Source organism: Nuphar pumila, chromosome 10, assembly GCF_984573655.1.
Source record: "Nuphar pumila chromosome 10, dmNupPumi1.hap1.1, whole genome shotgun sequence".
Lineage (NCBI taxonomy): Eukaryota > Viridiplantae > Streptophyta > Magnoliopsida > Nymphaeales > Nymphaeaceae > Nuphar > Nuphar pumila.
The window spans coordinates 62,795,857-62,867,945 of NC_143258.1; positions in this window are offsets into that span (position 1 = coordinate 62,795,857).

Here is a 72,089-nt window from a genome sequence, read left to right on the forward strand (position 1 = left end):
CTGGATTTGAAAATCCCGACCAATTATAAAACTGGATTTAAAAATCCCGACCAGTTATAGAAACTGGATTTGAAAATCCCGACCAGTTATAAAAAATGATTTGAAAATCCCGACCAGTTATAGAAACTGGATTTCAAAATACCGACAGTTATAGAAACTGGATTTGAAAATCCCGACCAGTTATAACACTGAATTTAAAAATCCCGACCAGTTATAAAACTAGATTTGAAAATCCCGACCAGTTATAGAAAATGGATTTGAAAATCCCGACCAGTTATAAAACTGGATTTGAAAATCCCGACCAGTTATAAAACTGGATTTGAAAATCCCGACCAGTTATAAAAACTAGATTTGAAAATCCCGACCAGTTATAAAAACTAGATTTGAAAATCCCGACCAGTTATAGAAACTGGATTTGAAAATCCTGACCAGTTATAGAAACTGGATTTGAAAATATCGACCAATTATAGAAACTAGATTTGAAAATCCCGACCAGTTATAAAAACTAGATTTGAAAATCCCGACCAGTTATAAAAACTAGATTTGAAAATCCCGACCAGTTATAGAAACTGGATTTGAAAATCCCAACCAGTTATAGAAACTGGATTTGAAAATCCCAACCAGTTATAAAAACTGAATTTGAAAATCCCGACCAGTTATTCAAACTGGATTTGAAAATCCCGACCAGTTATAGAAACTGGATTTAAAAATCCTGACTAGTTATAAAAACTGGATTTGAAAATCCCAACCAGTTATAGAAACTGGATTTCAAAATCCCGACCAGTTATAGAAACTGGAGTTGAAAATCCCGACCAGTTATAACACTGAATTTGAAAATCCCGACCAGTTATAAAAACTGGATTTGAAAATCCCAACCAGTTATAGAAACTGGATTTGAAAATCCTGACCAGTTATAGAAACTGAATTTGAAAATCCCGACCAGTTATTAAAACTGGATTTGAAAATCCCGACCAGTTATAAAACTGGATTTGAAAATCCCGACGAGTTATAGAAACTGAATTTGAAAATCCTGATCAGTTATAACACTGGATTTGAAAATCCCGACCAATTATAAAACTAGATTTGAAAATCCGGACCAGTTATAAAACTGGATTTGAAAATCCCGACCAGTTATAAAAACTAGAGTTGAAAATGCCGACCAGTTATAGAAACTGGATTTGAAAATCCCGACCAGTTATAGAAACTGGATTTGAAAATCTCGACCAGTTATAGAAACAGGATTTGAAAATCCCGACCAGTTATAGAAACTAGATTTGAAAATCCCGACCATTTATAAAATCTGGAATTGAAAATCCCGACCAGTTATAGAAACTGATTTCAAAATCCCGACCAGTTGTAGAAACTGGATTTGAAAATCCCGACCAGTTATAGAAACTGGATTTGAAAATCCCGACCAGTTATAACACTGAATTTGAAAATACCGGCCGGTTATAAAAACTGGATTTGAAAATCCCGACCAGTTATAGAATGTTGATTTGAAAATCCTGACCAGTTATAGAAACTGGTTTTGAAAATCCCGACCAGTTATAAAAACTGGATTTGAAAATCTCGACCAGTTATAAAACTGGATTTGAAAATCCCGACCAGTTATAGAAATTAGATTTGAAAATCCCGACTAGTTATAAAAACTGGATTTGAAAATCCCAACCAGTTATAGAAACTGGATTTGAAAATCCCAACCAGTTATAAAAACTGAATTTGAAAATCCCGAACAGTTATTCAAACTAGATTTGAAAATCCCGACCAGTTATAGAAACTGGATTTAAAAATCCTGACTAGTTATAAAAACTGGATTTGAAAATCCCAACCAGTTATAAAAACTGGATTTGAAAATCCCGACTAGTTATAAAACTGGATTTGAAAATATCGACCACTTTTAGAAACTAGATTTGAAAATCCCGACCAGTTATAAAACTGGATTTGAAAATCCCGACGAGTTATAGAAACTGAATTTGAAAATCCTGATCAGTTATAACACTGGATTTGAAAATCCCGACCAGTTATAGAAACTGGATTTAAAAATCCTGACTAGTTATAAAAACTGGATTAGAAAATCCCAACCAGTTATAGAAACTGGATTTCAAAATCCCGACCAGTTATAGAAACTGGAGTTGAAAATCCCGACCAGTTATAAAACTAAATTTAAAAATCCCGACCAGTTATAAAAACTGAATTTGAAAATCCCGACCAATTATAGAAACTAGATTTGAAAATCCCGACCAGTTATAAAACTGGATTTGAAAATCTCGACCAGTTATAGAAACTGAATTTGAAAATCCCGACCAGTTATAGAAACTGGATTTGAAAATATCGACCAATTATAGAAACTAGATTTGAAAATCCCGACCAGTTATAAAACTGGATTTGAAAATCTCGACCAGTTATAGAAACTGGATTTGAAAATCCCGACCAGTTATAAAAACTGGATTTGAAAATCCCAACCAGTTATAGAAACTGGATTTGAAAATATCGACCACTTTTAGAAACTAGATTTGAAAATCCCGACCAGTTATAAAACTGGATTTGAAAATCCCGACCAGTTATAGAAACTGGATTTAAAAATCCTGACTAGTTATAAAAACTGGATTTGAAAATCCCAACCAGTTATAGAAACTGGATTTCAAAATCCCGACCAGTTATAGAAACTGGAGTTGAAAATCCCGACCAGTTATAAAACTGAATTTAAAAATCCCGACCAGTTATAAAAACTGAATTTGAAAATCCCGACCAGCTATAGAAACTGGATTTGAAAATACTGACCAGTTATAGAAACTGAATTTGAAAATCCCGACCAGTTATAAAAACTGGATTTGAAAATCCCGACTAGTTATAAAACTGGATTTGAAAATCCCGACGAGTTATAGAAACTGAATTTGAAAATCCTGATCAGTTATAACACTGGATTTGAAAATCCCGACCAATTATAAAACTAGATTTGAAAATCCAGACTAGTTATAAAAAATGGATTTGAAAATCCCGACCAGTTATAGAAACTGGAGTTGAAAATCCCGACCAGTTATAACACTGAATTTGAAAATCCCGACGAGTTATAAAAACTGGATTTGAAAATCCCAACCAGTTATAGAAACTGGATTTGAAAATCCCAACCAGTTATAAAAACTGAATTTGAAAATCCCGAACAGTTATTCAAACTAGATTTGAAAATCCCGACCAGTTATAGAAACTGGATTTAAAAATCCTGACTAGTTATAAAAACTGGATTTGAAAATCCCAACCAGTTATAAAAACTGGATTTGAAAATCCCGACTAGTTATAAAACTGGATTTGAAAATATCGACCACTTTTAGAAACTAGATTTGAAAATCCCGACCAGTTATAAAACTGGATTTGAAAATCCCGACGAGTTATAGAAACTGAATTTGAAAATCCTGATCAGTTATAACACTGGATTTGAAAATCCCGACCAATTATAAAACTAGATTTGAAAATCCAGACCAGTTATAAAAAATGGATTTGAAAATCCCGACCAGTTATAAAACTGGATTTGAAAATCCCGACCAGTTATAACACTGAATTTGAAAATCCCGACCAATTATAAAAACTGGATTTGAAAATCCCAACCAGTTATAGAAACTGGATTTGAAAATCCCAACCAGTTATAGAAACTGAATTTGAAAATCCCGACCAGTTATTCAAACTGGATTTGAAAATCCCGACCAGTTATAGAAACTGGATTTAAAAATCCTGACTAGTTATAAAAACTAGATTTGAAAATTCCAACCAGTTATAGAAACTGGATTTCAAAATCCCGACCAGTTATAGAAACTGGAGTTGAAAATCCCGACCAGTTATAAAACTGAATTTAAAAATCCCGACCAGTTATAAAAACTAGAGTTGAAAATGCCGACCAGTTATAGAAACTGGATTTGAAAATCTCGACCAGTTATAGAAACTGGATTTGAAAATCTCGACCAGTTATAGAAACAGGATTTGAAAATCCCGACCAGTTATAGAAACTAGATTTGAAAATCCCGACCACTTATAAAATCTGGAATTGAAAATCCCGACCAGTTATAGAAACTGATTTCAAAATCCCGACCAGTTATAGAAACTGGATTTGAAAATCCCGACCAGTTATAGAAACTGGATTTGAAAATCCCGACCAGTTATAACACTGAATTTGAAAATCCCGACCGGTTATAAAACTAGATTTGAAAATCGGGACCTATTATAAAAACTGGATTTGAAAATCCCGACCAGTTATAAATCTGGATTTGAAAATCCCAACCAGTTATAAAACTAGATTTAAAAATCCCGACCAGTTATAGAAACAGCATTTGAAAATCCTGACCAGTTATAAAACTGGATTTGAAAATCCCGACCAGTTATAGAAATTGGATTTGAAAATCCCGACCAGTTATGACACTAGATTTTGAAATCACGACTAGTTATAGAAACTGGATTTGAAAATCCCAACCAGTTATAGAAACTGGATTTGAAAATCCCGACCAGTTATAGAAACTGGATTTGAAAATCCCGACCAGTTGTAAAAACTGAATTTTGAAAATCCCGACCAGTTACAAAAACTGGATTTGAAAATCCCGACCAGTTATAAAAACTAGATTTGAAAATCTCGACTAGTTATAGAAACTGGATTTGAAAATCCCGACCAGTTATAGAAACTGGATTTGAAAATCCCGACCAGTTATAGAAACTAGATTTGAAAATCCCAACCAGTTATAAAACTGGATTTGAAAATCCCGACCAGTTATAGAAACTAGATTTGAAAATCCTGACCAGTTATAAAAACTGGATTTGAAAATCCCGACCAGTTATAGAAACTGGATTTCAAAATACCGACCAGTTATAGAAACTGGATTTGAAAATCCCGACCAGTTATAACACTGAATTTGAAAATCCCGACCAGTTATAAAACTAGATTTGAAAATCCCGACCAGTTATAGAAAATGGATTTGAAAATCCCGACCAGTTATAAAACTGGATTTGAAAATCCCGACCAGTTATAAAACTGGATTTGAAAATCCCGACCAGTTATAAAAACTAGATTTGAAAATCCCGACCAGTTATAAAAACTAGATTTGAAAATCCCGACCAGTTATAGAAACTGGATTTGAAAATCCCGACCAGTTATAGAAACTAAATTTGAAAATATCGACCAATTATAGAAACTAAATTTGAAAATCCCGACCAGTTATAAAAACTGGATTTGAAAATCCCAACCAGTTATAGAAACTGGATTTCAAAATCCCGACCAGTTATAGAAACTGGAGTTGAAAATCCCGACCAGTTATAACACTGAATTTGAAAATCCCGACCAGTTATAAAAACTGGATTTGAAAATCCCAACCAGTTATAGAAACTGGATTTGAAAATATCGACCACTTTTAGAAACTAGATTTGAAAATCCCGACCAGTTATAAAACTGGATTTGAAAATCCCGACCAGTTATAGAAACTGGATTTAAAAATCCTGACTAGTTATAAAAACTGGATTTGAAAATCCCAACCAGTTATAGAAACTGGATTTCAAAATCCCGACCAGTTATAGAAACTGGAGTTGAAAATCCCGACCAGTTATAAAACTGAATTTAAAAATCCCGACCAGTTATAAAAACTGAATTTGAAAATCCCGACCAGCTATAGAAACTGGATTTGAAAATACTGACCAGTTATAGAAACTGAATTTGAAAATCCCGACCAGTTATAAAAACTGGATTTGAAAATCCCGACTAGTTATAAAACTGGATTTGAAAATCCCGACGAGTTATAGAAACTGAATTTGAAAATCCTGATCAGTTATAACACTGGATTTGAAAATCCCGACCAATTATAAAACTAGATTTGAAAATCCAGACTAGTTATAAAAAATGGATTTGAAAATCCCGACCAGTTATAGAAACTGGAGTTGAAAATCCCGACCAGTTATAACACTGAATTTGAAAATCCCGACGAGTTATAAAAACTGGATTTGAAAATCCCAACCAGTTATAGAAACTGGATTTGAAAATCCCAACCAGTTATAAAAACTGAATTTGAAAATCCTGATCAGTTATAACACTGGATTTGAAAATCCCGACCAATTATAAAACTGGATTTAAAAATCCCGACCAGTTATAGAAACTGGATTTGAAAATCCCGACCAGTTATAAAAAATGATTTGAAAATCCCGACCAGTTATAGAAACTGGATTTCAAAATACCGACAGTTATAGAAACTGGATTTGAAAATCCCGACCAGTTATAACACTGAATTTAAAAATCCCGACCAGTTATAAAACTAGATTTGAAAATCCCGACCAGTTATAGAAAATGGATTTGAAAATCCCGACCAGTTATAAAACTGGATTTGAAAATCCCGACCAGTTATAAAACTGGATTTGAAAATCCCGACCAGTTATAAAAACTAGATTTGAAAATCCCGACCAGTTATAAAAACTAGATTTGAAAATCCCGACCAGTTATAGAAACTGGATTTGAAAATCCTGACCAGTTATAGAAACTGGATTTGAAAATATCGACCAATTATAGAAACTAGATTTGAAAATCCCGACCAGTTATAAAAACTAGATTTGAAAATCCCGACCAGTTATAAAAACTAGATTTGAAAATCCCGACCAGTTATAGAAACTGGATTTGAAAATCCCAACCAGTTATAGAAACTGGATTTGAAAATCCCAACCAGTTATAAAAACTGAATTTGAAAATCCCGACCAGTTATTCAAACTGGATTTGAAAATCCCGACCAGTTATAGAAACTGGATTTAAAAATCCTGACTAGTTATAAAAACTGGATTTGAAAATCCCAACCAGTTATAGAAACTGGATTTCAAAATCCCGACCAGTTATAGAAACTGGAGTTGAAAATCCCGACCAGTTATAACACTGAATTTGAAAATCCCGACCAGTTATAAAAACTGGATTTGAAAATCCCAACCAGTTATAGAAACTGGATTTGAAAATCCTGACCAGTTATAGAAACTGAATTTGAAAATCCCGACCAGTTATTAAAACTGGATTTGAAAATCCCGACCAGTTATAAAACTGGATTTGAAAATCCCGACGAGTTATAGAAACTGAATTTGAAAATCCTGATCAGTTATAACACTGGATTTGAAAATCCCGACCAATTATAAAACTAGATTTGAAAATCCGGACCAGTTATAAAACTGGATTTGAAAATCCCGACCAGTTATAAAAACTAGAGTTGAAAATGCCGACCAGTTATAGAAACTGGATTTGAAAATCCCGACCAGTTATAGAAACTGGATTTGAAAATCTCGACCAGTTATAGAAACAGGATTTGAAAATCCCGACCAGTTATAGAAACTAGATTTGAAAATCCCGACCATTTATAAAATCTGGAATTGAAAATCCCGACCAGTTATAGAAACTGATTTCAAAATCCCGACCAGTTGTAGAAACTGGATTTGAAAATCCCGACCAGTTATAGAAACTGGATTTGAAAATCCCGACCAGTTATAACACTGAATTTGAAAATACCGGCCGGTTATAAAAACTGGATTTGAAAATCCCGACCAGTTATAGAATGTTGATTTGAAAATCCTGACCAGTTATAGAAACTGGATTTGAAAATCCCGACCAGTTATAAAAACTGGATTTGAAAATCTCGACCAGTTATAAAACTGGATTTGAAAATCCCGACCAGTTATAGAAATTAGATTTGAAAATCCCGACTAGTTATAAAAACTGGATTTGAAAATCCCAACCAGTTATAGAAACTGGATTTGAAAATCCCAACCAGTTATAAAAACTGAATTTGAAAATCCCGAACAGTTATTCAAACTAGATTTGAAAATCCCGACCAGTTATAGAAACTGGATTTAAAAATCCTGACTAGTTATAAAAACTGGATTTGAAAATCCCAACCAGTTATAAAAACTGGATTTGAAAATCCCGACTAGTTATAAAACTGGATTTGAAAATATCGACCACTTTTAGAAACTAGATTTGAAAATCCCGACCAGTTATAAAACTGGATTTGAAAATCCCGACGAGTTATAGAAACTGAATTTGAAAATCCTGATCAGTTATAACACTGGATTTGAAAATCCCGACCAATTATAAAACTAGATTTGAAAATCCCGACCAGTTATAAAAACTGGATTTGAAAATCCCGACTAGTTATAAAACTGGATTTGAAAATCCTGACCAGTTATAGAAACTGAATTTGAAAATCCCGACCAGTTATAAAAACTGGATTTGAAAATCCCGACTAGTTATAAAACTGGATTTGAAAATATCGACCACTTTTAGAAACTAGATTTGAAAATCCCGACCAGTTATAAAACTGGATTTGAAAATCAAGACCAGTTATAGAAACTGGATTTAAAAATCTTGACTAGTTATAAAAACTGGATTTGAAAATCCCAACCAGTTATAGAAACTGGATTTCAAAATCCCGACCAGTTATAGAAACTGGAGTTGAAAATCCCGACCAGTTATAAAACTGAATTTAAAAATCCCGACCAGTTATAAAAACTGAATTTGAAAATCCCGACCAGTTATAGAAACTGGATTTGAAAATACTGACCAGTTATAGAAACTGAATTTGAAAATCCCGACCAGTTATAAAAACTGGATTTGAAAATCCCGACTAGTTATAAAACTGGATTTGAAAATCCCGACGAGTTATAGAAACTGAATTTGAAAATCCTGATCAGTTATAACACTGGATTTGAAAATCCCGACCAGTTATAACACTGAATTTGAAAATCCCGACCAGTTATAAAAACTGGATTTGAAAATCCCAACCAGTTATAGAAACTGGATTTGAAAATATCGACCACTTTTAGAAACTAGATTTGAAAATCCCGACCAGTTATAAAACTGGATTTGAAAATCCCGACCAGTTATAGAAACTGGATTTAAAAATCCTGACTAGTTATAAAAACTGGATTAGAAAATCCCAACCAGTTATAGAAACTGGATTTCAAAATCCCGACCAGTTATAGAAACTGGAGTTGAAAATCCCGACCAGTTATAAAACTAAATTTAAAAATCCCGACCAGTTATAAAAACTGAATTTGAAAATCCCGACCAATTATAGAAACTAGATTTGAAAATCCCGACCAGTTATAAAACTGGATTTGAAAATCTCGACCAGTTATAGAAACTGAATTTGAAAATCCCGACCAGTTATAGAAACTGGATTTGAAAATATCGACCAATTATAGAAACTAGATTTGAAAATCCCGACCAGTTATAAAACTGGATTTGAAAATCTCGACCAGTTATAGAAACTGGATTTGAAAATCCCGACCAGTTATAAAAACTGGATTTGAAAATCCCAACCAGTTATAGAAACTGGATTTGAAAATATCGACCACTTTTAGAAACTAGATTTGAAAATCCCGACCAGTTATAAAACTGGATTTGAAAATCCCGACCAGTTATAGAAACTGGATTTAAAAATCCTGACTAGTTATAAAAACTGGATTTGAAAATCCCAACCAGTTATAGAAACTGGATTTCAAAATCCCGACCAGTTATAGAAACTGGAGTTGAAAATCCCGACCAGTTATAAAACTGAATTTAAAAATCCCGACCAGTTATAAAAACTGAATTTGAAAATCCCGACCAGCTATAGAAACTGGATTTGAAAATACTGACCAGTTATAGAAACTGAATTTGAAAATCCCGACCAGTTATAAAAACTGGATTTGAAAATCCCGACTAGTTATAAAACTGGATTTGAAAATCCCGACGAGTTATAGAAACTGAATTTGAAAATCCTGATCAGTTATAACACTGGATTTGAAAATCCCGACCAATTATAAAACTAGATTTGAAAATCCAGACTAGTTATAAAAAATGGATTTGAAAATCCCGACCAGTTATAGAAACTGGAGTTGAAAATCCCGACCAGTTATAACACTGAATTTGAAAATCCCGACGAGTTATAAAAACTGGATTTGAAAATCCCAACCAGTTATAGAAACTGGATTTGAAAATCCCAACCAGTTATAAAAACTGAATTTGAAAATCCCGAACAGTTATTCAAACTAGATTTGAAAATCCCGACCAGTTATAGAAACTGGATTTAAAAATCCTGACTAGTTATAAAAACTGGATTTGAAAATCCCAACCAGTTATAAAAACTGGATTTGAAAATCCCGACTAGTTATAAAACTGGATTTGAAAATATCGACCACTTTTAGAAACTAGATTTGAAAATCCCGACCAGTTATAAAACTGGATTTGAAAATCCCGACGAGTTATAGAAACTGAATTTGAAAATCCTGATCAGTTATAACACTGGATTTGAAAATCCCGACCAATTATAAAACTAGATTTGAAAATCCAGACCAGTTATAAAAAATGGATTTGAAAATCCCGACCAGTTATAAAACTGGATTTGAAAATCCCGACCAGTTATAACACTGAATTTGAAAATCCCGACCAATTATAAAAACTGGATTTGAAAATCCCAACCAGTTATAGAAACTGGATTTGAAAATCCCAACCAGTTATAGAAACTGAATTTGAAAATCCCGACCAGTTATTCAAACTGGATTTGAAAATCCCGACCAGTTATAGAAACTGGATTTAAAAATCCTGACTAGTTATAAAAACTAGATTTGAAAATTCCAACCAGTTATAGAAACTGGATTTCAAAATCCCGACCAGTTATAGAAACTGGAGTTGAAAATCCCGACCAGTTATAAAACTGAATTTAAAAATCCCGACCAGTTATAAAAACTAGAGTTGAAAATGCCGACCAGTTATAGAAACTGGATTTGAAAATCTCGACCAGTTATAGAAACTGGATTTGAAAATCTCGACCAGTTATAGAAACAGGATTTGAAAATCCCGACCAGTTATAGAAACTAGATTTGAAAATCCCGACCACTTATAAAATCTGGAATTGAAAATCCCGACCAGTTATAGAAACTGATTTCAAAATCCCGACCAGTTATAGAAACTGGATTTGAAAATCCCGACCAGTTATAGAAACTGGATTTGAAAATCCCGACCAGTTATAACACTGAATTTGAAAATCCCGACCGGTTATAAAACTAGATTTGAAAATCGGGACCTATTATAAAAACTGGATTTGAAAATCCCGACCAGTTATAAATCTGGATTTGAAAATCCCAACCAGTTATAAAACTAGATTTAAAAATCCCGACCAGTTATAGAAACAGCATTTGAAAATCCTGACCAGTTATAAAACTGGATTTGAAAATCCCGACCAGTTATAGAAATTGGATTTGAAAATCCCGACCAGTTATGACACTAGATTTTGAAATCACGACTAGTTATAGAAACTGGATTTGAAAATCCCAACCAGTTATAGAAACTGGATTTGAAAATCCCGACCAGTTATAGAAACTGGATTTGAAAATCCCGACCAGTTGTAAAAACTGAATTTTGAAAATCCCGACCAGTTACAAAAACTGGATTTGAAAATCCCGACCAGTTATAAAAACTAGATTTGAAAATCTCGACTAGTTATAGAAACTGGATTTGAAAATCCCGACCAGTTATAGAAACTGGATTTGAAAATCCCGACCAGTTATAGAAACTAGATTTGAAAATCCCAACCAGTTATAAAACTGGATTTGAAAATTCCGACCAGTTATAGAAACTAGATTTGAAAATCCTGACCAGTTATAAAAACTGGATTTGAAAATCCCGACCAGTTATAGAAACTGGATTTCAAAATACCGACCAGTTATAGAAACTGGATTTGAAAATCCCGACCAGTTATAACACTGAATTTGAAAATCCCGACCAGTTATAAAACTAGATTTGAAAATCCCGACCAGTTATAGAAAATGGATTTGAAAATCCCGACCAGTTATAAAACTGGATTTGAAAATCCCGACCAGTTATAAAACTGGATTTGAAAATCCCGACCAGTTATAAAAACTAGATTTGAAAATCCCGACCAGTTATAAAAACTAGATTTGAAAATCCCGACCAGTTATAGAAACTGGATTTGAAAATCCCGACCAGTTATAGAAACTAAATTTGAAAATATCGACCAATTATAGAAACTAGATTTGAAAATCCCGACCAGTTATAAAAACTAGATTTGAAAATCCCGACCAGTTATAAAAACTAGATTTGAAAATCCCGACCAGTTATAGAAACTGGATTTGAAAATCCCGACCAGTTATAGAAACTGGATTTGAAAATCCCGACCAGTTATAAAAACTAGAGTTGAAAATGACGACCAGTTATAGAAACTGGATTTGAAAATCCCGACCAGTTATAGAAACTGGATTTGAAAATCTCGACCAGTTATAGAAACAGGATTTGAAAATCCCGACCAGTTATAGAAACTAGATTTGAAAATCCCGACCATTTATAAAATCTGGAATTGAAAATCCCGACCAGTTATAGAAACTGGATTTGAAAATCCCGACCAGTTATAACACTGAATTTGAAAATCCCGACCGGTTATAAAAACTGGATTTGAAAATCCCGACCAGTTATAGAATGTTGATTTGAAAATCCTGACCAGTTATAGAAACTGGATTTGAAAATCCCGACCAGTTATAAAAACTGGATTTGAAAATCTCGACTAGTTATAAAACTGGATTTGAAAATCCCGACCAGTTATAGAAATTAGATTTGAAAATCCTGATCAGTTATAACACTGGATTTGAAAATCCCGACCAATTATAAAACTAGATTTGAAAATCCCGACCTATTATAAAAACTGGATTTGAAAATCCCGACCAGTTATAAATCTGGATTTGAAAATCCCAACCAGTTATAAAACTAGATTTAAAAATCCCGACCAGTTATAGAAACAGCATTTGAAAATCCTGACCAGTTATAAAACTGGATTTGAAAATCCCGACCAGTTATAGAAATTGGATTTGAAAATCCCGACCAGTTATGACACTAGATTTTGAAATCACGACCAGTTATAGAAACTGGATTTGAAAATCCCAACCAGTTATAGAAACTGGAATTGAAAATCCCGACCAGTTATAGAAACTGGATTTGAAAATCCCGACCAGTTGTAAAAACTGAATTTTGAAAATCCCGACCAGTTACAAAAACTAGATTTGAAAATCCCGACCAGTTATAAAAACTAGATTTGAAAATCTCGACCAGTTATAGAAACTGGATTTGAAAATCCCGACCAGTTATAGAAACTGGATTTGAAAATCCCGACCAGTTATAGAAACTAGATTTGAAAATCCCGACCAGTTATAAAACTGGATTTGAAAATCCCGACCAGTTATAGAAACTGGATTTAAAAATCCCAACCAGTTATAAAAACTGGATTTGAAAATCCCGACCAGTTATAGAAACTGGATTTCAAAATACCGACCAGTTATAGAAACTGGATTTGAAAATCCCGACCAGTTATAGAAACTGGATTTGAAAATCCCGACCAGGTATAACACTGAATTTGAAAATCCCGACCAGTTATAAAAACTGGATTTGAAAATCCCGACCAGTTATAGAAACTGGATTTGAAAATCCTGACCTGTTATAGAAACTGAATTTGAAAATCCTGACCAGTTATGAAAACTGGATTTGAAAATCCCGACAAGTTATAAAACTGGATTTGAAAATCCCGACGAGTTATAGAAACTAAATTTGAAAATCCTGATCAGTTATAACACTGGATTTGAAAATCCCGACCAATTATAAAACTAGATTTCAAAATCCCGACCAGTTATAGCAAATGGATTTGAAAATCACGACCAGTTATAAAATTGGATTTGAAAATCCCGACCAGTTATGACACTAGATTTGAAAATCCCGACCAGTTATAGAAACTGGATTTGAAAATCCCGACCAGTTATAAAAACTAGATTTGAAAATTCAGACCAGTTATAGAAACTGGATTTGAAAATCCTGACCAGTTATACAAATTGGATTTTAAAATCCCGACCAATTATAGAAACTGGATTTGAAAATCCTGACCAGTTATAGAAACTGGATTTGAAAATCCCGACCAGTTATAAAAACTAGATTTGAAAATCCCGATCAGTTATAGAAACTGGATTTGAAAATCCCGACCAGTTATAGAAACTGGATTTGAAAATATCGACCAGTTATAGAAACTAGATTTGAAAATCCCAACCAGTTATAAAACTGGATTTGAAAATCCCGACCAGTTATAGAAACTGGATTTGAAAATCCCGACCAGTTATAAAAACTGGATTTGAAAATGCCAACCAGTTATAGAAACTGGATTTCAAAATCCCTACCAGTTATAGAAACTAGAGTTGAAAATCCCGACCAGTTATAAAAACTGGATTTGAAAATCCCGACCAGTTATAAAACTGGATTTGAAAATCCTGACTAGTTATAGAAACTGAATTTGAAAATCCTGACCAGTTATAAAAACTGGATTTTAAAGTCCCGACCAGTTATAAAAACTGGATTTGAAAATCTCGACCAGTTATAGAAACTGGATTTGAAAATCCTGATCAGTTATAGAAATTGAATTTGAAAATCCTGACCAGTTATTAAAACTGGATTTGAAAATCCCGACCAGTTATAAAACTGGATTTGAAAATCCCGACGAGTTATAGAAACTAAATTTGAAAATCCTGATTAGTTATAACACTGGATTTGAAAATTCCGACCAATTATAAAACTAGATTTGAAAATCCCGACCAGTTATAGCAAATGGATTTGAAAATCCCGACCAGTTATAGAAACTAGATTTGAAAATCCCGACCATTTATAAAATCTGGAATTGAAAATCCCGACCAGTTATAGAAACTGATTTCAAAATCCCGACCAGTTATAGAAACTGGATTTGAAAATCCCGACCAGTTATAGAAACTGGATTTGAAAATCCCAACCAGTTATAACACTGAATTTGAAAATCTCGACCGGTTATAAAAACTGGATTTGAAAATCCCGACCAGTTATAGAATGTTGATTTGAAAATCCTGACCAGTTATAGAAACTGGATTTGAAAATCCCGACCAGTTATAAAAACTGGATTTGAAAATCTCGACCAGTTATAAAACTGGATTTGAAAATCCCGACCAGTTATAGAAATTAGATTTGAAAATCCTGATCAGTTATAACACTGGATTTGAAAATCCCGACCAATTATAAAACTAGATTTGAAAATCGGGACCTATTATAAAAACTGGATTTAAAAATCCCGACCAGTTATAAATCTGGATCTGAAAATCCCAACCAGTTATAAAACTAGATTTAAAAATCCCGACCAGTTATAGAAACAGCATTTGAAAATCCTGACCAGTTATAAAACTGGATTTGAAAATCCCGACTAGTTATAGAAATTGGATTTGAAAATCCCGACCAGTTATGACACTAGATTTTGAAATCACGACCAGTTATAGAAACTGGATTTGAAAATTCCAACCAGTTATAGAAACTGGATTTGAAAATCCCGACCAGTTATAGAAACTGGATTTGAAAATCCCGACCAGTTGTAAAAACTGAATTTTGAAAATCCCGACCAGTTACAAAAACTGGATTTGAAAATCCCGACCAGTTATAAAAACTAGATTTGAAAATCTCGACCAGTTATAGAAACTGGATTTGAAAATCCCGACCAGTTATAGAAACTGGATTTGAAAACCCGACCAGTTATAGAAACTAGATTTGAAAATCCTGATCAGTTATAACACTGGATTTGAAAATCCCGACAAATTATAAAACTAGATTTGAAAATCGGGACCTATTATAAAAACTGAATTTGAAAATCCCGACCAGTTATAAATCTGGATTTGAAAATCCCAACCAGTTATAAAACTAGATTTAAAAATCCCGACCAGTTATAGAAACAACATTTGAAAATCCTGACCAGTTATAAAACTGGATTTGAAAATCCCGACCAGTTATAGAAATTGGATTTGAAAATCCCGACCAGTTATGACACTAGATTTTGAAATCACGACCAGTTATAGAAACTGGATTTGAAAATCCCAACCAGTTATAGAAACTGGATTTGAAAATCCCGACCAGTTATAGAAACTGGATTTGAAAATCCCGACCAGTTGTAAAAACTGAATTTTGAAAATCCCGACCAGTTACAAAAACTGGATTTGAAAATCCCGACCAGTTATAAAAACTAGATTTGAAAATCTCGACCAGTTATAGAAACTGGATTTGAAAATCCCGACCAGTTATAGAAACTGGATTTGAAAATCCCGACCAGTTATAGAAACTAGATTTGAAAATCCCGACCAGTTATAAAACTGGATTTGAAAATCCCGACCAGTTATAGAAACTGGATTTAAAAATCCCAACCAGTTATAAAAACTGGATTTGAAAATCCCGACCAGTTATAGAAACTGGATTTCAAAATACCGACCAGTTATAGAAACTGGATTTGAAAATCCCGACCAGTTATAGAAACTGGATTTGAAAATCCCGACCAGTTATAACATTGAATTTGAAAATCCCGACCAGTTATAAAAACTGGATTTGAAAATCCCGACCAGTTATAGAAACTGGATTTGAAAATCCTGACCTGTTATAGAAACTGAATTTGAAAATCCTGACCAGTTATGAAAACTGGATTTGAAAATCCCGACCAGTTATAAAACTGGATTTGAAAATCCCAACGAGTTATAGAAACTAAATTTGAAAATCCTGATCAGTTATAACACTGGATTTGAAAATCCCGACCAATTATAAAACTAGATTTGAAAATCCCGACCAGTTATAGCAAATGGATTTGAAAATCCCGACCAGTTATAAAATTGGATTTGAAAATCCTGACCAGTTATGACACTAGATTTGAAAATCCCGACCAGTTATAGAAACTGGATTTGAAAATCCCGACCAGTTATAAAAACTAGATTTGAAAATTCAGACCAGTTATAGAAACTGGATTTGAAAATCCTGACCAGTTATACAAATTGGATTTTAAAATCCCGACCAATTATAGAAACTGGATTTGAAAATCCTGACCAGTTATAGAAACTGGATTTGAAAATCCCGACCAGTTATAAAAACTAGATTTGAAAATCCCGATCAGTTATAGAAACTGGATTTGAAAATCCCGACCAGTTATAGAAACTGAATTTGAAAATATCGACCAGTTATAGAAACTAGATTTGAAAATCCCAACCAGTTATAAAACTGGATTTGAAAATCCCGACCAATTATAGAAACTGGATTTGAAAATCCCGACCAGTTATAAAAACTGGATTTGAAAATGCCAACCAGTTATAGAAACTGGATTTCAAAATCCCTACCAGTTATAGAAACTGGAGTTGAAAATCCCGACCAGTTATAAAAACTGGATTTGAAAATCCCGACCATTTATAAAACTGGATTTGAAAATCCTGACTAGTTATAGAAACTGAATTTGAAAATCCTGACCAGTTATAAAAACTGGATTTGAAAGTCCTGACCAGTTATAAAAACTGGATTTGAAAATCCCGACCAGTTATAGAAACTGGATTTGAAAATCCTGACCAGTTATAGAAATTGAATTTGAAAATCCTGACCAGTTATGAAAACTGGATTTGAAAATCCCGACCAGTTATAAAACTGGATTTGAAAATCCCGACGAGTTATAGAAACTAAATTTGAAAATCCTGATTAGTTATTACACTGGATTTGAAAATTCCGACCAATTATAAAACTAGATTTGAAAATCCCGACCAGTTATAGCAAATGGATTTGAAAATCACGACCAGTTATAGAAACTAGATTTGAAAATCCCGACCATTTATAAAATCTGGAATTGAAAATCCCGACCAGTTATAGAAACTGATTTCAAAATCCCGACCAGTTATAGAAACTGGATTTGAAAATCCCGACCAGTTATAGAAACTGGATTTGAAAATCCCGACCAGTTATAACACTGAATTTGAAAATCTCGACCGATTATAAAAACTGGATTTGAAAATCCCGACCAGTTATAGAATGTTGATTTGAAAATCCTGACCAGTTATAGAAACTGGATTTGAAAATCCCGACTAGTTATAAAAACTGGATTTGAAAATCTCGACCAGTTATAAAACTGGATTTGAAAATCCCGACCAGTTATAGAAATTATATTTGAAAATCCTGATCAGTTATAACACTGGATTTGAAAATCCCGACCAATTATAAAACTAGATTTGAAAATCGGGACCTATTATAAAAACTGGATTTGAAAATCCCGACCAGTTATAAATCTGGATTTGAAAATCCCAACCAGTTATAAAACTAGATTTAAAAATCCCGACCAGTTATAGAAACAGCATTTGAAAATCCTGACCAGTTATAAAACTGGATTTGAAAATCCCGACCAGTTATAGAAATTGGATTTGAAAATCCCGACCAGTTATGACACTAGATTTTGAAAACACGACCAGTTATAGAAACTGGATTTGAAAATCCCAACCAGTTATAGAAACTGGATTTGAAAATCCCCACCAGTTATAGAAACTCGATTTGAAAATCCCGACTAGTTGTAAAAACTGAATTTTGAAAATCCCGACCAGTTACAAAAACTGGATTTGAAAATCCCGACCAGTTATAAAAACTAGATTTGAAAATCTCGACCAGTTATAGAAACTGGATTTGAAAATCCCAACCAGTTATAGAAACTGGATTTGAAAATCCCGACCAGTTATAGAAACTAGATTTGAAAATCCCAACCAGTTATAAAACTGGATTTGAAAATCCCGACCAGTTATAGAAACTGGATTTGAAAATCCCGACCAGTTATAAAAACTGGATTTGAAAATCCCGACCTGTTATAGAAACTGGATTTCAAAATACCGACCAGTTATAGAAACTCGATTTGAAAATCCCGACCAGTTATAGAAACTGGATTTGAAAATCCTGACCAGTTATAACACTGAATTTTAAAATCCCGACCAGTTATAAAACTAGATTTGAAAATCCCGACCAGTTATAGAAAATGGATTTGAAAATCCCGACCAGTTATAAAACTGGATTTGAAAATCCCGACCAGTTATAAAACTGGATTTGAAAATCCCAACCAGTTATAAAAACTAGATTTGAAAATCCCGACCAGTTATAAAAACTAGATTTGAAAATCCCGACCAGTTATAGAAACTGGATTTGAAAATCCCGACCAGTTATAGAAACTGGATTTGAAAATATCGACCAATTATAGAAACTAGATTTGAAAATCCCGACCAGTTATAAAAACTAGATTTGAAAATCCCGACCAGTTATAAAAACTAGATTTGAAAATCCCGACCAGTTATAGAAACTGGATTTGAAAATCCCGACCAGTTATAGAAACTGGATTTGAAAATATCGACCAATTATAGAAACTAGATTTGAAAATCCCGACCAGTTATAAAACTGGATTTGAAAATCTCGACCAGTTATAGAAACTGGATTTGAAAATCCCGACCAGTTATAAAAACTGGATTTGAAAATCCCAACCAGTTATAGAAACTGGATTTCAAAATCCCGACCAGTTATAGAAACTGGAGTTGAAAATCCCGACCAGTTATAACACTGAATTTGAAAATCCCGACCAGTTATAAAAACTGGATTTGAAAATCCCAACCAGTTATAGAAACTGGATTTGAAAATCCTGACCAGTTATAGAAACTGAATTTGAAAATCCCGACCAGTTATTAAAACTGGATTTGAAAATCCCGACCAGTTATAAAACTGGATTTGAAAATCCCGACGAGTTATAGAAACTGAATTTGAAAATCCTGATCAGTTATAACACTGGATTTGAAAATCCCGACCAATTATAAAACTAGATTTGAAAATCCCGACCAGTTATAAAACTGGATTTGAAAATCCCGACCAGTTATAAAAACTAGAGTTGAAAATGCCGACCAGTTATAGAAACTGGATTTGAAAATCCCGACCAGTTATAGAAACTGGATTTGAAAATCTCGACCAGTTATAGAAACAGGATTTGAAAATCCCGACCAGTTATAGAAACTAGATTTGAAAATCCCGACCATTTATAAAATCTGGAATTGAAAATCCCGACCAGTTATAGAAACTGATTTCAAAATCCCGACCAGTTATAGAAACTGGATTTGAAAATCCCGACCAGTTATAGAAACTGGATTTGAAAATCCCGACCAGTTATAACACTGAATTTGAAAATACCGACCGGTTATAAAAACTGGATTTGAAAATCCCGACCAGTTATAGAATGTTGATTTGAAAATCATGACCAGTTATAGAAACTGGATTTGAAAATCCCGACCAGTTATAAAAACTGGATTTGAAAATCTCGACCAGTTATAAAACTGGATTTGAAAATCCCGACCAGTTATAGAAATTAGATTTGAAAATCCTGATCAGTTATAACACTGGATTTGAAAATCCCGACCAATTATAAAACAAGATTTGAAAATCGGGACCTATTATAAAAACTGGATTTGAAAATCCCGACCAGTTATAAATCTGGATTTGAAAATCCCAACCAGTTATAAAACTAGATTTAAAAATCCCGACCAGTTATAGAAACAGCATTTGAAAATCCTGACCAGTTATAAAACTGGATTTGAAAATCCCGACCAGTTATAGAAATTGGATTTGAAAATCCCGACCAGTTATGACACTAGATTTTGAAATCACGACCAGTTATAGAAACTGGATTTGAAAATCCCAACCAGTTATAGAAACTGGATTTGAAAATCCCCACCAGTTATAGAAACTGGATTTGAAAATCCCGACCAGTTGTAAAAACTGAATTTTGAAAATCCCGACCAGTTACAAAAACTGGATTTGAAAATCCCGACCAGTTATAAAAACTAGATTTGAAAATCTCGACCAGTTATAGAAACTGGATTTGAAAATCCCGACCAGTTATAGAAACTGGATTTGAAAATCCCGACCAGTTATAGAAACTAGATTTGAAAATCCCAACCAGTTATAAAACTGGATTTGAAAATCCCGACCAGTTATAGAAACTGGATTTGAAAATCCCGACCAGTTATAAAAACTGGATTTGAAAATCCCGACCAGTTAGAGAAACTGGATTTCAAAATACCGACCAGTTATAGAAACTCGATTTGAAAATCCCGACCAGTTATAGAAACTGGATTTGAAAATCCTGACCAGTTATAACACTGAATTTGAAAATCCCGACCAGTTATAAAACTAGATTTGAAAATCCCGACCAGTTATAGAAAATGGATTTGAAAATCCCGACCAGTTATAAAACTGGATTTGAAAATCCCGACCAGTTATAAAACTGCATTTGAAAATCCCGACCAGTTATACAAACTAGATTTGAAAATCCCGACCAGTTATAAAAACTAGATTTGAAAATCCCGACCAGTTATAGAAACTGGATTTGAAAATCCCGACCAGTTATAGAAACTGGATTTGAAAATATCGACCAATTATAGAAACTAGATTTGAAAATCCCGACCAGTTATAAAAACTAGATTTGAAAATCCCGACCAGTTATAAAAACTAGATTTGAAAATCCCGATCAGTTATAGAAACTGGATTTGAAAATCCCGACCAGATATAGAAACTGGATTTGAAAATATCGACCAATTATAGAAACTAGATTTGAAAATCCCGACCAGTTATAAAACTGGATTTGAAAATCTCGACCAGTTATAGAAACTGGATTTGAAAATCCCCACCAGTTATAAAAACTGGATTTGAAAATCCCAACCAGTTATAGAAACTAGATTTCAAAATCCCGACCAGTTATAGAAACTGGAGTTGAAAATCCCGACCAGTTATAACACTGAATTTGAAAATCCCGACCAGTTATAAAAACTGGATTTGAAAATCCCAACCAGTTATAGAAACTGGATTTGAAAATCCTGACCAGTTATAGAAACTGAATTTGAAAATCCCGACCAGTTATTAAAACTGGATTTGAAAATCCCGACCAGTTATAAAACTGGATTTGAAAATCCCGACGAGTTATAGAAACTGAATTTGAAAATCCTGATCAGTTATAACACTGGATTTGAAAATCCCGACCAATTATAAAACTAGATTTGAAAATCCCGACCAGTTATAAAACTAGATTTGAAAATCCCGACAAGTTATAAAAACTAGAGTTGAAAATGCCGACCAGTTATAGAAACTGGATTTGAAAATCCCGACCAGTTATAGAAACTGGATTTGAAAATCTCGACCAGTTATAGAAACAGGATTTGAAAATCCCGACCAGTTATAGAAACTAGATTTGAAAATCCCGACCATTTATAAAATCTGGAATTGAAAATCCCGACCAGTTATAGAAACTGATTTCAAAATCCCGACCAGTTATAGAAACTGGATTTGAAAATCCCGACCAGTTATAGAAATTGGATTTGAAAATCCCGACCAGTTATAACACTGAATTTGAAAATACCGACCGGTTATAAAAACTGGATTTGAAAATCCCGACCAGTTATAGAATGTTGATTTGAAAATCCTGACCAGTTATAGAAACTGGATTTGAAAATCCCGACCAGTTATAAAAACTGGATTTGAAAATCTCGACCAGTTATAAAACTGGATTTGAAAATCCCGACCAGTTATAGAAATTAGATTTGAAAATCCTGATCAGTTATAACACTGGATTTGAAAATCCCGACCAATTATAAAACTAGATTTGAAAATCGGGACCTATTATAAAAACTGGATTTGAAAATCCCGACCAGTTATAAATCTGGATTTGAAAATCCCAACCAGTTATAAAACTAGATTTAAAAATCCCGACCAGTTATAGAAACAGCATTTGAAAATCCTGACCAGTTATAAAACTGGATTTGAAAATCCCGACCAGTTATAGAAATTGGATTTGAAAATCCCGACCAGTTATGACACTAGATTTTGAAATCACGACCAGTTATAGAAACTGGATTTGAAAATCCCAACCAGTTATAGAAACTGGATTTGAAAATCCCGACCAGTTATAGAAACTGGATCTGAAAATCCCGACCAGTTGTAAAAACTGAATTTTGAAAATCCTGACCAGTTACAAAAACTGGATTTGAAAATCCCGACCAGTTATAAAAACTAGATTTGAAAATCTCGACCAGTTATAGAAACTGGATTTGAGAATCCCGACCAGTTATAGAAACTGGATTTGAAAATCCCGACCAGTTATAGAAACTAGATTTGAAAATCCCGACCAGTTATAAAACTGGATTTGAAAATACCGACCAATTATAGAAACTGGATTTAAAAATCCCCACCAGTTATAAAAACTGGATTTGAAAATCCCGACCAGTTATAGAAACTGGATTTCAAAATACCGACCAGTTATAGAAACTGGATTTGAAAATCCCGACCAGTTATAGAAACTGGATTTGAAAATCCCGACCAGTTATAACATTGAATTTGAAAATCCCAACCAGTTATAAAAACTGGATTTGAAAATCCCGACCAGTTATAGAAACTGGATTTGAAAATCCTGACCTGTTATAGAAACTGAATTTGAAAATCCTGACCAGTTATGAAAACTGGATTTGAAAATCCCGACCAGTTATAAAACTGGATTTGAAAATCCCGACGAGTTATAGAAACTAAATTTTAAAATCCTGATCAGTTATAACACTTGATTTGACAATCCCGACCAATTATAAAACTAGATTTGAAAATCCCGACCAGTTATAGCAAATGGATTTGAAAATCCCGACCAGTTATAAAATTGGATTTGAAAATCCCGACCAGTTATGACACTAGATTTGAAAATATCGACCAGTTATAGAAACTGGATTTGAAAATCCCGACCAGTTATAAAAACTAGATTTAAAAATTCAGACCAGTTATAGAAACTGGATTTGAAAATTCTGACCAGTTATAGAAATTGGATTTTAAAATCCCGACCAATTATAGAAACTGGATTTGAAAATCCTGACCAGTTATAGAAACTGGATTTGAAAATCCCGACCAGTTATAAAAACTAGATTTGAAAATCCCGATCAGTTATAGAAACTGGATTTGAAAATCCCGACCAGTTATAGAAACTGGATTTGAAAATATCGACCAGTTATAGAAACTAGATTTGAAAATCCCAACCAGTTATAAAACTGGATTTGAAAATCCCGACCAGTTATAGAAACTGGATTTGAAAATCCCGACCAGTTATAAAAACTGGATTTGAAAATGCCAACCAGTTATAGAAACTGGATTTCAAAATCCCTACCAGTTATAGAAACTGGAGTTGAAAATCCCGACCAGTTATAAAAACTGGATTTGAAAATCCCGACCAGTTATAAAACTGGATTTGAAAATCCTGACTAGTTATAGAAACTGAATTTGAAAATCCTGACCAGTTATAAAAACTGGATTTGAAAGTCCCGACCAGTTATAAAAACTGGATTTGAAAATCCCGACCAGTTATAGAAACTGGATTTGAAAATCCTGACCAGTTATAGAAATTGAATTTGAAAATCCTGACCAGTTATGAAAACTGGATTTGAAAATCCCGACCAGTTATAAAACTGGATTTGAAAATCCCGACGAGTTATAGAAACTAAATTTGAAAATCCTGATTAGTTATAACACTGGATTTGAAAATTCCGACCAATTATAAAACTAGATTTGAAAATCCCGACCAGTTATAGCAAATGGATTTGAAAATCCCGACCAGTTATAGAAACTAGATTTGAAAATCCCGACCATTTATAAAATCTGGAATTGAAAATCCCGACCAGTTATAGAAACTGATTTCAAAATCCCGACCAGTTATAGAAACTGGATTTGAAAATCCCGACCAGTTATAGAAACTGGATTTGAAAATCCCGACCAGTTATAACACTGAATTTGAAAATCTCGACCGGTTATAAAAACTGGATTTGAAAATCCCGACCAGTTATAGAATGTTGATTTGAAAATCCTGACCAGTTATAGAAACTGGATTTGAAAATCCCGACCAGTTATAAAAACTGGATTTGAAAATCTCGACCAGTTATAAAACTGGATTTGAAAATCCCGACCAGTTATAGAAATTAGATTTGAAAATCCTGATCAGTTATAACACTGGATTTGAAAATCCCGACCAATTATAAAACTAGATTTGAAAATCGGGACCTATTATAAAAACTGGATTTGAAAATCCCGACCAGTTATAAATCTGGATTTGAAAATCCCAACCAGTTATAAAACTAGATTTAAAAATCCCGACCAGTTATAAAAACAGCATTTGAAAATCCTGACCAGTTATAAAACTGGATTTGAAAATCCCGACCAGTTATAGAAATTGGATTTGAAAATCCCGACCAGTTATGACACTAGATTTTGAAATCACGACCAGTTATAGAAACTGGATTTGAAACTCCCAACCAGTTATAGAAACTGGATTTGAAAATCCCGACCAGTTATAGAAACTGGATTTGAAAATCCCGACCAGTTGTAAAAACTGAATTTTGAAAATCCCGACCAGTTACAAAAACTGGATTTGAAAATCCCGACCAGTTATAAAAACTAGATTTGAAAATCTCGACCAGTTATAGAAGCTGGATTTGAAAATCCCGACCAGTTATAGAAACTGGATTTGAAAATCCCGACCAGTTATAGAAACTAGATTTGAAAATCCCAACCAGTTATAAAACTGGATTTGAAAATCCCGACCAGTTATAGAAACTGGATTTGAAAATCCCGACCAGTTATAAAAACTGGATTTGAAAATCCCGACCAGTTATAGAAACTGGATTTCAAAATACCGACCAGTTATAGAAACTGGATTTGAAAATCTCGACCAGTTATAGAAACTGGATTTGAAAATCACGACCAGTTATAACACTGAATTTGAAAATCCCGACCAGTTATAAAACTAGATTTGAAAATCCCGACCAGTTATAGAAAATGGATTTGAAAATCCCGACCAGTTATAAAACTGGATTTGAAAATCCCGACCAGTTAAAAAAAATAGATTTGAAAATCTCGACCAGTTATAGAAACTGGATTTGAAAATCCCGACCAGTTATAGAAACTGGATTTGAAAATATCGACCAATTATAGAAACTAGATTTGAAAATCCCGACCAGTTATAAAAACTAGATTTGAAAATCCCGACCAGTTATAAAAACTAGATTTGAAAATCCCGACCAGTTATAGAAACTGGATTTGAAAATCCCGACCAGTTATAGAAACTGGATTTGAAAATATCGACCAATTATAGAAACTAGATTTGAAAATCCCGACCAGTTATAAAAACTAGATTTGAATATCCCGACCAGTTATAAAAACTAGATTTGAAAATCCCGACCAGTTATAGAAACTGGATTTGAAAATCCCGACCAGTTATAGAAACTGGATTTGAAAATATCGACCAATTATAGAAACTAGATTTGAAAATCCCGACCAGTTATAAAACTGGATTTGAAAATCTCGACCAGTTATAGAAACTGGATTTGAAAATCCCGACCAGTTATAAAAACTGGATTTGAAAATCCCAACCAGTTATAGAAACTGGATTTCAAAATCCCGACCAGTTATAGAAACTGGAGTTGAAAATCCTGACCAATTATAACACTGAATTTGAAAATCCCGACCAGTTATAAAAACTGGATTTGAAAATCCCAACCAGTTATAGAAACTGGATTTGAAAATCCTGACCAGTTATAGAAACTGAATTTGAAAATCCCGACCAGTTATTAAAACTGGATTTGAAAATCCCGACCAGTTATAAAACTGGATTTGAAAATCCCGACGAGTTATAGAAACTGAATTTGAAAATCCTGATCAGTTATAACACTGGATTTGAAAATCCCGACCAATTATAAAACTAGATTTGAAAATCCCGACCAGTTATAAAACTGGATTTGAAAATCCCGACCAGTTATAAAAACTAGAGTTGAAAATCCCGACCAATTATAGAAACTGGATTTGAAAATCCTGACCAGTTATAGAAACTGGATTTGAAAATCCCGACCAGTTATAAAAACTAGATTTGAAAATCCCGATCAGTTATAGAAACTGGATTTGAAAATCCCGACCAGTTATAGAAACTGGATTTGAAAATATCGACCAGTTATAGAAACTAGATTTGAAAATCCCGACCAGTTATAAAAACTGGATTTGAAAATGCCAACCAGTTATAGAAACTGGATTTCAAAATCCCTACCAGTTATAGAAACTGGAGTTGAAAATCCCGACCAGTTATAAAAACTGAATTTGAAAATCCCGACCAGTTATAAAACTGGATTTGAAAATCCTGACTAGTTATAGAAACTGAATTTGAAAATCCTGACCAGTTATAAAAACTGGATTTAAAAGTCCCGACCAGTTATAAAAACTGGATTTGAAAATCCCGACCAGTTATTGAAACTGGATTTGAAAATCCTGACCAGTTATAGAAATTGAATTTGAAAATCCTGACCAGTTATGAAAACTGGATTTGAAAATCCCGACCAGTTATAAAACTGGATTTGAAAATCCCGACGAGTTATAGAAACTAAATTTGAAAATCCTGATTAGTTATAACACTGGATTTGAAAATTCCGACCAATTATAAAACTAGATTTGAAAATCCCGACCAGTTATAGCAAATGGATTTGAAAATCCCGACCAGTTATAGAAACTAGATTTGAAAATCCCGACCATTTATAAAATCTGGAATTGAAAATCCCGACCAGTTATAGAAACTGATTTCAAAATCCCGACCAGTTATAGAAACTGGATTTGAAAATCCCGACCAGTTATAGAAACTGGATTTGAAAATCCCGACCAGTTATAACACTGAATTTGAAAATCTCGACCGGTTATAAAAACTGGATTTGAAAATCCCGACCAGTTATAGAATGTTGATTTGAAAATCCTGACCAGTTATAGAAACTGGATTTGAAAATCCCGACCAGTTATAAAAACTGGATTTGAAAATCTCGACCAGTTATAAAACTGGATTTGAAAATCCCGACCAGTTATAGAAATTAGATTTGAAAATCCTGATCAGTTATAACACTGGATTTGAAAATCTCGACCAATTATAAAACTAGATTTGAAAATCGGGACCTATTATAAAAACTGGATTTGAAAATCCCGACCAGTTATAAATCTGGATTTGAAAATCCCAACCAGTTATAAAACTAGATTTAAAAATCCCGACCAGTTATAAAAACAGCATTTGAAAATCCTGACCAGTTATAAAACTGGATTTGAAAATCCCGACCAGTTATAGAAATTGGATTTGAAAATCCCGACCAGTTGTAAAAACTGAATTTTGAAAATCCCGACCAGTTACAAAAACTGGATTTGAAAATCCCGACCAGTTATAAAAACTAGATTTGAAAATCTCGACCAGTTATAGAAACTGGATTTGAAAATCCCGACCAGTTATAGAAACTGGATTTGAAAATCCCGACCAGTTATAGAAACTAGATTTGAAAATCCCAACCAGTTATAAAACTGGATTTGAAAATCCCGACCAGTTATAGAAACTGGATTTGAAAATCCCGACCAGTTATAAAAACTGGATTTGAAAATCCCAACCAGTTATAGAAACTGGATTTCAAAATACCGACCAGTTATAGAAACTGGATTTGAAAATCCCGACCAGTTATAGAAACTGGATTTGAAAATCACGACCAGTTATAACACTGAATTTGAAAATCCCGACCAGTTATAAAACTAGATTTGAAAATCCCGACCAGTTATAGAAAATGGATTTGAAAATCCCGACCAGTTATAAAACTTGATTTGAAAATCCCGACCAGTTATAAAAACTAGATTTGAAAATCTCGACCAGTTATAGAAACTGGATTTGAAAATCCCGACCAGTTATAGAAACTGGATTTGAAAATATCGACCAATTATAGAAACTAGATTTGAAAATCCCGACCAGTTATAAAAACTAGATTTGAAAATCCCGACCAGTTATAAAAACTAGATTTGAAAATCCCGACCAGTTATAGAAACTGGATTTGAAAATCCCGACCAGTTATAGAAACTGGATTTGAAAATATCGACCAATTATAGAAACTAGATTTGAAAATCCCGACCAGTTATAAAAACTAGATTTGAAAATCCCGACCAGTTTTAAAAACTAGATTTTAAATCCCGACCAGTTATAGAAACTGGATTTGAAAATCCCGACCAGTTATAGAAACTGGATTTGAAAATATCGACCAATTATAGAAACTAGATTTGAAAATCCCGACCAGTTATAAAACTGGATTTGAAAATCTCGACCAGTTATAGAAACTGGATTTGAAAATCCCGACCAGTTATAAAAACTGGATTTGAAAATCCCAACCAGTTATAGAAACTGGATTTCAAAATCCCGACCAGTTATAGAAACTGGAGTTGAAAATCCCGACCAATTATAACACTGAATTTGAAAATCCCGACCAGTTATAAAAACTGGATTTGAAAATCCCAACCAGTTATAGAAACTGGATTTGAAAATCCTGACCAGTTATAGAAACTGAATTTGAAAATCCCGACCAGTTATTAAAACTGGATTTGAAAATCCCGACCAGTTATAAAACTGGATTTGAAAATCCCGACGAGTTATAGAAACTGAATTTGAAAATCCTGATCAGTTATAACACTGGATTTGAAAATCCCGACCAATTATAAAACTAGATTTGAAAATCCCGACCAGTTATAAAACTGGATTTGAAAATCCCGACCAGTTATAAAAACTAGAGTTGAAAATGCCGACCAGTTATAGAAACTGGATTTGAAAATCCCGACCAGTTATACAAACTGGATTTGAAAATCTCGACCAGTTATAGAAACAGGATTTGAAAATCCCGACCAGTTATAGAAACTAGATTTGAAAATCCCGACCATTTATAAAATCTGGAATTGAAAATCCCGACCAGTTATAGAAACTGATTTCAAAATCCCGACCAGTTATAGAAACTGGATTTGAAAATCCCGACCAGTTATAGAAACTGGATTTGAAAATCCCGAACAGTTATAACACTGAATTTGAAAATCCCGACCGGTTATAAAAACTGGATTTGAAAATCCCGACCAGTTATAGAATGTTGATTTGAAAATCCTGACCAGTTATAAAAACTGGATTTGAAAATCCCGACCAGTTATAAAAACTGGATTTGAAAATCTCGACCAGTTATAAAACTGGATTTGAAAATAATCCCGACCAGTTATAGAAATTAGATTTGAAAATCCTGATCAGTTATAACACTGGATTTGAAAATCCCGACCAATTATAAAACTAGATTTGAAAATCGGGACCTATTATAAAAACTGGATTTGAAAATCCCGACCAGTTATAAATCTGGATTTGAAAATCCCAACCAGTTATAAAACTAGATTTAAAAATCCCGACCAGTTATAGAAACAGCATTTGAAAATCCTGACCAGTTATAAAACTGGATTTGAAAATCCCGACCAGTTATAGAAATTGGATTTGAAAATCCCGACCAGTTATGACACTAGATTTTGAAATCACGACCAGTTATAGAAACTGGATTTGAAAATCCCAACCAGTTATAGAAACTAGATTTGAAAATCCCGACCAGTTATAGAAACTGGATTTGAAAATCCCGACCAGTTGTAAAAACTGAATTTTGAAAATCCCGACCAGTTACAAAAACTGGATTTGAAAATCCCGACCAGTTATAAAAACTAGATTTGAAAATCTCGACCAGTTATAGAAACTGGATTTGAAAATCCCGACCAGTTATAGAAACTGGATTTGAAAATCCCGACCAGTTATAGAAACTAGATTTGAAAATCCCGACCAGTTATAAAACTGGATTTGAAAATCCCGACCAGTTATAGAAACTGGATTTAAAAATCCCGACCAGTTATGACACTAGATTTAAAAATTCCGACTTGTTATAGATACCTAATTTGAAAATCCCGACCCGTTATAAAAACTGAAGTTGAAAATCCCGACCAGTTATAGAAACTAGATTTGAAAATCCCAACTAGTTATAAAACTGGATTTGAAAATCCCGACCAGTTATAGAAACTGGATTTGAAAATCCCGACCAGTTATAAAAACTGGATTTGAAAATCTCAACCAGTTATAGAAACTGGATTTCAAAATCCAGACCAGTTATAGAAACTGGTGTTGAAAATCCCGACCAGTTATGACACTAGATTTGAAAATCCCGACCAGTTATAAAAACTGGATTTGAAAATCCCGACCAGTTATAGAAACTGGATTTTAAAATCCCGACCAATTATAGAAACTGGATTTGAAAATCCTGACCAGTTATAGAAACTAGATTTGAAAATCCCGACCAGTTATAAAAACTAGATTTGAAAATCCCGACCAGTTATAAAAACTGGATTTGAAAATCCCGACCAGTTATAGATACTGGATTTGAAAATATCGACCAGTTATAGAAACTAGATTTGAAAATCCCGACCAGTTATAAAACTGGATTTGAAAATCTCGACCAGTTATAGAAACTGGATTTGAAAATCCCGACTAGTTATAAAAACTGGATTTGAAAATCCCAACCAGTTATAGAAACTGGATTTCAAAATCCCGACCAGTTATAGAAACTGGAGTTGAAAATCCAGACTAGTTATAACACTGAATTTGAAAATCTCGACCAGTTATAAAAACTGGATTTGAAATTCCCGACCAGTTATAGAAACTGGATTTGAAAATCCTGACCAGTTATAAAAACTAGATTTGAAAATCCTGACCAGTTATAAAACTGGAATTGAAAATCCCGACCAGTTATAAAAACTAGAGTTGAAAATCCCGACCAGTTATAGAAACTGGATTTGAAAATCCTGACCAGTTATAGAAACTGGATTTGAAAATCTCGACCAGTTATAGAAACAGGATTTGAAAATCCCGACCAGTTATAGAAACTGGATTTGAAAATCCCGACCAGTTATAAAATCTGCAATTGAAAATCCCGACCGGTTATATAAACTGGATTTTAAAATCCCGACCAGTTATAGAAACTGGATTTGAAAATCCCGACCGGTTATAAAAACTGGATTTGAAAATCCCGACCAGTTATAGAAACTTGATTTGAAAATTCTGACCAGTTATAGAAACTGGATTTGAAAATCCCGACCAGTTATAAAAACTGGATTTGAAAATCTCGACCAGTTACAAAACTGGATTTGAAAATCCCGACCAGTTATAGAAATTGGATTTGAAAATACTGATGAGTTATAACACTGGATTTGAAAATCCCGACCAATTATAAAACTAGATTTGAAAATCCCGACCAGTTATAAATCTGGATTTGAAAATCACAACCAGTTATAAAACTAGATTTAAAAATCCCGACCAGTTATAGAAACAGCATTTGAAAATCCTGACCAGTTATAAAACTGGATTTGAAAATCCCAACTAGTTATAAAACTGGATTTGAAAATCCCGACCAGTTATAGAAACTGGATTTGAAAATCCCGACCAGTTATAAAAACTGGATTTGAAAATCTCAACCAGTTATAGAAACTGGATTTCAAAATCCAGATCAGTTATAGAAACTGGTGTTGAAAATCCCGACCAGTTATGACACTAGATTTGAAAATCCCGACCAGTTATAAAAACTGGATTTGAAAATCCCGACCAGTTATAGAAACTGGATTTTAAAATCCCGACCAATTATAGAAACTGGATTTGAAAATCCTGACCAGTTATAGAAACTGGATTTGAAAATCCCGACCAGTTATAAAAACTAGATTTGAAAATCCCGACCAGTTATAGAAACTGGATTTGAAAATCCCGACCAGTTATAGATACTGGATTTGAAAATATCAACCAGTTATAGAAACTAGATTTGAAAATCCCGACCAGTTATAAAACTGGATTTGAAAATCTCGACCAGTTATAGAAACTGGATTTGAAAATCCCGACCAGTTATAAAAACTGGATTTGAAAATCCCAACGAGTTATAGAAACTGGATTTCAAAATCCCGACCAGTTATAGAAACTGGAGTTGAAAATCCCGACTAGTTATAACACTGAATTTGAAAATCTCGACCAGTTATAAAAACTGGATTTGAAAATCCCGACCAGTTATAGAAACTGGATTTGAAAATCCTGACCAGTTATAAAAACTAGATTTGAAAATCCTGACCAATTATAAAACTGGAATTGAAAATCCCGACCAGTTATAAAAACTAGAGTTGAAAATCCCGACCAGTTATAGAAACTGGATTTGAAAATCCCGACCAGTTATAGAAACTGGATTTGAAAATCTCGACCAGTTATAGAAACAGGATTCGAAAATCCCGACCAGTTATAGAAACTGGATTTGAAAATCCCGACCAGTTATAAAATCTGCAATTGAAAATCCCGACCAGTTATATAAACTGGATTTTAAAATCCCGACCAGTTATAGAAACTGGATTTGAAAATCCCGACCAGTTATAGAAACTGGATTTAAAAATCCCGACCAGTTATAACACTGAATTTGAAAATCCCGACCGGTTATAAAAACTGGATTTGAAAATCCAGACCAGTTATAGAAACTTGATTTGAAAATCCTGACCAGTTATAGAAACTGGATTTGAAAATCCCGACCAGTTATAAAAACTGGATTTGAAAATCTCGACCAGTTATAAAACTGGATTTGAAAATCCCGACCAGTTATAGAAATTGGATTTGAAAATACTGATGAGTTATAACACTGGATTTGAAAATCCCGACCAATTATAAAACTAGATTTGAAAATCCCGACCAGTTATAAATCTGGATTTGAAAATCACAACCAGTTATAAAACTAGATTTAAAAATCCCGACCAGTTATAGAAACAGCATTTGACAATCCTGACAAGTTATAAAACTGGATTTGAAAATCCCGACCAGTTATAGAAATTGGATTTGAAAATCCCGACCAGTTATGACACTAGATTTTGAAATCACGAACAGTTATAGAAACTGGATTTGAAAATCCCAACCAGTTATAGAAACTGGATTTGAAAATCCCGACCAGTTATAGAAACTGGATTTGAAAATCCCGACCAGTTACAAAAACTGGATTTGAAAATCCCGACCAGTTATAAAAACTAGATTTGAAAATCTTGATTAGTTATAGAAACTGGATTTGAAAATCCCGACCAGTTACAGAAACTGGATTTGAAAATCCCGAGCAGTTATAGAAACTAGATTTGAAAATCCCGACAAGTTAAAAAACTGGATTTGAAAATCCCGACCAGTTATAGAAACTGGATTTCAAAATACCGACCAGTTATAGAAACTGGATTTGAAAATCCCGACCAGTTATAGAAACTGGATTTGAAAATCCCGACCAGTTGTAACACTGAATTTGAAAATCCCGACCAGTTATAAAAACTGGATTTGAAAATCCCGACCAGTTATAGAAAATGGATTTGAAACTGAATTTGAAAATCCTGACCAGTTATAATAGAAACTGAATTTGAAAATCCTGACCAGTTATGAAAACTGGATCTGAAAATCCTGACCAGTTATAAAACTGGATTTGAAAATCCCGACGAGTTATAGAAACTAAATTTGAAAATCCTGATCAGTTATAACACTGGATTTGAAAATCCCGACCAATTATAAAACTAGATTTGAAAATCCCGACCAGTTATAGCAAATGGATTTAAAAATCTTGACCAGTTATAAAACTGGATTTGAAAATCCCGACCAGTTATGACACTAGATTTGAAAATCCCGACCAGTTATAGAAACTGGATTTGAAAATCCCGACCAGTTATAAAAACTAGATTTGAAAATCCCGACCAGTTATAAAAACTAGATTTGTAAATCCCAACCAGTTATTGAAACTGGATTTGAAAATCCTGACCAGTTATAGAAACTGGATTTGAAAATCCCGACCAGTTATAGAAACTAGATTTGAAAATCCCGACCAGTTATAAAACTAGATTTGAAAATCCCGACCAGTTATAGAAACTGGATTTGAAAATCCTGACCAGTTATAGAAACTGAATTTGAAAATCCCGACCAGTTATAAAAACTAGATTTGAAAATCCCGACTAGTTATAAAACTGGATTTGAAAATCCCGACGAGTTATAGAAACTGAATTTGAAATTCCTGATCAGTTATAACACTGGATTTGAAAATCCCGACCAATTATAAAACTAGATTTGAAAATCCCGACCAGTTATAGGAATTGGATTTGAAAATCCCGACCAGTTATAACACTGAATTTGAAAATCCCGACCGGTTATAAAAACTGGATTTGAAAATCCCGACCAGTTATAGAAACTGGATTTGAAAATCCTAACCAGTTATAGAAACTGAATTTGAAATTCCTGACCAGTTATGAAAACTGGATTTGAAAATCCCGACCAGTTATAAAACTGGATTTGAAAATCCCGACGAGTTATAGAAACTAAATTTGAAAATCCTGATCAGTTATAACACTGGATTTGAAAATCCCGACCAATTATAAAACTAGATTTGAAAATTCCGACCAGTTATAGAAACTGGATTTGAAAATCCCGACCAGTTATAAAAACTAGATTTGAAAATTCCGACCAGTTATAGAAACTGGATTTGAAAATCCTGACCAGTTATAGAAATTGGATTTTAAAATCCCGACCAATTATAGAAACTGGATTTGAAAATTCTGACCAGTTATAGAAACTGGATTTGAAAATCCCGACCAGTTATAAAAACTAGATTTGAAAATCCCGACCAGTTATAGAAACTGGATTTGAAAATCCCGACCAGTTATAGAAACTGGATTTGAAAATATCGACCAGTTATAGAAACTAGATTTGAAAATCCTAACCATTTATAAAACTGGATTTGAAAATCCCGACCAGTTATAGAAACTGGATTTGAAAATCTCGACCAGTTATAAAAACTGGATTTGAAAATCTCAACCAGTTATAGAAACTGGATTTCAAAATCCCGACCAGTTATAGAAACTGGAGTTGAAAATCCCGACCAGTTATAACACTGAATTTGAAAATCCTGACCAGTTATAGAAACTGAATTTGAAAATCCCGACCAGTTATGAAAACTGGATTTGAAAATCCCGACCAATTATAAAACTGGATTTGAAAATCACGACGAGTTATAGAAACTGAATTTGAAAATCCTGATCAGTTATAACACTGGATTTGAAAATCCCGACCAATTATAAAACTAGATTTGAAAATCCCGACCAGTTATAGAAAATGGATTTGAAAATCCAGACCAGTTATAAAAATGGATTTAAAAATCCCGACCAGTTATAGAAACTGGATTTGAAAATCCCGACCATTTATAAAACTGGATTTAAAAATCCCGACCAGTTATAGAAACTGGATTTGAAAATCCTGACCAGTTATAAAACTAGATTTGAAAATCCCGACCAGTTATAGAAACTAGATTTAAAAATCCCGACCAGTTATGACAGTAGATTTGAAAATTCCGACTTGTTATAGATACCTGATTTGAAAATCCCGACCTGTTATAAAAACTGGAGTTGAAAATCCCGACCAGTTATAGAAACTAGATTTGAAAATCCCAACTAGTTATAAAACTGGATTTGAAAATCCCGACCAGTTATAGAAACTGGATTTGAAAATCCCGACCAGTTATAAAAACTGGATTTGAAAATCTCAACCAGTTATAGAAACTGGATTTCAAAATCCAGACCAGTTATAGAAACTGGTGTTGAAAATCCCGACCAGTTATAACACTGAATTTGAAAATCCCGACCAGTTATAAAAACTGGATTTGAAAATCTCGACCAGTTATAGAAACTGGATTTGAAAATCCTGACCAGTTATAGAAACTGAATTTGAAAATCCCGACCAGTTATTAAAACTGGATTTGAAAATCCCGACCAGTTATAAAACTAGATTTGAAAATCCTGACGAGTTATAGAAACTGAATTTGAAAATCCTGATCAGTTATAACACTGGATTTGAAAATCCCGACCAATTATAAAACTAGATTTGAAAATCCCGACCAGTTATAGAAAATGGATTTGAAAATCCCGACAAGTTATAAAACTGGATTTGAAAATCCCGACCAGTTATAAAAATGGATTTAAAAATCCCGACCAGTTGTAGAAACTGGATTTGAAAATCCCGACCAGTTATAAAACTGGATTTAAAAATCCCGACCAGTTATAGAAACTGGATTTGAAAATCCTGACCAGTTATAAAACTAGATTTGAAAATCCCGACCAGTTATAGAAACTGGATTTAAAAATCCCGACCAGTTATGACACTGGATTTGAAAATCCCGACTTGTTATAGATACCTGATTTGAAAATCCCGACCAGTTATAAAAACTGGAGTTGAAAATCCCGACCAGTTATAGAAACTAGATTTGAAAATCCCGACCTGTTATATAAACTGGATTTGAAAATCCCGACCTGTTATAAAATCCCGACCAGTTATAAAATCCCGACCAGTTATAAAATCTGGAATTCAAAAACCCGACCAGTTAAAGAAACTGGATTTCAAAATCCCGACCAGTTATTGAAACTGGATTTGAAAATCCCGACCAGTTATAACACTGAATTTGAAAATCCCGACCGGTTATAAAAACTGGATTTGAAAATCCCGACCAGTTTTAGAAACTTGATTCGAAAATCCTGATCAGTTATAGAAACTGGATTTGAAAATCCCGACCAGTTATAAAAACTGGATTTGAAAATCCCGACCAGTTATAAAACTGAATTTGAAAATCCCGACCAGTTATAGAAACTGGATTTGAAAATCCTGATCAGTTACAACACTGGATTTGAAAATCCCGACCAATTATAAAACTAGATTTGAAAATCCCGACCAGTTATAGCTAATGGATTTGAAAATCTTGACCAGTTATAAAACTGGATTTGAAAATCCCGACCAGTTATGACACTAGATTTGAAAATCCCGACCAGTTATAGAAACTGGATTTGAAAATCCCGACCAGTTATAAAAACTAGATTTGAAAATCCCGACCAGTTATAAAAACTAGATTTGAAAATCCCAACCAGTTATAGAAACTGGATTTGAAAATCCTGACGAGTTATAGAAACTGGATTTGAAAATCCCGACCAGTTATAGAAACTGGATTTGAAAATCCCGACTAGTTATAAAAACTGGATTTGAAAATCCCGACCAGTTATAAAAACTGGATTTGAAAATCCTGACCAGTTATAGAAACTAAATTTGAAAATCCTGACCAGTTATGAAAACTGGATTTGAAAATCCCGACGAGTTATAGAAACTAAATTTGAAAATCCTGATCAGTTATAACACTGGATTTGAAAATCCCGACCAATTATAAAACTAGATTTGAAAATTCCGACCAGTTATAGCAAATGGATTTGAAAATCCTGACCAGTTATAAAACTGGATTTGAAAATCCTGACCAGTTATGACACTAGATTTGAAAATCCCGACCTGTTATAGAAACTGAATTTGAAAATCCCGACCAGTTATAAATCTGGATTTGAAAATCCCAACCAGTTATAAAACTAGATTTAAAAATCCCGACCAGTTACAAAAACTGGATTTGAAAATCCCGACCAGTTATAAAAACTAGATTTGAAAATCTTGATGAGTTATAGAAACTGGATTTGAAAATCCCGACCAGTTACAGAAACTGGATTTGAAAATCCCGAGCAGTTATAGAAACTAGATTTGAAAATCCCGACAAGTTATAAAACTGGATTTGAAAATCCCGACCAGTTATAGAAACTGGATTTGAAAATCCCGACCAGTTATAAAAACTGGATTTGAAAATCCCGACCAGTTATAGAAACTGGATTTCAAAATACCGACCAGTTATAGAAACTGGATTTGAAAATCCCGACCAGTTATAGAAACTGGATTTGAAAATCCCGACCAGTTATAGAAACTGGATTTGAAAATCCCGACCAGTTATAACACTGAATTTGAAAATCCCGACCAGTTATAAAAACTGGATTTGAAAATCCCGACCAGTTATAGAAAATGGATTTGAAAATCCTGACCTGTTATAGAAACTGAATTTGAAAATCCTGACCAGTTATGAAAACTGGATTTGAAAATCCCGACCAGTTATAAAACTGGATTTGAAAATCCCGACGAGTTATAGAAACTAAATTTAAAAATCCTGATCAGTTATAACACTGGATTTGGAAATCCAGACCAATTATAAAACTAGATTTGAAAATCCCGACCAGTTATAGCAAATGGATTTGAAAATCCCGACCAGTTATAAAACTGGATTTGAAAATCCCGACCAGTTATGACACTACATTTGAAAATCCCGACCAGTTATAGAAACTGGATTTGAAAATCCCGACCAGTTATAAAAACTAGATTTGAAAATCCCGACCAGTTATAAAAACTAGATTTGAAAATCTCAACCAGTTATAGAAACTGGATTTGAAAATCCTGACCAGTTATAGAAACTGGATTTGAAAATCCCGACCAGTTATAGAAACTAGATTTGAAAATCCCAACCAGTTATAGAAACTGGATTTGAAAATCTCGACTAGTTATAAAAACTAGATTTGAAAATCCCGACCAGTTATAGAAACTGGATTTGAAAATCCTGACCAGTGATAGAAACTGAATTTGAAAATCCTGACCAGTTATGAAAACTGGATTTGAAAATCCCGACTAGTTATAAAACTGGATTTGAAAATCCCGACGAGTTATAGAAACTAAATTTGAAAATCCTGATCAGTTATAACACTGGATTTGAAAATCCCGACCAATTATAAAACTAGATTTGAAAATTCCGACCAGTTATAGCAAATGGATTTGAAAATCCCGACCAGTTATAAAACTGGATTTGAAAATCCTGACCAGTTATGACACTAGATTTGAAAATCCCGACCAGTTATAAAAACTAGATTTGAAAATTCTGACCAGTTATAGAAACTGGATTTGAAAATCCTGAACAGTTATAGAAATTGGATTTTAAAATCCCGACCAATTATAGAAACTGGATTTGAAAATCCTGACCAGTTATAGAAACTGGATTTGAAAATCTCGACCAGTTATAAAAACTAGATTTGAAAATCCCGACCAGTTATAGAAACTGGATTTGAAAATCCCGACCAGTTATAGAAACTGGATTTAAAAATATCGACCAGTTATAGAAACTAGATTTGAAAATCCCAACCAGTTATAAAACTGGATTTGAAAATCCCGACCAGTTATAGAAACTGGATTTGAAAATCTCGACCAGTTATAAAAACTGGATTTGAAAATCCCAACCAGTTATAGAAACTGGATTTCAAAATCCCGACCAGTTATAGAAACTGGAGTTGAAAATCCCGACCAGTTATAACACTGAATTTGAAAATCCCGACCAGTTATAAAAATTGGATTTGAAAATCCCGACCAGTTATAGAAACTGGATTTGAAAATCCTGACCAGTTATAGAAACTGAATTTGAAAATCCCGACTAGTTATGAAAACTGGATTTGAAAATCCCGACCAGTTATAAAACTGGATTTGAAAATCCCGACGAGTTATAGAAACTGAATTTGAAAATCCTGATCAGTTATAACACTGGATTTGAAAATCCCGACCAATTATAAAACTAGATTTGAAAATCCCGACCAGTTATAGAAAATGGATTTGAAAATCCCGACCAGTTATAAAAATGGATTTAAAAATCCCGACCAGTTATAGAAACTGGATTTGAAAATCCCGATCAGTTATAAAACTGGATTTAAAAATCCCGACCAGTTATAGAAACTGGATTTGAAAATCCTGACCAGTTATAAAACTAGATTTGAAAATGCCGACCAGTTATAGAAACTGGATTTAAAAATCCCGACCAGTTATGACACTAGATTTGAAAATCCCGACTTGTTATAGATACCTGATTTGAAAATCCCGACCCGTTATAAAAACTGGAGTTGAAAATCCCGACCAGTTATAGAAACTAGATTTGAAAATCCGAACTAGTTATAAAACTGGATTTGAAAATCCCGACCAGTTATAGAAACTGGATTTGAAAATCCCGACCAGTTATAAAAACTGGATTTGAAAATCTCAACCAGTTATAGAAACTGGATTTCAAAATCCAGACCAGTTATAGAAACTGGTGTTGAAAATCCCGACCAGTTATAACACTGAATTTGAAAATCCCGACCAGTTATAAAAACTGGATTTGAAAATCCCGACCAGTTATAGAAACTGGATTTAAAAATCCTGACCAGTTATAGAAACTGAATTTGAAAATCCCGACCAGTTATTAAAACTGGATTTGAAAATCCCGACCAGTTATAAAACTGGATTTGAAAATCCCGATGAGTTATAGAAACTGAATTTGAAAATCCTGATCAGTTATAACACTGGATTTGAAAATCCCGACCAATTATAAAACTAGATTTGAAAATCCCGACCAGTTATAGAAAATGGATTTGAAAATCCCGACAAGTTATAAAACTGGATTTGAAAATCCCGACCAGTTATAAAAATGGATTTAAAAATCCCGACCAGTTATAGAAACTGGATTTGAAAATCCCGACCAGTTATAAAACTGGATTTAAAAATCCCGACCAGTTATAGAAACTGGATTTGAAAATTCTGACCAGTTATAAAACTAGATTTGAAAATCCCGACCAGTTATAGAAACTGGATTTAAAAATTTCGACCAGTTATGACACTAGATTTGAAAATCCCGACTTGTTATAGATACCTGATTTGAAAATCCCGACCAGTTATAAAAACTGGAGTTGAAAATCCCGACCAGTTATAGAAACTAGATTTGAAAATCCCGACCTGTTATATAAACTGGATTTGAAAATCTCGACCAGTTATAGAAACTGGATTTGAAAATCCCGACCAGTTATAAAATCTGGAATTCAAAATCTCGACCAGTTAAAGAAACTGGATTTCAAAATCCCGACCAGTTATTGAAACTGGATTTGAAAATCTCGACCAGTTATAACACTGAATTTGAAAATCCCGACCGGTTATAAAAACTGGATTTGAAAATCCCGACCAGTTTTAGAAACTTGATTTGAAAATCCTGATCAGTTATAGAAACTGGATTTGAAAATCCCGACCAGTTATAAAAACTGGATTTGAAAATCCCGACCAGTTATAAAACTGAATTTGAAAATCCCGACCAGTTATAGAAACTGGATTTGAAAATCCTGATCAGTTATAACACTGGATTTGAAAATCCCGACCAATTACAAAACTAGATTTGAAAATCCGGACCTGTTATAGAAACTGGATTTGAAAATCCCGACCAGTTATAAATCTAGATTTGAAAATTCCAACCAGTTATAAAACTAGATTTAAAAATCCCGACCAGTTATAGAAACTGCATTTGAAAATCCTGACCAGTTATAAAACTGGATTGGAAAATCCCGACCAGTTATAGAAATTGGATTTGAAAATCCCGACCAGTTATGACACTAGATTTGGAAATCACGACCAGTTATAGAAATTGGATTTTAAAATCCCGACCAGTTATGACACTTGATTTGGAAATCACGACCAGTTATAGAAACTAGATTTGAAAATCCCGACCAGTTATAGAAACTTGATTTGAAAATCCCTATCAGTTATAGAAATTAGATTTGAAAATCCTGACCAGTTGTAAAACCTGAATTTTGAAAATCCAGACCAGTTATAATTCTGGATTTGAAAAATCCCGACCAGTTATAGAAATTGAATTTGAAAATCCTGACCAGTTATAAAAATTGATTTGAAAATCCCGACCAGTTATAGAAACTCCATTTGAAAATCCTGACCAGTTATAAAACTGGATTTGAAAATCCCGACCAGTTATAGAAATTGGATTTGAAAATCCCGACCAGTTATGACACTAGATTTTGAAATCCCGACCAGTTATAGAAACTGAATTTGAAAATCCCGACCAGTTATAGAAACTGGATTTGAAAATCCTGACCAGTTATAGAAACTGGATTTGAAAATCCCGACCAGTTGTAAAAACTGAATTTTGAAAATCTCGACCAGTTACAAAAACTGGATTTGAAAATCCCGACCAGTTATAAAAACTAGATTTGAAAATCCCGACCAGTTATAGAAACAAGATTTGAAAATCCCGACCAGTTATAAAACTGGATTTGAAAATCCCGACTAGTTATAGAAACTGGATTTGAAAATCTCGACCAGTTATAAAAATTGGATTTGAAAATCCCGACCAGTTATAGAAATTGGATTTGAAAATCCCGACCAGTTATGACACTAGATTTGGAAATCCTGACCAATTATAGAAACTGGATTTGAAAATCCTGACCAGTTATAGAAACTCGATTTGAAAATCCCGACCTGTTGTAAAAACTGAATTTTGAAAATCCCGACCAGTTACAAAAACTGGATTTGAAAATCCCGACCAGTTATAGAAACTGGATTTGAAAATCCTGATCAGTTATAACACTAGATTTGAAAATCCCGACCAATTATAAAACTGGATTTGAAAATCCCGACCAGTTATAGAAACTGGATTTGAAAATCCCGACCAGTTATAAAACAGGATTTGAAAATCCCGACCAGTTATAAAACTGGATTTTAAAATCCCGACCAGTTATAGAAACTGAATTTGAAAATCCCGACCAGTTATAAAATTGGATTTGAAAATCCCGGCCAGTTATAGAAACTAGATTTTAAAATTCTGACCAGTTATAAAAAATGGATTTTAAAATCCCGACCAGTTATAGAAACTGCATTTGAAAATCCTGACCAGTTATAGAAACTGGATTTGAAAATCCCGACCAGTTATAAAAACTATATTTGAAAATCCCGACCATTTATAGAAACTGGATTTGAAAATCCCGACCAGTTATAGAAACTGGATTTGAAAATCCCGACCAGTTATAGAAACTAGATTTGAAAATCCCGACCAATTATAAAACTGGATTTGAAAATCCCGACCAGTTTTAGAAACTGGATTTGAAAATCCTGACCAGTTATAAAAACTGGATTTGAAAATCCCGAACTGTTATAGAAACTGGATTTGAAAATCCCCACCAGTTATAAAAACTGGATTTGAAAATCCCGAACTGTTATAGAAACTGGATTTAAAAATCCCCACCAGTTATAGAAAATGGATTTGAAAATCCCGACCAGTTAAAAAAACTGGATTTAAAAATCCCGACCAGTTATAGAAACTGGATTTGAAAATCCCGACCAGTTATAGAAAATGGATTTTAAAATCCCGACCAGTTATAGAAACTGCATTTGAAAATCCTGACCAGTTATAGAAACTGGATTTGAAAATCCCGACCAGTTATAAAAACTATATTTGAAAATCCCGACCATTTATAAAAACTGGATTTGAAAATCCCGACCAGTTATAGAAACTGGATTTGAAAATCCCGACCAGTTATATAAACTAGATTTGAAAATCCCGATCAATTATAAAACTGGATTTGAAAATCCCGACCAGTTTTAGAAACTGGATTTGAAAATCCCGACCAGTTATAAAAACTGGATTTGAAAATCCCGAACTGTTATAGAAACTGGATTTGAAAATCCCGACCAGTTATAGAAACTGGATTTGAAAATCCCGACCATTTATAACTCTGAATTTGAAAATCCCGACGAGTTATAAAAACTGGATTTGAAAATCCCGACCAGTTATAGAAACTGGATTTAAAAATCCTGACCAGTTATAGAAACTGAATTTGACAATCCCGACCAGTTATAAAAACTAGATTTGAAAATCCCGACTAGTTATAAAACTGGATTTGAAAATCCCGACGAGTTATAGAAACTGAATTTGAAAATCCTGATCAGTTATAACACTGGATTTGAAAATCCCGACCAATTATAAAACTAGATTTGAAAATCCCGACCAGTTATAGAAATTGGATTGGAAAATCCGGACCAGTTATAACACTGAATTTGAAAATCCCGACCGGTTATAAAAACTGGATTTGAAAATCCCGACCAGTTATAGAAACTTGATTTGAAAATCCTAACCAGTTATAGAAACTGGATTTGAAAATCCCGACCAGTTATAAAAACTTGATTTGAAAATCCAGAACAGTTATAAAACTGGATTTGAAAATCCCGACCAGTTATAGAAACTGGATTTGAAAATCCCGACCAGTTATAAAATCTGGAATTGAAAATCCCGACCAGTTATAGAAACTGGATTTCAAAATCCCGACCAGTTATAACACTGAATTTGAAAATCCCGACCGGTTATAAAAAACTGGATTTGAAAATCCCGACCAGTTATAAAAACTTGATTTAAAAATCCTGACCAGTTATAGAAACTGTATTTGAAAATCCCGACCAGTTATAAAAACTGGATTTGAAAATCCCGACCAGTTATAAAACTGGATTCGAAAATCCCGACCAGTTATAGAAACTGGAATTGAAAATCCTGATCAGTTATAACACTGGATTTGAAAATCCCGACCAATTATAAAACTAGATTTGAAAATCCGGACCTGTTATAGAAACTGGATTTGAAAATCCCGACCAGTTATAAATCTGGATTTGAAAATCCCAACCAGTTATAAAACTACATTTAAAAATCCCGACCTGTTATAGAAACTGGATTTGAAAATCCAGACCAGTTATAGAAACTGGATTTGAAAATCCCGACCAGTTATAAAATCTGGAATTGAAAATCCCGACCAGTTATGACACTAGATTTGGAAATCACGACCAGTTATAGAAACTGGATTTGAAAATCCCGACCAGTTATAGAAACTGAATTTGAAAATCCCAACCAGTTATAGAAACTGGATTTGAAAATCCTGACCAGTTATAGAAACTGGATTTGAAAATCCTGACCAGTTATAGAAACTGCATTTGAAAATCCCGACTAGTTATAAAAACTGGATTTGAAAATCCCAACCAGTTATAAAACTAGATTTAAAAATTCCGACCAGTTATAGAAACTGCATTTGAGAATCCTGACCAGTTATAAAACTGGATTTGAAAATCCCGACCAGTTATAGAAATTGGATTTGAAAATCCCGACCAGTTATGACACTAGATTTGGAAATCACGACCAGTTATGACACTAGATTTGTAAATCACGACTAGTTATAGAAACTGGATTTGAAAATCCTGACCAGTTATAAAACTAGATTTGAAAATCCCGACCAGTTATAGAAACTAGATTTGAAAATCCCGACTAGTTATAAAAACTGGATTTGAAAATCCCAACCAGTTATAGAAACTGGATTTCAAAATCCCGACCAGTTATAAAAACTGGAGTTGAAAATCCCGACCAGTTATAACACTGAATTTGAAAATCCCGACCAGTTATAAAAACTGAATTTGAAAATCCCGACCAGTTATAGAAACTGGATTTGAAAATCCTGACCAGTTATAGAAACTGAATTTTAAAATCCCGACCAGTTATAAAAACTGGATTTGAAAATCCCGACCTATTATAAAACTGGATTTGAAGATCCCGACGAGTTATAGAAACTGAATTTGAAAATCCCGACCAGTTATAAAAACTGAATTTGAAAATCCCGACCAGTTATAGAAACTGGATTTGAAAATCCTGACCAGTTATAGAAACTGAATTTTAAAATCCCGACCAGTTATAAAAACTGGATTTGAAAATCCCGACCTATTATAAAACTGGATTTGAAGATCCCGACGAGTTATAGAAACTGAATTTGAAAATCCTGATGAGTTATAACACTGGATTTGAAAATCCCGACCAATTCTAAAACTAGATTTGAAAATCCCGACCAGTTATAAAACTGGATTTGAAAATCCCGACCAGTTATAGAAACTGGATTTAAAAATTTCGACCAGTTATGACACTAGATTTGAAAATCCCGACCTGTTATAGATACTTGATTTGAAAATCCCGACCAGTTATAAAAACTGGAGTTGAAAATCCCGACCAGTTATAGAAACTGGATTTGAAAATCCCGACCAGTTATAAAAATTGGATTTGAAAATCTCGACCAGTTATAAAACTAGATTTGAAAATCCCGACCAGTTATAGAAACTGGATTTGAAAATCCTGACCAGTTATAGAAACTGAATTTGAAAATCCCGACCAGTTATAAAAACTAGATTTGAAAATCCCGACTAGTTATAAAACTGGATTTGAAAATCCCGACGAGTTATAGAAACTGAATTTGAAATTCCTGATCAGTTATAACACTGGATTTGAAAATCCCGACCAATTATAAAACTAGATTTGAAAATCCCGACCAGTTATAGGAATTGGATTTGAAAATCCCGACCAGTTATAACACTGAATTTGAAAATCCCGACCGGTTATAAAAACTGGATTTGAAAATCCCGACCAGTTATAGAAACTTGATTTGAAAATCCTAACCAGTTATAGAAACTGGACTTGAAAATCCCGACCAGTTATAAAAACTGGATTTGAAAATCTCGACCAGTTATAAAACTGGATTTGAAAATCCCGACCAGTTATAGAAACTGGATTTGAAAATCCCGATCAGTTATAAAATCTGGAATTGAAAATCCCGACCAGTTATAGAAACTGGATTTCAAAATCCCGACCAGTTATAACACTGAATTTGAAAATCCCGACCGGTTATAAAAACTGGATTTGAAAATCCCGACCAGTTATAAAAACTTGATTTAAAAATCCTGACCAGTTATAGAAACTGGATTTGAAAATCCCGACCAGTTATAAAAACTGGATTTGAAAATCCCGACCAGTTATAAAACTGGATTTGAAAATCCCGACCAGTTATAGAAACTGGAATTGAAAATCCTGATCAGTTATAACACTGGATTTGAAAATGCCGACCAATTATAAAACTAGATTTGAAAATCCGGACCTGTTATAGAAACTGGATTTGAAAATCCCGACCAGTTATAAATCTGGATTTGAAAATCCCAACCAGTTATAAAACTACATTTAAAAATCCAGACCTGTTATAGAAACTGCATTTGAAAAATCCCGACCAGTTATAAAAACTAGATTTGAAAATCCCAACCAGTTATAGAAACTGGATTTGAAAATCCTGACCAGTTATAGAAACTGGATTTGAAAATCCCGACCAGTTATAGAAACTGCATTTGAAAATCCCGACTAGTTATAAAAACTGGATTTGAAAATCCCAACCAGTTATAAAACTAGATTTAAAAATCCCGACCAGTTATAGAAACTGCATTTGAGAATCCTGACTAGTTATAAAACTGGATTTGAAAATCCCGACCAGTTATAGAAATTGGATTTGAAAATCCCGACCAGTTATGACACTAGATTTGGAAATCACGACCAGTTATAGAAACTGGATTTAAAAATCCTGACCAGTTATAGAAACTGGATTTGAAAATCCCGACCAGTTATAGCAAATGGATTTGAAAATCCCGACCAGTTATAAAACTGGATTTGAAAATCCCGACCAGTTATGACACTACATTTGAAAATCCCGACCAGTTATAGAAACTGGATTTGAAAATCCCGACCAGTTATAAAAACTAGATTTGAAAATCCCGACTAGTTATAAAAACTGGATTTGAAAATCCCAACCAGTTATAAAACTAGATTTAAAAATCCCGACCAGTTATAGAAACTGCATTTGAGAATCCTGACCAGTTATAAAACTGGATTTGAAAATCCCGACCAGTTATAGAAATTGGATTTGAAAATCCCGACCAGTTATGACACTAGATTTGGAAATCACGACCAGTTATAGAAACTGGATTTAAAAATCCTGACCAGTTATAAAACTGGATTTGAAAATCCTGACCAGTTATAGAAACTGGATTTGAAAATCCCGACTAGTTATAAAAACTGGATTTGAAAATCCCAACCAGTTATAGAAACTGGATTTCAAAATCCCGACCAGTTATAAAAACTGGAGTTGAAAATCCCGACCAGTTATAACACTGAATTTGAAAATCCCGACCAGTTATAAAAACTGAATTTGAAAATCCCGACCAGTTATAGAAACTGGATTTGAAAATCCTGACCAGTTATAGAAACTGAATTTTAAAATCCCGACCAGTTATAAAAACTGGATTTGAAAATCCCGACCTGTTATAAAACTGGATTTGAAGATCCCGACGAGTTATAGAAACTGAATTTGAAAATCCTGATGAGTTATAACACTGGATTTGAAAATCCCGACCAATTCTAAAACTAGATTTGAAAATCCCGACCAGTTATAGAAAATGGATTTGAAAATCCCGACCAGTTATAAAACTGGATTTAAAAATCCCGACCAGTTATAAAACTGGATTTAAAAATCCCGACCAGTTATAGAAACTGGATTTGAAAATCCCGACCAGTTATAAAACTGGATTTGAAAATCCCGACCAGTTATAGAAACTGGATTTTAAAATCCTGACCAGTTATAAAACTGGATTTGAAAATCCCGACCAGTTATAGAAACTGGATTTAAAAATTTCGACCAGTTATGACACTAGATTTGAAAATCCCGACCTGTTATAGATACTTGATTTGAAAATCCCGACCAGTTATAAAAACTGGAGTTGAAAATCCCGACCAGTTATAGAAACTGGATTTGAAAATCCCGACCAGTTATAAAAATTGGATTTGAAAATCCCGACCAGTTATAAAACTGGATTTGAAAATCCCGACCAGTTATAGAAACTGGATTAGAAAATTGTGATCAGTTATAACACTGGATTTGAAAATCCCAACCAATTATAAAATTAGTTTTGAAAATCCGGACCTGTTATAGAAACTGGATTTGAAAATCCCGACCAGTTATAAATCTGGATTTGAAAATCCCAACCAGTTATAAAACTAGATTTAAAAATCCTGACCAGTTATAGAAACTGCATTTGAAAATCCTGACCAGTTATAAAACTGGATTTGAAAATCCCGACCAGTTATAGAAATTGGATTTGAAAATCCCGACCAGTTATGACACTAGATTTGGAAATCACGACCAGTTATAGAAACTGGATTTGAAAATCCCGACCAGTTATAGAAACTGGATTTGAAAATCCCGACCAGTTATAGAAACTGGATTTGAAAATCCCGACCAGTTGTAAAAACTGAATTTTGAAAATCCCGACCAGTTACAAAAACTGGATTTGAAAATCCCGACCAGTTATAAAAACTAGATTTGAAAATCCCGACCAGTTATAGAAACTGGATTTGAAAATCCCGACTAGTTATAGAAACTGGATTTGAAAATCCCGACCAGTTATAGAAACTAGATTTGAAAATCCCGACCAGTTATAAAACTGGATTTGAAAATCCCGACCAGTTATAGAAACTGGATTTGAAAATCTTGACCAGTTATAAAAACTGGATTTGAAAATCCCGACCAGTTATAGAAACTGGATTTCAAACTCCCGACCAGTTATAGAAACTGGATTTGAAAATCCCGACCAGTTATAGAAACTGGATTTGAAAATCCCGACCAGTTATGACACTGAATTTGAAAATCCCGACCAGTTATAAAAACTGGATTTGAAAATCCCGACCAGTTATATAAACTGGATTTGAAAATCCTGACCAGTTATAGAAACTGAATTTGAAAATCCCGACCAGTTATAAAAACTAGATTTGAAAATCCCGACCAGTTATAAAACTGGATTTGAAAATCCCGACGAGTTATAGAAACTGAATTTGAAAATCCCGACCAGTTATAAAAACTAGATTTGAAAATCCCGACTAGTTATAAAACTGGATTTGAAAATCCCGACCAATTATAAAACTAGATTTGAAAATCCAGACCAGTTATAGAAAATGGATTTGAAAATACCGACCAGTTATAAAACCGGATTTGAAAATCCCGACCAGTTATAGAAACTGGATTTGAAAATCTTGACCAGTTATAAAACTGGATTTGAAAATCCCGACCAGTTATAGAAACTGGATTTAAAAATTCTGACCAGTTATGACACTAGATTTGAAAATCCCGACCTGTTATAGATACTTGATTTGAAAATCCCGAACAGTTATAAAAACTGGAGTTGAAAATCCCGACCAGTTATAGAAACTGGATTTGAAAATGATGACCAGTTATAGAAACTGGATTTGAAAATCTCGACCAGTTATAGAAACTGGATTTGAAAATCCAGACCAGTTATAGAAACTGGATTTGAAAATCCCGACCAGTTATAAAATCTGGAATTGAAAATCCCGACCAGTTATAGAAACTAGATTTCAAAATCCCGACCAGTTATAAAACTGGATTTAAAAATCCCGACCAGTTATAGAAACTGGATTTGAAAATCCCGACCAGTTATAAAACTGGATTTGAAAATCCCGACCAGTTATAGAAACTGGATTAGAAAATTGTGATCAGTTATAACACTGGATTTGAAAATCCCAACCAATTATAAAATTAGTTTTGAAAATCCGGACCTGTTATAGAAACTGGATTTGAAAATCCCGACCAGTTATAAATCTGGATTTGAAAATCCCAACCAGTTATAAAACTAGATTTAAAAATCCTGACCAGTTATAGAAACTGCATTTGAAAATCCTGACCAGTTATAAAACTGGATTTGAAAATCCCGACCAGTTATAGAAATTGGATTTGAAAATCCCGACCAGTTATGACACTAGATTTGGAAATCACGACCAGTTATAGAAACTGGATTTGAAAATCCCGACCAGTTATAGAAACTGGATTTGAAAATCCCGACCAGTTATAGAAACTGGATTTGAAAATTCCGACCAGTTGTAAAAACTGAATTTTGAAAATCCCGACCAGTTACAAAAACTGGATTTGAAAATCCCGACCAGTTATAAAAACTAGATTTGAAAATCCCGACCAGTTATAGAAACTGGATTTGAAAATCCCGACTAGTTATAGAAACTGGATTTGAAAATCCCGACCAGTTATAGAAACTAGATTTGAAAATCCCGACCAGTTATAAAACTGGATTTGAAAATCCCGACCAGTTATAGAAACTGGATTTGAAAATCTTGACCAGTTATAAAAACTGGATTTGAAAATCCCGACCAGTTATAGAAACTGGATTTCAAACTCCCGACCAGTTATAGAAACTGGATTTGAAAATCCCGACCAGTTATAGAAACTGGATTTGAAAATCCCGACCAGTTATGACACTGAATTTGAAAATCCCGACCAGTTATAAAAACTGGTTTTGAAAATCCCGACCAGTTATATAAACTGGATTTGAAAATCCTGACCAGTTATAGAAACTGAATTTGAAAATCCCGACCAGTTATAAAAACTAGATTTGAAAATCCCGACCAGTTATAAAACTGGATTTGAAAATCCCGACGAGTTATAGAAACTGAATTTGAAAATCCCGACCAGTTATAAAAACTAGATTTGAAAATCCCGACTAGTTATAAAACTGGATTTGAAAATCCCGACCAATTATAAAACTAGATTTGAAAATCCAGACCAGTTATAGAAAATGGATTTGAAAATACCGACCAGTTATAAAACCGGATTTGAAAATCCCGACCAGTTATAGAAACTGGATTTGAAAATCTTGACCAGTTATAAAACTGGATTTGAAAATCCCGACCAGTTATAGAAACTGGATTTAAAAATTCTGACCAGTTATGACACTAGATTTGAAAATCCCGACCTGTTATAGATACTTGATTTGAAAATCCCGAACAGTTATAAAAACTGGAGTTGAAAATCCCGACCAGTTATAGAAACTGGATTTGAAAATGATGACCAGTTATAGAAACTGGATTTGAAAATCTCGACCAGTTATAGAAACTGGATTTGAAAATCCAGACCAGTTATAGAAACTGGATTTGAAAATCCCGACCAGTTATAAAATCTGGAATTGAAAATCCCGACCAGTTATAGAAACTAGATTTCAAAATCCCGACCAGTTATAAAACTGGATTTAAAAATCCCGACCAGTTATAGAAACTGGATTTGAAAATCCCGACCAGTTATAAAACTGGATTTGAACATCCCGACCAGTTATAGAAACTGGATTTGAAAATCCTGACCAGTTATAAAACTGGATTTGAAAATCCCGACCAGTTATAGAAACTGGATTTGAAAATGCCGACCAATTATAAAACTAGATTTGAAAATCCGGACCTATTATAGAAACTGGATTTGAAAATCCCGACCAGTTATAAATCTGGATTTGAAAATCCCAACCAGTTATAAAACTACATTTAAAAATCCAGACCTGTTATAGAAACTGCATTTGAAAAATCCCGACCAGTTATAAAAACTAGATTTGAAAATCCCAACCAGTTATAGAAACTGGATTTGAAAATCCTGACCAGTTATAGAAACTGGATTTGAAAATCCCGACCAGTTATAGAAACTGCATTTGAAAATCCCGACTAGTTATAAAAACTGGATTTGAAAATCCCAACCAGTTATAAAACTAGATTTAAAAATCCCGACCAGTTATAGAAACTGCATTTGAGAATCCTGACCAGTTATAAAACTGGATTTGAAAATCCCGACCAGTTATAGAAATTGGATTTGAAAATCCCGACCAGTTATGACACTAGATTTGGAAATCACGACCAGTTATAGAAACTGGATTTAAAAATCCTGACCAGTTATAAAACTGGATTTGAAAATCCTGACCAGTTATAGAAACTGGATTTGAAAATCCCGACTAGTTATAAAAACTGGATTTGAAAATCCCAACCAGTTATAGAAACTGGATTTCAAAATCCCGACCAGTTATAAAAACTGGAGTTGAAAATCCCGACCAGTTATAACACTGAATTTGAAAATCCCGACCAGTTATAAAAACTGAATTTGAAAATCCCGACCAGTTATAGAAACTGGATTTGAAAATCCTGACCAGTTATAGAAACTGAATTTTAAAATCCCGACCAGTTATAAAAACTGGATTTAAAAATCCCGACCTGTTATAAAACTGGATTTGAAGATCCCGACGAGTTATAGAAACTGAATTTGAAAATCCTGATGAGTTATAACACTGGATTTGAAAATCCCGACCAATTCTAAAACTAGATTTGAAAATCCCGACCAGTTATAGAAAATGGATTTGAAAATCCCGACCAGTTATAAAACTGGATTTAAAAATCCCGACCAGTTATAAAACTGGATTTAAAAATCCCGACCAGTTATAGAAACTGGATTTGAAAATCCCGACCAGTTATAAAACTGGATTTGAAAATCCCGACCAGTTATAGAAACTGGATTTTAAAATCCTGACCAGTTATAAAACTGGATTTGAAAATCCCGACCAGTTATAGAAACTGGATTTAAAAATTTCGACCAGTTATGACACTAGATTTGAAAATCCCGACCTGTTATAGATACTTGATTTGAAAATCCCGACCAGTTATAAAAACTGGAGTTGAAAATCCCGACCAGTTATAGAAACTGGATTTGAAAATCCCGACCAGTTATAAAAATTGGATTTGAAAATCCCGACCAGTTATAAAACTGGATTTGAAAATCCCGACCAGTTATAGAAACTGGATTAGAAAATTGTGATCAGTTATAACACTGGATTTGAAAATCCCAACCAATTATAAAATTAGTTTTGAAAATCCGGACCTGTTATAGAAACTGGATTTGAAAATCCCGACCAGTTATAAATCTGGATTTGAAAATCCCAACCAGTTATAAAACTAGATTTAAAAATCCTGACCAGTTATAGAAACTGCATTTGAAAATCCTGACCAGTTATAAAACTGGATTTGAAAATCCCGACCAGTTATAGAAATTGGATTTGAAAATCCCGACCAGTTATGACACTAGATTTGGAAATCCCGACCAGTTATAGAAACTGGATTTGAAAATCCCGACCAGTTATAGAAACTGGATTTGAAAATCCCGACCAGTTATAGAAACTGGATTTGAAAATCCCGACCAGTTGTAAAAACTGAATTTTGAAAATCCCGACCAGTTACAAAAACTGGATTTGAAAATCCCGACCAGTTATAAAAACTAGATTTGAAAATCCCGACCAGTTATAGAAACTGGATTTGAAAATCCCGACTAGTTATAGAAACTGGATTTGAAAATCCCGACCAGTTATAGAAACTAGATTTGAAAATCCCGACCAGTTATAAAACTGGATTTGAAAATCCCGACCAGTTATAGAAACTGGATTTAAAAATCTTGACCAGTTATAAAAACTGGATTTGAAAATCCCGACCAGTTATAGAAACTGGATTTCAAACTCCCGACCAGTTATAGAAACTGGATTTGAAAATCCCGACCAGTTATAGAAACTGGATTTGAAAATCCCGACCAGTTATGACACTGAATTTGAAAATCCCGACCAGTTATAAAAACTGGATTTGAAAATCCCGACCAGTTATATAAACTGGATTTGAAAATCCTGACCAGTTATAGAAACTGAATTTGAAAATCCCGACCAGTTATAAAAACTAGATTTGAAAATCCCGACCAGTTATAAAACTGGATTTGAAAATCCCGACGAGTTATAGAAACTGAATTTGAAAATCCCGACCAGTTATAAAAACTAGATTTGAAAATCCCGACTAGTTATAAAACTGGATTTGAAAATCCTGACCAATTATAAAACTAGATTTGAAAATCCAGACCAGTTATAGAAAATGGATTTGAAAATACCGACCAGTTATAAAACCGGATTTGAAAATCCCGACCAGTTATAGAAACTGGATTTGAAAATCTTGACCAGTTATAAAACTGGATTTGAAAATCCCGACCAGTTATAGAAACTGGATTTAAAAATTCTGACCAGTTATGACACTAGATTTGAAAATCCCGACCTGTTATAGATACTTGATTTGAAAATCCCGAACAGTTATAAAAACTGGAGTTGAAAATCCCGACCAGTTATAGAGACTGGATTTGAAAATGATGACCAGTTATAGAAACTGGATTTGAAAATCTCGACCAGTTATAAAAACTGGATTTGAAAATCCAGACCAGTTATAGAAACTGGATTTGAAAATCCCGACCAGTTATAAAATCTGGAATTGAAAATCCCGACCAGTTATAGAAACTGGATTTCAAAATCCCGACCAGTTATAAAACTGGATTTAAAAATCCCGACCAGTTATAGAAACTGGATTTGAAAATCCCGACCAGTTATAAAACTGGATTTGAAAATCCCGACCAGTTATAGAAACTGGATTTGAAAATCCTGACCAGTTATAAAACTGGATTTGAAAATCCCGACCAGTTATAGAAACTGGATTTGAAAATGCCGACCAATTATAAAACTAGATTTGAAAATCCGGACCTATTATAGAAACTGGATTTGAAAATCCCGACCAGTTATAAATCTGGATTTGAAAATCCCAACCAGTTATAAAACTACATTTAAAAATCCAGACCTGTTATAGAAACTGCATTTGAAAAATCCCGACCAGTTATAAAAACTAGATTTGAAAATCCCAACCAGTTATAGAAACTGGATTTGAAAATCCTGACCAGTTATAGAAACTGGATTTGAAAATCCCGACCAGTTATAGAAACTGCATTTGAAAATCCCGACTAGTTATAAAAACTGGATTTGAAAATCCCAACCAGTTATAAAACTAGATTTAAAAATCCCGACCAGTTATAGAAACTGCATTTGAGAATCCTGACCAGTTATAAAACTGGATTTGAAAATCCCGACCAGTTATAGAAATTGGATTTGAAAATCCCGACCAGTTATGACACTAGATTTGGAAATCACGACCAGTTATAGAAACTGGATTTAAAAATCCTGACCAGTTATAAAACTGGATTTGAAAATCCTGACCAGTTATAGAAACTGGATTTGAAAATCCCGACTAGTTATAAAAACTGGATTTGAAAATCCCAACCAGTTATAGAAACTGGATTTCAAAATCCCGACCAGTTATAAAAACTGGAGTTGAAAATCCCGACCAGTTATAACACTGAATTTGAAAATCCCGACCAGTTATAAAAACTGAATTTGAAAATCCCGACCAGTTATAGAAACTGGATTTGAAAATCCTGACCAGTTATAGAAACTGAATTTTAAAATCCTGACCAGTTATAAAAACTGGATTTGAAAATCCCGACCTGTTATAAAACTGGATTTGAAGATCCCGACGAGTTATAGAAACTGAATTTGAAAATCCTGATGAGTTATAACACTGGATTTGAAAATCCCGACCAATTCTAAAACTAGATTTGAAAATCCCGACCAGTTATAGAAAATGGATTTTAAAATCCCGACCAGTTATAAAACTGGATTTGAAAATCCCGATCAGTTATAAAACTGGATTTAAAAATCCCGACCAGTTATAGAAACTGGATTTGAAAATCCCGACCAGTTATAAAACTAGATTTGAAAATCCCGACCAGTTATAGAAACTGGATTTGAAAATCCTGACCAGTTATAAAACTGGATTTGAAAATCCCGACCAGTTATAGAAACTGGATTTAAAAATTTCGACCAGTTATGACACTAGATTTGAAAATCCCGACCTGTTATAGATACTTGATTTGAAAATCCCGACCAGTTATAAAAACTGGAGTTGAAAATCCCGACCAGTTATAGAAACTGGATTTGAAAATCCCGACCAGTTATAAAAATTGGATTTGAAAATCCCGACCAGTTATAAAACTGGATTTGAAAATCCCGACCAGTTATAGAAACTGGATTAGAAAATTGTGATCAGTTATAACACTGGATTTGAAAATCCCAACCAATTATAAAATTAGTTTTGAAAATCCGGACCTCTTATAGAAACTGGATTTGAAAATCCCGACCAGTTATAAATCTGGATTTGAAAATCCCAACCAATTATAAAACTAGATTTAAAAATCCCGACCAGTTATAGAAACTGCATTTGAAAATCCTGACCAGTTATAAAACTGGATTTGAAAATCCTGACCAGTTATAGAAATTGGATTTGAAAATCCCGACCAGTTATGACACTAGATTTGGAAATCACGACCAGTTATAGAAACTGGATTTGAAAATCCCGACCAGTTATAGAAACTGGATTTGAAAATCCCGACCAGTTATAGAAACTGGATTTGAAAATCCCGACCAGTTGTAAAAACTGAATTTTGAAAATCCCGACCAGTTACAAAAACTGGATTTGAAAATCCCGACTAGTTATAAAAACTAGATTTGAAAATCCCGACCAGTTATAGAAACTGGATTTGAAAATCCCGACTAGTTATAGAAACTGGATTTGAAAATCCCGACCAGTTATAGAAACTAGATTTGAAAATCCCGACCAGTTATAAAACTGGATTTGAAAATCCCGACCAGTTATAGAAACTGGATTTGAAAATCTTGACCAGTTATAAAAACTGGATTTGAAAATCCCGACCAGTTATAGAAACTGGATTTCAAAATCCCGACCAGTTATAGAAACTGGATTTGAAAATCCCGACCAGTTATAGAAACTCGATTTGAAAATCCCGACCAGTTATAACACTGAATTTGAAAATCCCGACCAGTTATAAAAACTGGATTTGAAAATCCCGACCAGTTATATAAACTGGATTTGAAAATCCTGACCAGTTATAGAAACTGAATTTGAAAATCCCGACCAGTTATAAAAACTAGATTTGAAAATCCCGACCAGATATAAAACTGGATTTGAAAATCCCGACGAGTTATAGAAACTGAATTTGAAAATCCTGATAAGTTATAACACTGGATTTGAAAATCCCGACCAATTATAAAACTAGATTTGAAAATCCAGACCAGTTATAGAAAATGGATTTGAAAATCCCGACCAGTTATAAAATCGGATTTTAAAATCCCGACCAGTTATAGAAACTGGATTTGAAAATCTTGACCAGTTATAAAACTGGATTTGAAAATCCCGACCAGTTATAGAAACTGGATTTGAAAATCCCGACCAGTTATATAAACTGGATTTGAAAATCTTGACCAGTTATAGAAACTGAATTTGAAAATCCCGACCAGTTATAAAAACTAGATTTGAAAATCCCGACCAGTTATAAAACTGGATTTGAAAATCCCGACGAGTTATAGAAACTGAATTTGAAAATCCTGATAAGTTATAACACTGGATTTGAAAATCCCGACCAATTATAAAACTAGATTTGAAAATCCAGACCAGTTATAGAAAATGGATTTGAAAATCCCGACCAGTTATAAAATCGGATTTGAAAATCCCGACCAGTTATAGAAACTGGATTTGAAAATCTTGACCAGTTATAAAACTGGATTTGAAAATCCCGACCAGTTATAGAAACTGGATTTAAAAATTCTGACCAGTTATGACACTAGATTTGAAAATCCCGACCAGTTATAGAAAATGGATTTTAAAATCCCGACCAGTTATAGAAACTGCATTTGAAAATCCTGACCAGTTATAGAACCTGGATTTGAAAATCCCGAACAGTTATAAAAACTGGAGTTGAAAATCCCGACCAGTTATAGAAACTAGATTTGAAAATCCAGACCAGTTATAGAAACTGGATTGGAAAATCCCGACCAGTTATAAAATCTGGAATTGAAAATCCTGACCAGTTATAGAAACTGAATTTCAAAATCCCGACCAGTTATAAAACTGGATTTAAAAATCCCGACCAGTTATAGAAACTGGATTTGAAAATCCCGACCAGTTATAAAACTGGATTTGAAAATCTCGACCAGTTATAGAAACTGGATTTGAAAATCCTGACCAGTTATAAAACTGGATTTGAAAATCCCGACCAGTTATAGAAACTGGATTTGAAAATGCCGACCAATTATAAAACTAGATTTGAAAATCCGGACCTGTTATAGAAACTGGATTTGAAAATCCCGACCAGTTATAAATCTGGATTTGAAATCCCAACCAGTTATAAAACTACATTTAAAAATCCAGACCTGTTATAGAAACTACATTTGAAAAATCCCGACCAGTTATAAAAACTAGATTTGAAAATCCCAACCAGTTATAGAAACTGGATTTGAAAATCCTGACCAGTTATAGAAACTGGATTTGAAAATCCCGACCAGTTATAGAAACTGCATTTGAAAATCCCGACTAGTTATAAAAACTGGATTTGAAAATCCCAACCAGTTATAAAACTAGATTTAAAAATCCCGACCAGTTATAGAAACTGCATTTGAGAATCCTGACCAGTTATAAAACTGGATTTGAAAATCCCGACCAGTTATAGAAATTGGATTTGAAAATCCCGACCAGTTATGACACTAGATTTGAAAATCACGACCAGTTATAGAAACTGGATTTAAAAATCCTGACCAGTTATAGAAACTGGATTTGAAAATCCCGACTAGTTATAAAAACTGGATTTGAAAATCCCAACCAGTTATAGAAACTAGATTTCAAAATCCCGACCAGTTATAAAAACTGGAGTTGAAAATCCCGACCAGTTATAACACTGAATTTGAAAATCCCGACCAGTTATAAAAACTGAATTTGAAAATCCCGACCAGTTATAGAAACTGGATTTGAAAATCCTGACCAGTTATAGAAACTGAATTTTAAAATCCCGACCAGTTATAAAAACTGGATTTGAAAATCCCGACCTGTTATAAAACTGGATTTGAAGATCCCGACGAGTTATATAAACTGAATTTGAAAATCCTGATGAGTTATAACACTGGATTTGAAAATCCCGACCAATTCTAAAACTAGATTTGAAAATCCCGACCAGTTATAGAAAATGGATTTGAAAATCCCGACCAGTTATAAAACTGGATTTTAAAATCCCGACCAGTTATAAAACTGGATTTAAAAATCCCGACTAGTTATAGAAACTGGATTTGAAAATCCCGACCAGTTATAAAACTGGATTTGAAAATCCCGACCAGTTATAGAAACTGGATTTGAAAATCCTGACCAGTTATAAAACTGGATTTGAAAATCCCAACCAGTTATAGAAACTGGATTTAAAAATTTCGACCAGTTATGACACTAGATTTGAAAATCCCGACCTGTTATAGATACTTGATTTGAAAATCCCGACCAGTTATAAAAACTGGAGTTGAAAATCCCGACCAGTTATAGAAACTGGATTTGAAAATCCCGACCAGTTATAAAAAATGGATTTGAAAATCCCGACCAGTTATAAAACTGGATTTGAAAATCCCGACCAGTTATAGAAACTGGATTAGAAAATTGTGATCAGTTATAACACTGGATTTGAAAATCCCAACCAATTATAAAATTAGTTTTGAAAATCCGGACCTGTTATAGAAACTGGATTTGAAAATCCCGACCAGTTATAAATCTGGATTTGAAAATCCCAACCAGTTATAAAACTAGATTTAAAAATCCCGACCAGTTATAGAAACTGCATTTGAAAATCCTGACCAGTTATAAAACTGGATTTGAAAATCCCGACCAGTTATAGAAATTGGATTTGAAAATCCCGACCAGTTATGACACTAGATTTGGAAATCACGACCAGTTATAGAAACTAGATTTGAAAATTCCGACCAGTTATAAAAACTGGATTTGAAAATCCCGACCAGTTATAGAAACTGGATTTGAAAATCCCGACCAGTTGTAAAAACTGAATTTTGAAAATCCCGACCAGTTACAAAAACTGGATTTGAAAATCCCGACCAGTTATAAAAACTAGATTTGAAAATCCCGACCAGTTATAGAAACTGGATTTGAAAATCCCGACTAGTTATAGAAACTGGATTTGAAAATCCCGACCAGTTATAGAAACTAGATTTGAAAATCCCGACCAGTTATAAAACTGGATTTGAAAATCCCGACCAGTTATAGAAACTGGATTTGAAAATCTTGACCAGTTATAAAAACTGGATTTGAAAATCCCGACCAGTTATAGAAACTGGATTTCAAAATCCCGACCAGTTATAGAAACTGGATTTGAAAATCCCGACCAGTTATAGAAACTGGATTTGAAAATCCCGACCAGTTATAACACTGAATTTGAAAATCCCGACCAGTTATAAAAACTGGATTTGAAAATCCCGACCAGTTATATAAACTGGATTTGAAAATCCTGACCAGTTATAGAAACTGAATTTGAAAATCCCGACCAGTTATAAAAACTAGATTTGAAAATCCCGACCAGTTATAAAACTGGATTTGAAAATCCCGACGAGTTATAGAAACTGAATTTGAAAATCCTGATAAGTTATAACACTGGATTTGAAAATCCCGACCAATTATAAAACTAGATTTGAAAATCCAGACCAGTTATAGAAACTGGATTTGAAAATCCCGACTAGTTATAGAAACTGGATTTGAAAATCCCGACCAGTTATAGAAACTAGATTTGAAAATCCCGACCAGTTATAAAACTGGATTTGAAAATCCCGACCAGTTATAGAAACTGGATTTGAAAATCTTGACCAGTTATAAAAACTGGATTTGAAAATCCCGACCAGTTATAGAAACTGGATTTCAAAATCCCGACCAGTTATAGAAACTGGATTTGAAAATCCCGACTAGTTATAGAAACTGGATTTGAAAATCCCGACCAGTTATAGAAACTAGATTTGAAAATCCCGACCAGTTATAAAACTGGATTTGAAAATCCCGACCAGTTATAGAAACTGGATTTGAAAATCTTGACCAGTTATAAAAACTGGATTTGAAAATCCCGACCAGTTATAGAAACTGGATTTCAAAATCCCGACCAGTTATAGAAACTGGATTTGAAAATCCCGACCAGTTATAGAAACTCGATTTGAAAATCCCGACCAGTTATAACACTGAATTTGAAAATCCCGACCAGTTATAAAAACTGGATTTGAAAATCCCGACCAGTTATATAAACTGGATTTGAAAATCCTGACCAGTTATAGAAACTGAATTTGAAAATCCCGACCAGTTATAAAAACTAGATTTGAAAATCCCGACCAGTTATAAAACTGGATTTGAAAATCCCGACGAGTTATAGAAACTGAATTTGAAAATCCTGATAAGTTATAACACTGGATTTGAAAATCCCGACCAATTATAAAACTAGATTTGAAAATCCAGACCAGTTATAGAAAATGGATTTGAAAATCCCGACCAGTTATAAAATCGGATTTGAAAATCCCGACCAGTTATAGAAACTGGATTTGAAAATCTTGACCAGTTATAAAACTGGATTTGAAAATCCCGACCAGTTATAGAAACTGGATTTAAAAATTCTGACCAGTTATGACACTAGATTTGAAAATCCCGACCAGTTATAGAAAATGGATTTTAAAATCCCGACCAGTTATAGAAACTGCATTTGAAAATCCTGACCAGTTATAGAAACTGGATTTGAAAATCCCGAACAGTTATAAAAACTGGAGTTGAAAATCCCGACCAGTTATAGAAACTGGATTTGAAAATCCAGACCAGTTATAGAAACTGGATTGGAAAATCCCGACCAGTTATAAAATCTGGAATTGAAAATCCTGACCAGTTATAGAAACTGGATTTCAAAATCCCGACCAGTTATAAAACTGGATTTAAAAATCCCGACCAGTTATAGAAACTGGATTTGAAAATCCCGACCAGTTATAAAACTGGATTTGAAAATCCCGACCAGTTATAGAAACTGGATTTGAAAATCCTGACCAGTTATAAAACTGGATTTGAAAATCCCGACCAGTTATAGAAACTGGATTTGAAAATGCCGACCAATTATAAAACTAGATTTGAAAATCCGGACCTGTTATAGAAACTGGATTTGAAAATCCCGACCAGTTATAAATCTGGATTTGAAATCCCAACCAGTTATAAAACTACATTTAAAAATCCAGACCTGTTATAGAAACTACATTTGAAAAATCCCGACCAGTTATAAAAACTAGATTTGAAAATCCCAACCAGTTATAGAAACTGGATTTGAAAATCCTGACCAGTTATAGAAACTGGATTTGAAAATCCCGACCAGTTATAGAAACTGCATTTGAAAATCCCGACTAGTTATAAAAACTGGATTTGAAAATCCCAACCAGTTATAAAACTAGATTTAAAAATCCCGACCAGTTATAGAAACTGCATTTGAGAATCCTGACCAGTTATAAAACTGGATTTGAAAATCCCGACCAGTTATAGAAATTGGATTTGAAAATCCCGACCAGTTATGACACTAGATTTGAAAATCACGACCAGTTATAGAAACTGGATTTAAAAATCCTGACCAGTTATAGAAACTGGATTTGAAAATCCCGACTAGTTATAAAAACTGGATTTGAAAATCCCAACCAGTTATAGAAACTAGATTTCAAAATCCCGACCAGTTATAAAAACTGGAGTTGAAAATCCCGACCAGTTATAACACTGAATTTGAAAATCCCGACCAGTTATAAAAACTGAATTTGAAAATCCCGACCAGTTATAGAAACTGGATTTGAAAATCCTGACCAGTTATAGAAACTGAATTTTAAAATCCCGACCAGTTATAAAAACTGGATTTGAAAATCCCGACCTGTTATAAAACTGGATTTGAAGATCCCGACGAGTTATAGAAACTGAATTTGAAAATCCTGATGAGTTATAACACTGGATTTGAAAATCCCGACCAATTCTAAAACTAGATTTGAAAATCCCGACCAGTTATAGAAAATGGATTTCAAAATCCCGACCAGTTATAAAACTGGATTTTAAAATCCCGACCAGTTATAAAACTGGATTTAAAAATCCCGACTAGTTATAGAAACTGGATTTGAAAATCCCGACCAGTTATAAAACTGGATTTGAAAATCCCGACCAGTTATAGAAACTGGATTTGAAAATCCTGACCAGTTATAAAACTGGATTTGAAAATCCCAACCAGTTATAGAAACTGGATTTAAAAATTTCGACCAGTTATGACACTAGATTTGAAAATCCCGACCTGTTATAGATACTTGATTTGAAAATCCCGACCAGTTATAAAAACTGGAGTTGAAAATCCCGACCAGTTATAGAAACTGGATTTGAAAATCCCGACCAGTTATAAAAATTGGATTTGAAAATCCCGACCAGTTATAAAACTGGATTTGAAAATCCCGACCAGTTATAGAAACTGGATTAGAAAATTGTGATCAGTTATAACACTGGATTTGAAAATCCCAACCAATTATAAAATTAGTTTTGAAAATCCGGACCTGTTATAGAAACTGGATTTGAAAATCCCGACCAGTTATAAATCTGGATTTGAAAATCCCAACCAGTTATAAAACTAGATTTAAAATCCCGACCAGTTATAGAAACTGCATTTGAAAATCCTGACCAGTTATAAAACTGGATTTGAAAATCCCGACCAGTTATAGAAATTGGATTTGAAAATCCCGACCATTTATGACACTAGATTTGGAAATCACGACCAGTTATAGAAACTAGATTTGAAAATTCTGACCAGTTATAAAAACTGGATTTGAAAATCCCGACCAGTTATAGAAACTGGATTTGAAAATCCCGACCAGTTGTAAAAACTGAATTTTGAAAATCCCGACCAGTTACAAAAACTGGATTTGAAAATCCCGACCAGTTATAAAAACTAGATTTGAAAATCCCGACCAGTTATAGAAACTGGATTTGAAAATCCCGACTAGTTATAGAAACTGGATTTGAAAATCCCGACCAGTTATAGAAACTAGATTTGAAAATCCCGACCAGTTATAAAACTGGATTTGAAAATCCCGACCAGTTATAGAAACTGGATTTGAAAATCTTGACCAGTTATAAAAACTGGATTTGAAAATCCCGACCAGTTATAGAAACTGGATTTCAAAATCCCGACCAGTTATAGAAACTGGATTTGAAAATCCCGACCAGTTATAGAAACTGGATTTGAAAATCCCGACCAGTTATAACACTAAATTTGAAAATCCCGACCAGTTATAAAAACTGGATTTGAAAATCCCGACCAGTTATATAAACTGGATTTGAAAATCCTGACCAGTTATAGAAACTGAATTTGAAAATCCCGACCAGTTATAAAAACTAGATTTGAAAATCCCGACCAGTTATAAAACTGGATTTGAAAATCCCGACGAGTTATAGAAACTGAATTTGAAAATCCTGATAAGTTATAACACTGGATTTGAAAATCCCGACCAATTATAAAACTAGATTTGAAAATCCAGACCAGTTATAGAAAATGGATTTGAAAATCCCGACCAGTTATAAAACCGGATTTGAAAATACCGACGAGTTATAGAAACTGGATTTGAAAATCTTGACCAGTTATAAAACTGGATTTGAAAATCCCGACCAGTTATAGAAACTGGATTTAAAAATTCTGACCAGTTATGACACTAGATTTGAAAATCCCGACCTGTTGTAGATACTTGATTTGAAAATCCCGAACAGTTATAAAAACTGGAGTTGAAAATCCCGACCAGTTATAGAAACTGGATTTGAAAATCCTGACCAGTTATAGAAACTGGATTTGAAAATCTCGACCAGTTATAGAAACTGGATTTGAAAATCCAGACCAGTTATAGAAACTGGATTTGAAAATCCCGACCAGTTATAAAATCTGGAATTGAAAATCCCGACCAGTTATAGAAACTGGATTTCAAAATCCCGACCAGTTATAAAACTGGATTTAAAAATCCCGACCAGTTATAGAAACTGGATTTGAAAATCCCGACCAGTTATAAAACTGGATTTGAAAATCCCGACCAGTTATAGAAACTGGATTTGAAAATCCTGACCAGTTATAAAACTGGATTTGAAAATCCCGACCAGTTATAGAAACTGGATTTAAAAATTTCGACCAGTTATGACACTAGATTTGAAAATCCCGACCTGTTATAGATACTTGATTTGAAAATCCCGACCTGTTATAGATACTTGATTTGAAAATCCCGACCAGTTATAAAAACTGGAGTTGAAAATCTCGACCAGTTATAGAAACTGGATTTGAAAATCCCGACCAGTTATAAAAATTGGATTTGAAAATCCCGACCAGTTATAAAAGTGGATTTGAAAATCCCGACCAGTTATAGAAACTGGATTAGAAAATTCTGATCAGTTATAACACTGGATTTGAAAATCCCAACCAATTATAAAACTAGTTTTGAAAATCCGGACCTGTTATAGAAACTGGATTTGAAAATCCCGACCAGTTATAAATCTGGATTTGAAAATCCCAACCAGTTATAAAACTAGATTTAAAAATCTCGACCAGTTATAGAAACTGCATTTGAAAATCCTGACCAGTTATAAAACTGGATTTGAAAATCCCGACCAGTTATAGAAATTGGATTTGAAAATCCCGACCAGTTATGACACTAGATTTGGAAATCACGACCAGTTATAGAAACTAGATTTGAAAATCCCGACCAGTTATAGAAACTGGATTTGAAAATCCCGACCAGTTATAGAAACTGGATTTGAAAATCCCGACCAGTTGTAAAAACTGAATTTTGAAAATCCCGACCAGTTACAAAAACTGGATTTGAAAATCCCGACCAGTTATAAAAACTAGATTTGAAAATCCCGACCAGTTATAGAAACTGGATTTGAAAATCCCGACCAGTTATAGAAACTCGATTTTAAAATCCCGACCAGTTATAGAAACTAGATTTGAAAATCCCGACCAGTTATAAAACTGGATTTGAAAATCCCGACCAGTTATAGAAACTGGATTTGAAAATCTTGACCAGTTATAAAAACTGGATTTGAAAATCCCGACCAGTTATAGAAACTGGATTTCAAAATCCCGACCAGTTATAGAAACTGGATTTGAAAATCCCGACAAGTTATAGAAACTGGATTTGAAAATCCCGACCAGTTATAACACTGAATTTGAAAATCCCGACCAGTTATATAAACTGGATTTGAAAATCCTGACCAGTTTTAGAAACTGAATTTGAAAATCCCGACCAGTTATAAAAACTAGATTTGCAAATCCCGACCAGTTATAAAACTGGATTTGAAAATCCCGACGAGTTATAGAAACTGAATTTGAAAATCCTGATAAGTTATAACACTGGATTTGAAAATCCCGACCAATTAAAAAACTAGATTTGAAAATCCAAACCAGTTATAGAAAATGGATTTGAAAATCCCGACCAGTTATAAAACCGGATTTGAAAATCCCGACCAGTTATAGAAACTGGATTTGAAAATCTTGACCAGTTATAAAACTGGATTTGAAAATCCCGACCAGTTATAGAAACTGGATTTAAAAATTCTGACCAGTTATGACACTAGATTTGAAAATCCCAACCTGTTATAGATACTTGATTTGAAAATCCCGAACAGTTATAAAAACTGGAGTTGAAAATCCCGACCAGTTATAGAAACTGGATTTGAAAATCCTGACCAGTTATAGAAACTGGATTTGAAAATCCCGACCAGTTATAGAAACTGAATTTGAAAATCCCGACCGGTTATAAAAACTGGATTTGAAAATCCCGACGAGTTATAGAAACTTGATTTGAAAATCCTGACCAGTTATAGAAACTGGATTTGAAAATCCCGACCAGTTATAGAAACTGGATTTGAAAATCCAGACCAGTTATAGAAACTGGATTTGAAAATCCCGACCAGTTATAAAATCTGGAATTGAAAATCCCGACCAGTTATAGAAACTGGATTTCAAAATCCCGACCAGTTATAAAACTGGATTTAAAAATCTCGACCAGTTATAGAAACTGGATTTGAAAATCCCGACTAGTTATAAAACTGGATTTGAAAATCCCGACCAGTTATAGAAACTGGATTTGAAAATCCTGACCAGTTATAAAACTGGATTTGAAAATCCCGACCAGTTATAGAAACTGGATTTAAAAATTTCGACCAGTTATGACACTAGATTTGAAAATCCCGACCTGTTATAGATACTTGATTTGAAAATCCCGACCAGTTATAAAAACTGGAGTTGAAAATCCCGACCAGTTATAGAAACTGGATTTGAAAATCCCGACCAGTTATAAAAATTGGATTTGAAAATCCCGACCAGTTATAAAACTGGATTTGAAAATCCCGACCAGTTATAGAAACTGGATTAGAAAATTCTGATCAGTTATAACACTGGATTTGAAAATCCCAACCAATTATAAAACTAGTTTTGAAAATCCGGACCTGTTATAGAAACTGGATTTGAAAATCCCGACCAGTTATAAATCTGGATTTGAAAATCCCAACCAGTTATAAAACTAGATTTAAAAATCCCGACCAGTTATAGAAACTGCATTTGAAAATCCTGACCAGTTATAAAACTGGATTTGAAAATCCCGACCAGTTATAGAAATTGGATTTGAAAATCCCGACCAGTTATGACACTAGATTTGGAAATCACGACCAGTTATAGAAACTGGATTTGAAAATCCTGACCAGTTATAGAAACTGGATTTGAAAATCCCGACCAGTTGTAAAAACTGAATTTTGAAAATCCCGACCAGTTACAAAAACTGGATTTGAAAATCCCGACCAGTTATAAAAACTAGATTTGAAAATCCCGACCAGTTATAGAAACTGGATTTGAAAATCCCGACTAGTTATAGAAACTGGATTTGAAAATCCCGACCAGTTATAGAAACTAGATTTGAAAATCCCGACCAGTTATAAAACTGGATTTGAAAATCCCGACCAGTTATAGAAACTGGATTTGAAAATCTTCACCAGTTATAAAAACTGGATTTGAAAATCCCGACCAGTTATAGAAACTGGATTTCAAAATCCCGACCAGTTATAGAAACTGGATTTGAAAATCCCGACCAGTTATAGAAACTGGATTTGAAAATCCCGACCAGTTATAACACTGAATTTGAAAATCCCGACCAGTTATAAAAACTTGATTTGAAAATCCCGACCAGTTATATAAACTGGATTTGAAAATCCTGACGAGTTATAGAAACTGAATTTGAAAATCCCGACCAGTTATAAAAACTAGATTTGAAAATCCCGACCAGTTATAAAACTGGATTTGAAAATCCCGACGAGTTATAGAAACTGAATTTGAAAATCCTGATAAGTTATAACACTGGATTTGAAAATCCCGACCAATTATAAAACTAGATTTGAAAATCCAGACCAGTTATAGAAAATGGATTTGAAAATCCTGACCAGTTATAAAACTAGATTTGAAAATCCCGACCAATTATAAAACTAGATTTGAAAATTCTGACCAGTTATAGCAAATGGATTTGAAAATCCCGACCAGTTATAAAACTGGATTTGAAAATCCTGACCAGTTATGACACTAGATTTGAATATCCCGACCAGTTATAGAAACTGGATTTGAAAATCCTGATGAGTTATAACACTGGATTTGAAAATCCCGACCAATTCTAAAACTAGATTTGAAAATCCCGACCAGTTATAGAAAATGGATTTGAAAATCCCGACCAGTTATAGAAACTGAATTTGAAAATCCTGATGAGTTATAACACTGGATTTGAAAATCCCGACCAATTCTAAAACTAGATTTGAAAATCCCGACCAGTTATAGAAAATGGATTTGAAAATCCCGACCAGTTATAAAACTGGATTTGAAAATCCCGACCAGTTATAAAACTGGATTTAAAAATCCCGACTAGTTATAGAAACTGGATTTGAAAATCCCGACCAGTTATAAAACTGGATTTGAAAATCCCGACCAGTTATAGAAACTGGATTTGAAAATCCTGACCAGTTATAAAACTGGATTTGAAAATCCCAACCAGTTATAGAAACTGGATTTAAAAATTTCGACCAGTTATGACACTAGATTTGAAAATCCCGACCTGTTATAGATACTTGATTTGAAAATCCCGACCAGTTATAAAAACTGGAGTTGAAAATCCCGACCAGTTATAGAAACTGGATTTGAAAATCCCGACCAGTTATAAAAATTGGATTTGAAAATCCCGACCAGTTATAAAACTGGATTTGAAAATCCCGACCAGTTATAGAAACTGGATTAGAAAATTGTGATCAGTTATAACACTGGATTTGAAAATCCCAACCAATTATAAAATTAGTTTTGAAAATCCGGACCTGTTATAGAAACTGGATTTGAAAATCCCGACCAGTTATAAATCTGGATTTGAAAATCCCAACCAGTTATAAAACTAGATTTAAAAATCCCGACCAGTTATAGAAACTGCATTTGAAAATCCTGACCAGTTATAAAACTGGATTTGAAAATCCCGACCAGTTATAGAAATTGGATTTGAAAATCCCGACCAGTTATGACACTAGATTTGGAAATCACGACCAGTTATAGAAACTAGATTTAAAAATTCCGACCAGTTATAAAAACTGGATTTGAAAATCCCGACCAGTTATAGAAACTGGATTTGAAAATCCCGACCAGTTGTAAAAACTGAATTTTGAAAATCCCGACCAGTTACAAAAACTGGATTTGAAAATCCCGACCAGTTATAAAAACTAGATTTGAAAATCCCGACCAGTTATAGAAACTGGATTTGAAAATCCCGACTAGTTATAGAGACTGGATTTGAAAATCCCGACCAGTTATAGAAACTAGATTTGAAAATCCCGACCAGTTATAAAACTGGATTTGAAAATCCCGACCAGTTATAGAAACTGGATTTGAAAATCTTGACCAGTTATAAAAACTGGATTTGAAAATCCCGACCAGTTATAAAACTGGATTTCAAAATCCCGACCAGTTATAGAAACTGGATTTGAAAATCCCGACCAGTTATAGAAACTGGATTTGAAAATCCCGACCAGTTATAACACTGAATTTGAAAATCCCAACCAGTTATAAAACTAGATTTAAAAATCCCGACCAGTTATAGAAACTGCATTTGAAAATCCTGACCAGTTATAAAACTGGATTTGAAAATCCCGACCAGTTATAGAAATTGGATTTGAAAATCCCGACCAGTTATGACACTAGATTTGGAAATCACGACCAGTTATAGAAACTGGATTTGAAAATCCTGACCAGTTATAGAAACTGGATTTGAAAATCCCGACCAGTTGTAAAAACTGAATTTTGAAAATCCCGACCAGTTACAAAAACTGGATTTGAAAATCCCGACCAGTTATAAAAACTAGATTTGAAAATCCCGACCAGTTATAGAAACTGGATTTGAAAATCCCGACTAGTTATAGAAACTGGATTTGAAAATCCCGACCAGTTATAGAAACTAGATTTGAAAATCCCGACCAGTTATAAAACTGGATTTGAAAATCCCGACCAGTTATAGAAACTGGATTTGAAAATCTTCACCAGTTATAAAAACTGGATTTGAAAATCCCGACCAGTTATAGAAACTGGATTTCAAAATCCCGACCAGTTATAGAAACTGGATTTGAAAATCCCGACCAGTTATAGAAACTGGATTTGAAAATCCCGACCAGTTATAACACTGAATTTGAAAATCCCGACCAGTTATAAAAACTTGATTTGAAAATCCCGACCAGTTATATAAACTGGATTTGAAAATCCTGACGAGTTATAGAAACTGAATTTGAAAATCCCGACCAGTTATAAAAACTAGATTTGAAAATCCCGACCAGTTATAAAACTGGATTTGAAAATCCCGACGAGTTATAGAAACTGAATTTGAAAATCCTGATAAGTTATAACACTGGATTTGAAAATCCCGACCAATTATAAAACTAGATTTGAAAATCCAGACCAGTTATAGAAAATGGATTTGAAAATCCTGACCAGTTATAAAACTAGATTTGAAAATCCCGACCAATTATAAAACTAGATTTGAAAATTCTGACCAGTTATA